The sequence below is a fragment of the Camellia sinensis genome, chromosome 15 (genome assembly GCF_055761805.1).
Source record: "Camellia sinensis isolate YWXY chromosome 15, ASM5576180v1, whole genome shotgun sequence".
Lineage (NCBI taxonomy): Eukaryota > Viridiplantae > Streptophyta > Magnoliopsida > Ericales > Theaceae > Camellia > Camellia sinensis.
This window is the reverse complement of record NC_138975.1, coordinates 46763712-46835800: the sequence shown is the minus strand read 5'-3', so window position 1 is coordinate 46835800 and position 72089 is coordinate 46763712. Positions and strand designations below refer to the sequence as shown.

Here is a 72089-nt window from a genome sequence, read left to right as displayed (position 1 = left end):
GCAACTGAAATCCTACCTAGTATGTAAGTAACATCTTTTGGACTCAACACCAATAACAATCTACAAGTTGGAAGACCTCACTCTTCTTTAGGTTTCCAAAAGAACAGCACAAGACACAACATGTAACATAAAACTTAGTGGAAAACGAAGAATTCCAAATTTCTCGTTGAATTTGAAGAACAATACATAGATGAAGAGATGTTGCAGAACAAGAGGTATTAACTAGACAAATACTTACGGTAAACAATGACATCAACAGTGACCAGTGAAGGGTCCTTGTGAAGTACCTGTGTCCGATGTGAAAGATTCAAAATCAATAAATGTGTGTAGCATGCATTCAGTAACAAGAGCAAAATAATTCGTTTTGTTAAAAATAATATAGTTGTATTAAAATTGAGTATGGGATTGCTAGGATATGCTTCTGCTTTTCGTGACATTGAAAACTTAAATTGTAGTTTAGGATGGAAAGCACAATTAATCTAGAAGCTCAATATTCTAAATGAATTTCTACACATGTTTGCTTGTATGAAGTACCTGTGTCCGATGTGAAAGATTCAAAATCAATAAATGTGTGTAACATGCATTCAGTAACAAGAAAAAAATAATTCGTTTTGTTAAAAATAATATAGTTGTAATAAAATTGAGTATGGGATCGCTAGGATATGCTTCTGCTTTTCGTGACATTGAAAACTTAAATTGTAGTTTAGGATGGAAAGCACAATTAATCTAGAAGCTCAATATTCTGAATGAATTTCTACACATGTTTGCTTGTATCAAAAAAAAAAAAAAAAACACATGTTTGCTTGTATCCAAAAAAAAAAAAAGAAAAAGAAAAGAAGAAAAAAGCAAACATGAATGACAAATATCAATGATTTGGAAATCAAGAGGTATTTACTATTTTTTTACCTGTCAATGATAAAAAGAGTTGCTTTGCTTATGGGACAGAGTGAGGCAAAATTATTTCCTTCCAACCCCACCTATGACTTCAGTTTTTAAAATCAACATAAAAGAAACACATCCAATGGACCCTTTACTTCACATACTTAATGCCAACTGGTGCTCCCAAAGCAATAGCTCCAAGTGCATTCACTACTGCCCCTGCAGTTTTAAACAGAACTCGTGCTAAGCACCCTTTAACATAAGAAACAAGCAAACTCAACAAACACTTGTAAAACCAAGAAAAGGTTTCAAAATCTAGAATCAAAGATCTACAACACATCTCAGACTACTCATTTGATAACTCACTGCAGACGTTTTCAGTGAAAATTTGAGTTTCACACGTAAATGAAATCATTTCCTCCAAGACACAAACAATGCCCAATTAATACACATTAATGTGTTGGGTACACACCTAACTTTTGGCATAGTGCACAAAGTGGTTGTCCCGTGACTAGTAAGAAAAAAAAATAAATAAATAAATAAAAAAGGAAAAGAAAGAAAGAGTGATAAATTGTCCCCAGATTGCATAAGAGGGTTTTCTAGTTCTTTCTTCAAGAATTATTTTACATCAAACAAATAGGTGAGAAGTACATAAAATCACTTCACATGTAAATCATAATTGTAAATTTTTTAACTAAACGAGCCTCTCTAAGTCAGGCTACTTACTCTATTAGTAATTTTTTTCTATCTGATAAATATACAATAAATAAATAAATGCCACATTGATTGACTCAAACAAACCACTACTCACTTTGGTTTCCACAAAGTCAATCAAATCTGCCTCTTGTGCTCATTTTTGTGCTTTCAACAAATAGGCGATGTGAATCTATGCTTTCTACCTTTCAATCGGACTTGCACATGTATAGCTGCATCTATCTATCTATTTTATTATATAAAGTGCACACCTTAGTTGGTGTGAATGCCGTCACAGTTTTTCTCTTTTCCTATAATACCCTTCCCATTCAATAAACTATCGCATCATATCCAATAATTGTTTGAATGATTTTTCTTCTCTATCAAATTGTCCAAATTTTTTTTCTTAAATTGAAAACGTATCTCATTTGCACTCGCCACTAATTCTATTAGAAAACAGAAAAAACTGTTACACTTTTTTTTTCTCAAAACCATCTTATTCAGAAATGCCTTTTCAAATGACAAGACGTCAATTTCCAGTTCAATTGGCATATGCCTTGACCATTACACTGTATTTGGTTGGAAGATTTGGAAAGAGAGGGAAAAGATGTGTGAAACTAGGTGAAATATAGGTATATTTTATTCACATTTCACATAATTTTTCTTTTTCTCTTTCCAAATCTTTTTCAAAATCTCCCCAACCAAACACAGTGTTAATAAATCTCAAGGACGTTGTAACCCTAAAATTGGTAACTGCTAAAACTGAACATCAATAACTTTCTAATTCAATTCTCATACATCAAGCCACTCAAAAGTTTAAATATAAATGCATCGAGTTTGCACCCACAGCTAGTATAGTATATGTATATAGACATAACTGAAATTGAAAAGACTAACCAGCAGGAAGCCCCAATATGCCTCGTCCAACAGCCTTCCAGTACTGTCAGGTTACCAACAAATCTTGACAAATTATACAAAGAAAACCAAAAAATCAATAATAAAAAATTGGGTTAATTACGCTAAGACCCCTTAATTATTAAGCCTCCGTTTGGGAAGTGGGTTGGCTTTTTGACTTTTTGGCTTTTTTTGCTATTTTAGCCTGGGCTAAAAAGCTTGGTTTGGGAAGAGCGTTTTGGCTTTTTTGACTTTTTTTGTGAGAGAAGAGTGTAATGATTATGGGTTGGATGTGATGTTTTGTTTTTTGTGGCTAAAATAGCCTATTTTATCTTTTGTAGCTAAAATAGCCAAAAAAATCCGGAAAAGCCCTTCCCAAACGGACCCTAACAAATATCACTTTATCCCTCATCTATGAACCGTACATATTAACCCATTAACTATGAAAATCGTACAAATAGCATAGTAGTGAAAATGATAAATTTTTTTTAATTGAAGTGTTAAAAGGGGTAAAGTGATATTCTCTAATATTTAAGTTATGCTTGGTGTAAAGCAGAAAAATAACTTGATGTATACCGGAAATTTTTTTGGATTTTTCCGGAAAAGACTGTAAATAAGGATCACAATTGGAGCCTCAATAACCTGAAAAATTCAAATTAAAAAAAAAAAATCACAATCGAAATTGAGTATATTTGGAGTCAATAAAAGGGAGAGAATCATATGGAATTGATGTGAAAATGAAAATGAAGGTAGTACCCAGATCAGACGGAGGGTATCAGAAGGATCCGAATTGAGATCGACGGAGTAGATTTTGTGGGCCACCTGTAACGCCGATGCAAGCCCTAATCCGCATATCGGATGTACCAGAAAAGCCTTCCATGCTGATGCTACGGTGTCGTTTCCCTTGATTGGCTGTTGCTTCTTCTTCTCCTCCATTGTTGTATCATGGAGCAACTAACTGACTGTTGATTGTAAAATTGAATTACATTTTCACCTTGCAAACTCATTTAAATAAGACTTTTGGTACAAATACTTTCTCAAATATGAAATATACCCCAGCTTTTACAAGATGTGCCAATTTTCTCCTTAGAAATATTTATCCTTGCTTTTCATAATTGCACCTTTGCATATGGATTGTCCATTAAAAATGAAAACAATTTAAAAAGTAATAAATAAAAAAGAATGACTTAAGTAAGGCACGAGTCTCTGCTGATAGATCGGGATTTAAAAACGGCAAGAGGTAGATAAATTACTAATAAGTTTTAGTAATTTGACTTAATTCTCATCAAATCTTATTAAAAATAAGTTTTAATGAAATCATCGCTAAAAATATTTTTTTATGACGATTTCTTACATATGTCGCTAAAAATTAACAATTAGTGACTTTTTTTTATTACGGTTTTTAAAATTGTGGCCAAAACTTACAATTAGTGATAATTTTCTGTAACGAATTTTTTAAATTGTAATTGAAAGTTGAAAATTAGTGATTTTTTTTTTGTAATGATTTTTTTAAACTATTGCTAAAACTTATAATTAGGGACATGTTTTGCGATAATTTTTAAACTATCATTGAAAATTAACAATTAGTGACGTTTTTTTAGTAGTGTTTGATGAAAAGTACTGTTAATTATCTTAAGACCTATTAGACAATAAGTTCATCTATTAAGACCTACACGTAATTAGATTAGATCGATTTGGAATATAAATTTAGTTTGGTGACAACAAATCAACTATCAATGTTTGAAAACAATTTTAATGTTACATATATCAACCTAATAAAACCATCTTAATATTTCACTTTATAGAACTCTCAAGTAATATGAGATAAGTATTTATAAATAAATCTCTCTATATATTTTTAGATGAAAAAATGAATGTATTTTTAAAACTTTAGATTAAAATGCAATTTTCTAAAAGTTGAGGAGGGTACCTGCCCCTCTTATCTCTTGGTGGCTCCGCCACTAAATACATGTAGCATCTACTTCCAATTTCTTGTGGGCCACCGTAACACTGATGCAAGAATTATTGAATTAAATGAAATATTTTCATTTTAAATACAGCTTGAGGCAATTAAAAAGTTTTTCTATAAAATGTTTTTATTATAGCAAAGAGCATGACATTGCCTTATAGAAGGGTGCAACTATTGCCAAAAGGTAAATTTACTCATTAACAGAACTAAATTTTTCGAAGTAAAAATAAATTCACCCTCTCAAGTTTTCAAAAATGTGAATGTATTTGTTAAATCATGACAACCTCTTGTCTTTTAGGCCTCATTTTCCTTTAAAATTTGGATATAAATTTATTTTATTTAATTGATAGTATATAGTCTTTGACTGAACATAACAGCAAAAAAGGAGATACCAAATTGTTTATTACAATTTCATCATTTTAATCATGTTTGTATAAATGTTATTTGAGAATTTGACATTACACAACTTAAAGTTTAAACAAATAATTTAGAGACAAAGTCCCTTTAATTATCGAAAGTGTCACTGTTGTATTTTTTAGCGACAAAATTAGACATTAATGATGGATTATTAACTTTTTGGGAGAAAAATTTTTGTCACAAAAAATAAACCTTTTTGACAACAAAATTTGTTAACGACATTTTCAAAATTGTCACTAAAATTGTTTTTATTTTTTATTTTTTATTTTTTGAGATGACCTTTAGTGACTATACTCACAACGGCAGGAATTCATCCTTATATATTTTTTGTTGCAAAATTTTCATGTTTGGATACAAAAATTTGGTCCCAAAAACTTTTATACAAGGCAAACAATGCCTACACAGTACACAATCATGTTGAAATTTTCCCATTCTTTGTGTTGAAATTTTATTTCCTTGTTACTGCTACAATTAACAATGCTAGGCTTGAGTTCATTTCAGCTTTGATTTTGTAAATTTTCATATTACAATCAGTAGGCGCAGTGGTAAGATTTGAACCCAGGCATCATGTCTTGGAAAAGAGGTAGCTATCTTGAATATCATCCAATCCTTCACAAAATGGCCCAACAGGAAATTGGGTTTCATTTTTTATTTCCATAAGACAAGTCTTACAATAGTTAATAACACACTCTGCACTAAAAAGCCGATTACCTTTCTGATATATTATACAAGTTCACTATTCCGAATATACATATTCTATTCATTGGCACAACTGAGTGATTACTAATTCACCTGATCTATGTCCTCTAATCTATAGTTCTAGTGGCACACACTTCAATTAATATCACAAGCCAAGTAAAGATACTGAGATAGACTATCTGCCTAGTACTTCCATGAATTAAAATCATTTCAGATAGAAGCTAAGTTGGGATTTGGAGGCGATTTTCTTAGTAACAGCCCAATACTTGATAGTTGGTGGGTCGGAGCTGATGGCTTTGCAGATGGAGGTGGTGGAGTGGCTGTCTTGCCGTAGTCAGTCATTGGTAGCCTAGTTATTTGATGGCTTGGCGGAGCTTCTTTTGGCGGTGGAGGTGGAGCATTTGGGGTCCGTTCATAGCTTGTTGTCATGATTAGGACGTTGCAAGGATACCCGGGAGGACAACTAGAAGTCCTTGATATCTGTTGGGTTGGCGGTGACGATGTTGGGGATGGCGGTGGTGGACTTGAGGTCCTTCCATATTGAGTCATTCTTGCCAAAAGGTTGCAGAAATGCCCTTCGCCACAAGGAAAGGCCCTTGATATCTGTTGGGTCGGTGGTGATGATGCTGGGGATGGCGGAGGTGGTCTTGAGGTCCTTCCATATTGAGTCATTCTTGCCAAAAAGTTGCAAGAATTCTCTTCGCCACGAGGAAAAGCCTTGGATATCTCCTTAGTTGGTGGTGATGATGTTGGGGATGGCGGTGGTGGACTTGAAGTCCTTCCATAATGAGATCTTACAAAAAAATTGCACAAATGGTCTTCGCCACAAGGAAAGGCCCTTGATATCTGTTGGGTTGGTGGTGATGATGCTGGGGATGGCGGAGGTGGTCTTGAGGTCCTTCCATATTGAGTTATTCTTGCCAAAAAGTTGCAAGAATTCACTTCGCCACGAGGAAAAGCCTTGGATATCTCCTTAGTTGGTGGTGATGATGTTGGGGATGGCGGTGGTGGACTTGAAGTCCTTCCATAATGAGATCTTACAAAAAAATTGCACAAATGGTCTTCGCCACAAGGAAAGGCCCTTGATATCTGTTGGGTTGGTGGTGATGATGCTGGGGATGGCGGAGGTGGTCTTGAGGTCCTTCCATATTGAGTCATTCTTGCCAAAAAGTTGCAAGAATTCTCTTCGCCACGAGGAAAAGCCTTGGATATCTCCTTAGTTGGTGGTGATGATGTTGGGGATGGCGGTGGTGGACTTGAAGTCCTTCCATAATGAGATCTTACAAAAAAATTGCACAAATGGTCTTCGCCACAAGGAAAGGCCCTTGATATCTGTTGGGTTGGTGGTGATGATGTTGGCGATGGCGGTGGTGGACTTGAGGTCCTTCCATACTGATCCATTCTTGCCAAAAAATTGAAGGAATGATCTTCACCACGAGGAAAAGCCTTTGATATTTGTTTGGTTGGTGGTGATGAACTTGGAGATGGAGGTGGTGGATTTGACGATCTTTCATAATTAGTCTTTTTTGCAAAGTTGGAGGAATTCTCTTTGTTGCAAGGAGAGGCGCCTTTTATCTCTTGGCTTCGTGACGATGATGCTAGAGTCACTGTTGTTGGGCTGAAGGTCCTTCCACAATTGTTCTTCATCAGTTTGTCACGTGGATGTTCATGTTCTACATCATGCCAAGAATGACAATTTAGAAAATAAATTGAAACTGTTAAAATAATTGAGGTTGTTAATTTAAGATTGTAAGATGACTTCAAACTGTCAACTATACTTCAAGCATTTGTAAAAGTATTCTAATTTTGTAAGAATTCATGAAAGAAAATTCATGGTTGAATGATATGTACTCTGAGCAAAGTATTTGATCAAATAAAAAGAGAAACGCTACTAAAGCAAGCATTGAACTAGTGAAGAGTGTGTAGTTACAACTTGATCCGAAACATGTGCTTGCCAAGTAACTGATTATAAAATAGTTGACTGGCTGAAAAAGAATCATCATGGTTAAGGACAGGTGTATTACCTGATATAGTTCTTGCTTGGGTTCCTAGAAAAGCAAAGAGAAAAATGAGAAAGAAAGTTTTTAGCATGAGAATCTTCATCTTCCTCTCTGCACTTGCCACAATGAAGATAACTCACTGAAGTGTATTAATTTATAGATGCAAAAACATGCTTGTAAGTGGTAAAATATACAGTATGAGCATTGAAGCCTCATTTCTTTACTATTTTATAGACAATTGTTGTTTTAACTTTTATGGGTTGTTATATTAACAATTCCTTATGGTCTGTGAGCAACCATTTCTTATTATTTTTTATTTTTTTTGGAACAAGAAAAATGATACTTTACAGTGTCATCACTGTTTCTGTGGGCCCAGGCCTTGGGATAGTCGGTTGCAAGCCTAATTTAATCCAACCCAAAGGAAGGAACCCACCGCTGAGGCACTAGCGGAGCTCAACCATACATCACAAGCAAGCTTAGGATTTGATTGGAGTACAAAATCTAACCCAAAGGAAGGGACCCATTACCGAGGCACTAACGAAGCTCAACCATATGCCACAAACAAGCTCAGGATTCAATCGAAGTATAAATCGAGGTCTCCGCAGAGAACCACTGAAATTATCCAGCATTTCGCTCTCCTAAGAATCGAACCTGGGTCACGCCTATGGAGAAGGATGCCTTCTCCATTAGGCCACCACCCTGGTGGTGTCTATAAACAACCAGTACAATAGTGAGAAATGACTCCTTGGTCCAAGAAAATAGAGAAACAAGACCTATGTTGTTCCCGAAATACGAGTCTAGTTAATTGGTTTACTTTTCTTTTTTATGCATTTTTATTGCTAGTAATGCTACGTATCATGAAATAAATATCATGAAAAGCTTCATGAAACTAATCCAAGGGTGATTGCATATCATACAATAAAACACTACAAACACTATAAACTAATCTAAGGGTGGAGAATCTTCATGAAGACTTTTCATGATACTTCTTTCATGATATCTAGCATTATTGATAAAGTTTCATACTTGTTGGTCTTATTATTTACAATGCGTGTTGACTCCAGAAGTAAACTCAACAGCATACTCATAATTCGTTCACTGCTTTAGTTAGGTAATTCTCTAAGTCAATACGAAGCGTGTTGTTGGCTCTCGACCTAAACTCAACAGCATACTCCCAATTTTGTCAACTTGGTTAGGTGTTCCTCCTCTAAAAGTGAGTCCAACGTGCAAAAAATGTTTTAATACCATGTTGATCTGTAGTATAAGGAATACTATGGATTTGACCACAGAATCTTCATGTTAAATGCTCTCAATCATCATTTGAACTGGTCTAGTTTAGAATATCAATGAAATCTTACAATTTCAAGCTAGTCTTTAAATCGAAGTAGCGCGTTTTTGTATTACATCTATTGAACACAACTTTCAGTGATTTATACATCTATATGGGTAATCACGAGACCTTTTTTAATCCAGTTAGATTAAACATAGTCCCGAGTGTGTGTTTAGCTGAAACATCCTTCTTGGAAGGGTCCCAGATCATCAATTGTTGGATTGATCATATAGCCTCTGAGGCATGATTTAGATCCTCTTCATTATAATACATAAGGTTTGACATGTCATTAAAATTCTAAAATATTCCTTAGCTATGTTTAAAGTTGAAATAAAGATATATTGGTGTGACTCTTTCACAACCATATAATGGAGAGGATCCAGACCCTCCGAGACAAGGCTAGTCTGTCTTTTCTTTGTTAAAGAATGTTGCTGGTGAAAATTAATGATTTTGTATTGTTTGAGTTCAATGCTTGGGCATGCAAATGCGACACAAAATTTTACACTTCGGAAATTATTGTGTAGTATGATTGCAGTTAGGCCCCAATGCTCCAATTCAGTCTATGCAATAAAAAAAAAAAAAAAACGCATGGTTTATATTAACAACAAAAGACATGTTTTCTATTAGAGAATAATGAGAGAGAGGGAGAGAGAGAGAGAGAAAGAGTTGTGTCCCCAGTTAATTGAAGTTCACTGCTAACATCAAAGAAATAGAAAAGGCATGTTTTCAGAGCAATACCTTTTCCTAGTGGAGATGTCCCACTCCCCACAAATTCTGCTAAAGTGATTCTATGTTGCATGATAAAAGTATGATCCGAAAGTAACTATGCAGTAATTATAGCAAAGTAGCATCCTATGTAAAACCTCATTGAACATGTGCAGATGATCCAACATGAGCAATTTTGACTGAATTCTATGCAATAAAATTTAACATAATTAACTGAGTCCTAATGCCGCAACAGTGATCCAACTATCTTAAACTTTAGTTCATAATTACACACTCGGTTATATCTGTGGCTTGACATAAAAGAAAATAAGTGGGAAGTTCAATCCGCTTCAATTTGATACCTTATGTAAACCCATAACATAATAGTATTTCACATGAAATGCGCTGAATATCCAGATTTTGATTATTTATTTGTAAATGCACCATTCTTTACTGGATAAGTTCTGGACTGGTTTTGATTACTAATAATCTAGGAAGCACGGATACGGATACGGGATACGGATACGATACGATACGGCGATACGACAAAATTTGAAAAACTAGGATACGGGTACGGCGGGGATACGTTCGTAAAAAATATTATTTTAACAATTTTTAGTAATGCAGTATGCATAAAAATAAAACTTAAAGCAAAAGACAACTTGATAAAGAAGAAAGATTCCTACAAAACTAAGAGTCTTCAAGGTCAATAGCTTCAACTTGTTCCCCTTCATCAGTGAATATCACAAGACCTTAGCTAAAGCCAAAGCCAAAAAACCATTCTTAAATAAAAATTTCAGCAAATATACTTTTTTAAGTCATCAATGATAGCCTAGGAAGCACGGATACGAATATGGTGATATGGGGATGTGGATATGGCGATATGTCAAAATTTAAAAAAATATGATACGGGTACAGCGGGGATACATTCATAATTTTTTTTTTTTGTGGTGATTTTAATAATGTAATATGCATGAAAATAAAACTAAAAGTAAATTAATAAATAAAGAGAGGGATTCCTATTAACCTAAAAGTGCTTAAACATTCATAAAACATCCAAAACTAAAAGCAAAAGCAAAAGCAAAAGCAAATGCAAATGCAAATTAAACATCATCCTTACATGCCAACACCAAAAAAAGAATGAGAGCAGAGAAAAGAAATGTGAGAGAGTGAAAAAGCGAGAGAGAAGTGAGAGAGACAACAAAGATACATCAATTTGACAAATTCTATTACTTAAGCTCTCACTATATTCCTTTTATGAAATAATTAAACAAAATATTATAAGTAATATGTAACTTCGAGTATCCGATACTTCAAAATTAAGTATCCGATACTTCAAAATTAATAAAAAATTAATTAAGAAGTATCCGATACGTATCCGCGAGTATCCGAGGAGTATCGGTATCCGATAAGTATCCGATACGGATACGTCACCCTTTTTGAAGTATCCATGCTTCATAGCTAATAATGCCTACAAGTCATTTAAAAAATGCTTTTCCTTTTTGCACTTTCATGTTCTTCATATGGGCAGTGCTATGCAAGAACTACGTTGAAACAAAAAAGTATTTTGCTTACAATCCCTCGAGTGATACTAGAGGTGTCAAAAACTTCACATTCCTATCCTCCACCAGAACCCAAACTCATTGTAGTTTCTGCTGTTAGGAGTTCATAACACCTAACCAATGATAAATATATATATAAGCGGCTTTTAATGTTGAAATATAGTACACAGAATATTCTAGAATAGGACCCTTTTATGTTATGGCCATTGTTTAGGCCTTGATTTTATTTCATTTTCTATGTTATTTCCTATCTTGTACAGTTTCCTGATATTGTACATATCGATCTATATATTCATGGGCTGATCTCATTTGAGATTAAGCCAATTCATTCTTTTATTCTTCTTTTAATTCATGATTGAAAGGAATATAAAATTTCGAAGATCATCTCCCAAATCAACCTTGTATGCCAATCACTATCCTAATGATAACAAACCACTTTGTATTAATGGACATAATTATGCAAGTCCAGCACATCACAATTACAGACAATTAAGTATTTTTGACCCTGTCACAACTCGTTTAACATCACTTGACAAGTGGATACTCTATATTGAATAGAGTTCATCATATTCTAAGCAAATTATACTACACCAGGTCTGGCATTTTTACTAAAATTTAATTAACAGAAGTAAATATGATATTATTTCATACTGGTATTCTTACTGATAGTATAAAATCAGTTAGATCAACTCCTGTAAATTTAAAACCTATTAAATTATTAATCATCCAATTAGTCATTATTGAATTGGAATACCAAGTTGAGACTTGTTAGCCTTTTAGACAGAAACTTGATCCCAATTATAACTCTATTGTAGTCTTCATCAAACCATGACTTTGGATCTTCTTTCTCATTTTTTCTGTTATCTATTTTCTTTAGTGCAGCTGAAGACAGGCGTGGCAATTCAGACGTATCAGTTTTTATTTTTCTAGTCATCATATCCAAAAAGATTTGAGGCAAAGAAAAGTTAATGATGGAACAGTAACACCAGTAAATATTAAAAAAATTCATAAATGTTTGTTGCCTTGAAGTCATCTTTCACAATGCAGTGCTCTTTAAACATGTATCACTAAACAAATTAACCAAATCTTAATAAAAAAAATGCTGAAATTGAAATTGGAGCTCCCATATTGCAATTATTTAAATGTTTGTTTGTTAATGTAGTTGGAAAGCAACCCAACAACTGGTTTGCTTTACTCCACTGCCTGTATACCATTAGTAAATGCTCAGATACAAAGCAGGGTAGGCATCAAGAGTGAAGCAATCTATAACTGTATCAAGCATCAATCAGATCAGATAAAAGAGATACGGGAGTGTTAGTAAAATTTCTATTAGGCCACAATCAACAATGTCTTAGCACAAATGTGTGAGGTGACAGATTCAAGGACTTCTTTGGAAGTTTGAAAAGATGAAATTGCAAACAAACCGGAGAACTCAACCCTAAAAGCTAGCTATTGAGATGAGGCTTATATGCTTAACATTACTTTAGTCCTCAAGCTACGTCAGACTTTGCTTCAGTCTCCTCTCTAACCCTTTGATCATCGGCTGAATATAACCTCTTGCGACCGCCACTACCTTTGCCAGCTTTCTTGAGATTTTGCCATTTGTCTTCATCAAAATAACTTCCCACAATTTCTCTTTATTTCAGCATGTGTTCCTTTTCGTTTGCGGCATGCTTTGAATTCTCTGCCTGACTGGATTGACACGTGTTCCCATCTAAAGCCTCCAACTGTCACACACGTTCTAAGTCATTTTTCCACATGCATTGTCTGTCGAGGCAATCTGCAAGAGAAATTGGTACCAACAAGGAGGAAAGTAAATTAATAAAAAAATATATATATGAATTAAATCAGGAAAGGATACAACAAATATCACGCCTTATAGTGGAGATGATGAAATCCATATTAGAAAAGGACCTTAGGATTTCCCACAAAATGAAATGATTACACTGCTTTTTCATGGGGTTTGGACAGCCATAAAAATAGTTTACTCGTCCTCTGTACCAACAAAAAAATTAAAAAAAAAAAAAATTCAAACTTTTAGATGAGAATCTGCCCTTGAAGTAGTCCATCTCCTTTTTATTTCAAGATATGTAAGTAATTAAGTAATGAATTGGACATAATGAAACAGTTGTTGAGGTTTATATGGTGAAATCTGTATTTTTAATGTCACTAAAAATCAGTCAATGAAATCATTTCCATAGTTTTACAGGTTCCAAGAGATATACTTCGTGATCACACTCAACCATACCCTAGTATGTGCACATATATCTTCTTTTATAAGAATAATAATACAAACATTGGTAAAGTTTTTGTTGAGTTTACAAGCTAAAGAGCTGCCTCTTGATATTCTTGTGAGAAGCCGAATATACAAATCAAGTAAATATTTAAATAATAATAATATTATAATCTCAAATATTTTGGTGGTGAATCTTAAAGTGCAAATTAAATATTTGGAGGGTCTTTCAATTAATTTTAAAACCTAAAATAAATTTATGGTGAAGGTTTTTAATTTAGAGGCAAGATTTATTATCTAAAAATAAATAAATAAATAAAATAAAATAAATAGAGAGTAGGGTGTGACTTGAACTCTAGACCACAAACTTAAAAAAAGCTTTATCATTTGAGTTGCATATAACTTATATATGTATTTTATATATTTATCTATTTATTTGACCTATGTGTGCCCACCACTAGTATAAATAAAATAAACACAAACCCTAATTCTTATGATATTGTTTTCCCACAACTTTTCTGAGCAGCCATGAGAGGTGAAGGGAGGGAGAGAGACGTCTAGGTCATTAGGTGAAAATTGTTGAGTTTTGTGGGGGCCATTGGCAAGGTAAATCCCTTATTATTTTTATTCCTTCACTATCTTTTTCTTCTTCTTCTTGTGAGTTGCTGTGTAGTTGATGGATCAAATCGGTGAAGTAGGTACATGTGTTGGGTATGACTATGAAATATTTGGCTGATTGGGATAGTGTTTTATGTATAAAGAATGATGTAATTCTTAGTTCAAAAATTCTGCACAGAATCACAAACTTTAAAAATCAAGAAATCATATCAAATGGATGAATTTTAATCTGAAATTTTTACAGTAGATTAATTACATATTGAATCACATATCTAAATTTTTTCATAATTTTTGGGAGTCAAAATCCATATAAACTGATGCGTTCAAATCTGTCCAGAAAACTGGTTTTTAACAGTAAATTCGGGAGTGTTGTTCTCTTTGGGTATAAATCCAAAAATTATCACATCAGCGTCATTAGAACCGGTTACGAGTCTAGTTTCTTGAATTTTTGACCTTGCATTGATTGCTCGTGTATACTAAGAGAACCGTCAATTTTTTAAAGTCCTGTAGAAAACAACCTGTTTAGATATAATTAATTGTAGATAATTATTTTGATAAGCAAATCAAGTGAAACCAATTGGGTTTGATACTTAGGATATATTAGTTGATATCTGGAGATTTTTGAAATTTTTCGAATAGCGTGGAGTGGATTTTTTAATTTTCAAAGTTAGCGAATATGTTGGGAAAATTTGTTCGAAACTCTGTTTTATCTTAAAGTTATTTTTAGTTAAGTTTCGATCGGAACCCATGTCTTGGGTGATTTTAGACCTTGAAAAACATGAACTTAGGTAATATTTAAGAGTAATGGTGAGTTGGTTTGAGCCGTGGTAGTGCGTTTTAGTTTGGGGGTGCTTAGTTTATTATTCCTTTTAGTATGTTTGAATTAGTAATAACGTGTAGTTTTTATACTTGGTTCAGGGCACTAGTTGGACTTTTATACTCTATTCGATGATTATATTATTTCGGTTTCAGGTGAGTAGTTTCATGCTACATATTTTTATAAATGTTCCTCTACCCTGAACTGTTGGAAAATTAAATTGTTGTTTCATGACTAAACTGTTTTGATAAATTATTATATTATTAATGGAATCAAATAATTTCTAAAACAACGTGTAAACTTAGCATACTGTAAACTATTTGTTTTGGTCTCATTTTTATAATGATGAACTACCATGTTTTGCGAAACTGATGTGTATTGATTATTGGGACCATATGTGTATTTAGTCCAGGGAAATTATCCCACTGTGTGTGGTGACTTTGGCCACTAGGAAACAGATTTGGGTTGGGCCGTGATGACTCTAGTGCTCAACGATTGTAAGGAAAAGATCTTAAAAAAAAACTAGGTGACCTTCAATCGGATCGTCTTTGAGAAAAGGCCCAGGTGCCACCCTGAGGATGACTCTTAGTTCGGTATTGGATTCAACGGGGCTTATAGCCTTGAGAACTGTATAGCATATTATTTGTTTTTTTTTGGCACCTAGAAAATTATTGGTGTTCATGTTATAATCTGTTTGAAGTGAAAAATGTCGTTTATCATGTTCTTGCGAGACATGAGTATTTTAAGTGTTGAACTGTGGAACCTTCTTTTTGAAACAGATTGTATTTACCAAACTGTAGGTCAATCTAGTTTCTGTGATATATATCTTATTTTGGAATTGAACCATGTTTTCAAAACTGTATTACTATCCATGTTGCTACTCACTGAGCTATCAGCTAACTTAGTTGTTTACCATTTCCAGGTGTTAGAAGGACTTAGAGTGGACTCATGGCGTACGGGGACTCCATTGCATGGACCTCTAGGACATTCATTTATTTTGTTTTAGATTGTCATGTCCAGTTTGTGCATATTTCTTTTTATTTTTATTGAAGCTCGTTTAGGATTATTTTGATATATGGGCTGTTTATATCCCATAAGTTTGGATGGTTTTGATTACGGTTAATTTTTCCGTTTATAGTTGTGGCATGTCACTGGATTGAGTTTTGGTTATTTATTACTGGACTATTGTATAGTTATTCAATGTGTTTATGGATTCATGTTTAGGCTTACGTGTGCCTTGGGCTAAGGCTCTGTGGGCCACGGCCGGTTATACCCGAATTTGGGGTGTGACAATTCTTTTGCTCGACATCATTATTAGCAGATAATCTGATGGTGAAAGCCACTTGAACCTCTTATCAATATGAGCTTACTAGTTGAGCTTCCATGAAAAGCATGTTCACAGTACAATAGATATTATTCTAATTGAATAAGAATTTTTTATTTTTTATTATTTCTCGCTTGTGCACGAGAAGTACAAGTTATGTTTTCAGCACTAACCTTTGATTGCATCTGTTCCAATACAGGGAAGATCGAAAGCACAAAGCAACATTGTGTTTCAAGTATATATTGAGAGTTAACTGTTTCATGGTGTAGGGTAGAACTCAACCCAATAACTTATTATTTCAAGTATTGGAGTCAACGGTTTCACGGTGTTGGGAGGAATAACCCCAAAAGCTAGCCGTAGAGTTGAAGGTGCCCTTACGCTTATATATTGCATGCACATTACTTTCATACCCAAACGATGTGGAATTTCGCTTCACATTAACTTGCAGTTTTTTAGCATATATATACATATGAAAAAAGGAAAAATTGTAGTGAATGAAAGTCGTGCAAGTTAGAGCATAAACCACAAAGAATTATGAGTACCTAAAACTTCAGAAAAATAGAAGAAAGCTCTTGATGAAACAAGTATTCTGTGTTGCAGCATTGGATTTGTCTTTTAAAAGTGTTTCATCAAATTGTATTAGCTGTTCTTAGCAACTAAGATTACTCAGTGACCAAAAAAAGAGAGAGAGAAGGGTATCAACCAGTTGAGCAATCATGATGAGAAATGTATTAAGCACATGACGAAGGCAAACTCTAAATAACTGTTCCACCTTTACTGAATAAAAATTCGCCATGAAATCTTGCCTTTTGCTGGGTAAGAACACTTGCCATGAGTACCATCATTAAAAGCAGGTTGACAAAATTGCAATTTTTCAGGAAAAAGAAAAAGAAAAAAAGAAGGCAAGCATTGTTGGGTAGTGTGGATCCTAATACATACTTGACACTAACCACTTGCTTGAAGGTGGGGTTTGGGGGCATGCCTTCAACCCGAATTATAAAGTAAGAGTGTCTTGATATTTATACACTTGTGATCTGTAGCCCTTAATACTATGTATCAGTAATAATACATCCCCCAATTTTGGACCCCCAATGACATGACAAGCACTCATTAGAAAATTTTTATATTTTATTAGGGTTTCCAAGTAATGTGGCTTATGACACATCACTTGGGGTTGATTTGGGAGTCCAAAATTGGAGCTCCAAAACATTTTCCTACTACGTATATGGAGTTGGGGGATAGCTATATTTGTATATATTGATTGTAATTCGTTTAAATCATAGTGAAACCGTGACTCTGGATGTAGTCTTTGTTTTAGGATGAACTACATAAATCTTGTGTTCTTGTGAGTGCATGTGATTTACAATTCCTGTTTATTATTTTTCTCCATTTTTCTTTTGTGACTCATCAATACTTAAGTGTTTCACAATTCCTAAAAGTGTGTCACAATTCCTAACAAGCATGTCATAGGCTGCAGCTGTTTATTATTTACTTCTGTTGTACTAATTGCTTCATAACAGAGGTTTTAATTGCCATTTTTACCATAAGAAGTTTGGATGGTGACCTTTGACCAAATCCAATTCTTGGCATAGAATTGCAGACATTTGTAGGTGTTTGACTCCCCTCACCTGCGTGTATGTCTTCTCACGGGTAATTTACAAATGCACTCCTTGAGATTTTCTTAAAATACAGATTATCCCTTGTGCTTTGAAAAATTACAAATATCCCATTGCCATAATTTTTTATTTAACAAAATTAATTGAAAAAATAAAATTCATAATTGTTCTCCTATACAATAATAAAATTATTTAAATTATTAATTAAAATATATTCCTAACATCATTAAAAACTGTTAATTGACTTGATAATTTATTAATAGAAGGGGCGATTTGTCATGAAATTAGAAATCTCAAAGGATGGAATATAATTTTCAAAACTACAGAGAACAATTCGTATTTTAATCAAACGTTAGAGAGTGTATTTGTAATTTACCCTCTTCTCACCCACTTTGGGAGTTGTATTGGAATGTAGTATAAAACAGTAAACCACTATATAGACATATAAGAGAAACAAAAGCTACAGTGAACGTTGGTTAACAAAACCTGATTGTGTAAACAATTGAAACAATATGCAGGACATATCACCCAACCATTCCCCCCCCCCCCCCCCCCCCCCGGCGGCGTAACTTTGATGATTTAGAGTTCCATGGCCCCCCGCGTAACTTTGATGATTTAGAGTTCCATGGCTGGGGGGTTTCACCTTTCAGCGAAGCCTTTTAAATGTCCAAATTTGAACCATTTCAAATTGATGTTTCAAGAATTTCAACAATTTGTTGAATCTTATATACATAAGGTCAGAATCAAATAATCTTATAAGCGCGGTTTGTTGCAGCTGTTAAATTAAATGTTGAAGTTATAATTATTGTCTTCCCAATTTGTCGATAATGAATTATTATTATTATTTTTAGCTTAATTATTATTTTTTCCAAGGAAAAGCTACATCGAACCGTTTGGTACACATCCAAGTAATGTTAGCAATGTAACGATATAATGTGATGATGTTCAAACTTGTACACTATGTTTGGGAACTTAGGAGAGAAATGAAAAGAAATGATTACTTAAGTTATAAAAGAACAGAAAAGACAAGAAAAAAAATAATTGTGATTTCTCTTCTTTTTGTTTGGATAATGAATAAATAAAAAAAAAGAAATGACTGTAATTTCTCTCATTCTTGTTTGGTTAAGTTTCATTAAGAGAAAAGAAAAGAAATTATTTTATGTTATATTACCAAAATAACCTTTTTATATTTTCAATCATTTTATTTCTTTTATTTTTATATAGACAAAATTGGTATTATGGGAATAGTGGTTTCTTTTCTCTCCCAATCTCTTCACTTTTGGGAAGATTGAAAAAGAGGCTTATAAGAGAAATGAATTTCTCTCAATTTCTCTTAATTTCTTTCCATTTCTCTCTACTTAGGTTATCCAAGGAAGTAAGAGAAATACATCTCTTTCAATTTCTTTTCTTTTCTCTTCTCTCCAAACCACTCAATCCAAACATAGCGGTAGTGTCTTAACTTGAGCCAAGCAACCTGCAAGAGAAGATGTGAGTATTTGGTAGGCACCCGAGTGGTGCCATCCAAAGATCCTGTAATACCTAAGTTAGTAGGGCCAACTTCAAGAGAGAGAATAGAAGGAGAATCGTCCTAGGGTTATGTCCATTGCTGACCTTGTGTTTTTCCTTCTATGGCCTTTTTAGGGTCTTGTTATGGTCCTTTAGTGGTTACGGGCCTATCGCATTCACCAGGCCGTAAGCCATATGGGTTGATCTCCAAAATTTGGGCTTTAACCAATTGTGAATTCATGAGTAATCCTCCATTTAAAAGTGATGTTTTAATCGAGTGAAATGAATCAAAGTTGTAAATTGAGTATGAAGTCTGTCTTCCTCCTGGATTAGCCCGTATAGATCAAGCCCATCTCAATTGTGTGCATATGACAATGAATCCCATCTTCTATTTATTATACCAATGTACACCTTTCAGTGCTCTTGGAGTAAATTTAGATGGCACTACAAATTAGTAGTTATTGATCTAAACTATAGGTTCAATCATTATTGAAGCTTTAATAAACGAAATGTACAATTATTCCATATCAAAGTGTCATGTCAAATAGTAAACAAATTTATTTAAAAAAAATAATAATTTGATCATCCCGACATTACTCTATATATAAACACCCAGTTGCTTCTAGAATAACTCTGGGAGCAATGGCTATGCACGAGGCTTTGCTGACTGCCAGAACCTGAAATTATAGTTGAATTGTTAATGAAGGTGATGGTCTCCTGGTGATTCAAGCAATCAGACATTGTCAATGTTCCTTTTGGAACATTGAAGTGTTAGGTTTAAAAGTGTACTATGTCAAAAGAGGCCTTGCCATCAATTACATTGCAACAAATACATCTAAACCATTTATTTGTGTGGTACAAATCAATGATTTGAATGTGTTTGTGGCATAGCCACATCACTACTGTCGGTGGTAATGAACAATTGCCCAACTCCCAAGATAGTTTTTAGAGTTTAGGCTGGAAAAAGATGTACAACATTGATAGGAATAACATTATGGACAAATTCTTCTTTTATGTGAGGCGAGACGTACACAAAGGTGGAACACATTTAGAACATGGGGAGAGAGAGATTGATTCGCGTTGCTTATGTGCTTGTTCATTAGGGTTGAGTGCGTGGAGACCACTCAAACGCAATTTTGATGCCATGTTAAAATTTGTAACTCAAAGGTCCTGTTTGGTAGAACTGTGGGAAAGTGATTATAGAATTTAACTTAATAGATTATAACTTATAGCTATGAACATAAGCTGATAATTACACCAAACACTCCAAAATCATTTATTTTAAGCTATAAGTGGATTTAAGTTGAAAAAAAGCTGTACCAAACAGCCCCAAAACCCGTTGACAATGAGTGAAGGGATTTCTAAAATATATTAATCAAATTTGGATGACTTAGAGAAATGACATGAGATAATTCTAAGACTGAAAGTAAGCTTGACAGTGATGAGTGCAAATTTGTTCACACATAAGTGTATGAACATTACACTTGATGCTTATTGGTTGATTTGAAGTTAGAGGTGAGACCATCTCATTGTCCAACCAATAGAAAAATTTGTATTCTTCACCTAGTGTGAATTTTTTTTTTTCTCTAAAGTGAGTGATCTAACTTCATCTAAGGGCATTTCTAATGTTTACTCTTTTTTTCTATCAAATTTGAGTAAAAATTTAAGTAAAATCTTGATATGATATCGAGAGTTCCAACGGAGAATTCTAAATTTTCATCAAATCACCAGTCGATCAGGAGGATGACTGGAAGGATATCCGGCCGGTCAACCGGCTAGTATAAATTGTCCAGTGTAAATTGCAAAGAAGTGGATGTCCGATGGACAACTGGCCGGTCGTTCGGTGCTTTTGCACTAACGGTTATGTATAGTAACTTGATGAAAGGCTCCAAGCATCCTCAATTTAATGAAAAGTTTAAGACATTCTCAATTTGATAATGAATTGATGAAACAGTTGGAGCACCATTTTCATCAATTTTTCATCAAATAAATTGGAGACGCTCTAACAAATACCTATTAGATAGTGATTTAGTGGTTCTCATGAGAACCACTAAAAATCTTCCACATCGGTCGTTATTAAAATGTGGTTTGGAATTTGAGTTTTTAATTTTTTTATGAAATGAAAAAAAGTTAATGTGTTTGTAAATATATATATATATATATATATTTAAGTTGCATGGGAATTTTGAATAACTGTGTATAACTTGTTTTTTTAAAAATAAATTTTTATTTTTATTTATTTTTCATTTTTTGTTAATTTTTTTAATAAAGGCAAAACAAACTAATTTAGTCAATAAAATAAAATATCACATTCAAATCATTAGTATTTTATTTTTTTCTCTTACAATCATTAAATTTTTCACAATTATCAAATCAACTACAAAAAAAAGTTAAAATTTATCTTAAACATAACTTTTTTAATCAAATTTAAATAATTAAAAAATCAGACTAAATGAATTCATCTCGAACAAGGTGTCAAACAACATCTAAGCCAGATGTTGGTCAATAAAAGGAAGAGGTGACTTTGGCCCTTTTGAGAAGTGTTACAAAAGACAAGTGTTTGTTTGACTTGGTAAATAGGATCACATTTTTGACTGCAAAGGAAGCAAAACCCCTCTCCTCCTCCTAGGCTGTTAGGTGGAGACCAAGATATGACAAGTCCTACTATATTACAGTGAACGGGCCGCCTTAGCTTAACCTTCATTTTATGCAATTGTTTCCTTAGCTCATCATGGGATTTCAAAACATTCGATTTAGTTTCTTAAATTATCGAATAATGTTATATTATTAATTAGTGTATTAACTAATGTATCAATTGATAATGTGACATAATTTAAAAAGTTTTTGATATTTGTAATGTGATTAATGAGTGGGGTTAATAATAATATTATAATTAATGTTGATATACTAATGTGTACATTAATTAGTACATGTGGCACCACCGTAAATCATCAGTCAATAATACTTCTTTCATGAGTTTATTACTATAAAGCTGCTCATTGTGTTGCTGAGTAATCTCTTTTTCATGGACAATGAAGGTATTTCGATGTGTTACATGAATTTTTTTTTATTTTTTAAAAAAATATTTGTATATATTGAATATGTTGGATAAGGGTGTGAGATATATATTCGATATTCGTACTCAATTTAGACACTTGGGTCCTTTAATTTGTTACAATATATGAGAGGAAGAAACTCACATTTGTTAATATAGCAATATTTTTATCTGAAAATTAGATATAGAAATTTTATTTTTTCTTCTGAACCTTATTTAATATCAAATATATTTCTATATAATTTATAATATTTTATCCAAAAATATTATGTAATATATATGTGTATACATTTTTAAATCCGTATCTCAAGATTATAAGATTTAAATTTATAAAAATTTGACGCTTAAATACATGCTCACACCTAATATTCGTACAGGAGGCCATGTAAACATAGCTATTTGGAGCAAAAACCTCACCTCTTGCTGTCATTATGATCCTAGGGTCATTGAATGTAAACTAGTTGGTCAAAAGTTTATTAGTATTAAATTTTTTTTTTTTGAAAACGGTTGCTCAATAATCATTCTGAATAAAATTTTAGACAGAAAAAAAGAAAAGACAAGAAAAATAGGAAAAAAAAAATCTTAATAATGATGGACCAAAATGATGTTGGTCTTTGTGGTTCTTGCATTACAAAATGATAGGGGTTCTTGTGGTTCCTTCATTTCAGATAAAATATTATCATTATATTTTATAATTACAAAAATGTTATCGTCACTTCTATTTATATAATTTTTATGTAAAAAATTTATGTTGACAGTTAATTATATTTTTAGTTCTAAAAGTATGAGTTTAGTGTCATTTTAGTCATTAATGTTTAAATTATATAAATTTAATTCTCAATATATTAAAAATTGTTTCAATTTAATATCCGTTCAGTACCCATTTTTCACCACAGATTACTTGCACCCTTTATGTTTTTATAATTTTTTTTTTCTATGCCGCACCATCAAGTAATTACCCCTTAAAAATGTGCAGTTTAGCCAAATGAAGACAAAATGCTGTATTTTCATTGTGAGGGACCAACCAAAATGTCAAATATTGTTTGTTGGGAGCTAAAACGATATGCTTTTTTTTGGCAGAGACAGCCACAAGCTACTAAATTTCCTATGGCAAAAATCCCCTACATAGGAGATTAGGAACATAGATGTTAATGGAAGGATCTAGAACTTCCTAGCTCATTCCAACACTTGAGAGAACATGGAGAATTCTAGAACATCCTTCAGTATTCAAAACAGTTAGACTTGTAAATATCTTGTATAGATATTTCTATAGCATTCTAGAATATTCTTGTAACTTGTAAGAAATGCTTTCAAAGGAAGCCTCTCAATGTATTTTCTAGTAGCTTCTAGAGTATTCTATGAGAGGCCAAGAGTGCCTATAAATAGGGGATGAGCTCATTTGCTCCAAAACCATCTAAGAGTTGTAAAGCTTTCTCATAGTGAATACAAGACATTCTCTCAAACTCTCGTATGTTCTTCTTACTTGTCTTTCTTCTAAGTTTGTGAGTTAGGCTGACTTAGCATCATCAAGTGAAGCTTGAGATTGTCTAAGTTCCACACGGATAGCTTGGAAATAATCAAGGCCATGACATGTGGTATCAGATCAGGTTTGAGACAAGAGAAGAAAATGTAACAATGTCATCCGGTGTATAGGAGACTGTGACTCAGCAAGCAAGTGGAAGGGAACCCACGAAGGGAAGGAAGGATAAGTCACGAGATGCTATTACCGCCATGGAAACACCGCTTGCCAAGGTAGAGCTTGCTGTGGGCGACTCGGGAGAGTGTCTTGATGTGTTGGAGCAAAGCCTTGAACATGAGGTGGAGGGCCTCAAGGGGGAGATCAAGGAACTCCATGATGGCATGCTTTCCACCATCAATTATGTGGCACATGATACTCAAGTGGCCAATGATTCTTTCCAACACAAGGTGTTGGAGATGCTCGCACAATTTGAAGCCTGCTTGGAGGAAGTACACCAAGATGTGGCAATGTGCAAAAAGGCCATGGCTGGGACAGCTATGACCTTGCCGGGGACATCTAAGGTGGAGGTGCCAAAGAAAAAGCCTTTTGATGGAAAGAGGGATGCCAAAGAAAAGGACAACTACTTATGGCACATGGAAAGATACTTCGAGGTGATGGCAATAACCGAGAAAGATGCCAAGGTACGCACCGCAGTCCTTTACCTTGCTGATTCAATAACGCTATGGTGGCATTGTAGGCATGCTGACATTGAAAAGTGTATGTGCACCATAAACACTTGGAATGACTTTAAGAAAGAACTTAAGAAACAATTCTATCCTGAGGACACGGCCTATCAAGCTAGAAAGAGCTTGAAGAAACTTAAGCACACATCGTCTATTCGGGATTATGTAAAAGAATTCTCTACTCTTATGCTTAAGGTCCCAAATATGACTGATGAAGAATTATTTTTCAACTTCTTGGACAACTTACAACCATGGGCGGAGCAAGAACTGCATCGCTGCGGAGTGCAAGATCTTGCCTCGGCTATGGTTGCAGCGGATTCCCTCATCGAGTATAAAAGGGTAGACAATAAGGCCAATACATCCAACGATAGTCATAATAAAGGTGGGGGAGACAAGGACAAGGGGTTCTGTCACGACTCAAACCCGTCCCTATAGGTTTAGCGTCGTAATCGGTCAGTAATCCTTGGATTACTAAAGGCCTCTTAACATAATAATGAATAATTAGGGACTGCGGAAGCAAATACATAAAATATACAAAGTTCATCGAGCTGTGAAGACATACATGAGACTGATAATCTTAAACTTTTATAAATATACGAGTGACGTCAAAAGATACAGTATTTACACGTCACTTCATGTACAAAAAAAAAAAAAAAAAAAAAACTTGTTCATGGAGCAAAAGGAACAAAGTCCTATACAGTCATAAATACACACAGCCACTAGACTTGATTTAATTTGGAACCTCCTCGGGAGGCACAAAGGTTGGTTGACAAAAACTGAAACGTCAGATCCTCAACTTTGAGCCTGGTCACATACCTGATCACCTGCATACATAATATAAATAGTGAGCAGGAGCCCAGTGAATAAAAATAGAGTAAAGGGTTGAATGAATGATGTCTCGTAACTAATTCATAAATCAGAGTTCATATCAAAATAGATTCACATCGAATTCTTGTTCTGAGCATATACAAAAACCAGAGTTCATGCTTAATTTTATATGGCTTATCTGTTAGCGCTAATAGATCCTTTACAAAGCTTCTTAGATCATACTTGTCAGCTCCATAGAGGAACCTCCGGCTGGGTACGGATAACTTGTCAGTTCCATAAAGGAACCTCCGGACTGGAAACGGATAACTTGTTAGTTTCCTAAGAAACCTCCAGCCAGGTACAGATAACTTGTCAGTTCCATAAGGAACCTCCGATCCGGGTACAGATAGCATACTTGAATCATAGCATAAATACCACAAACATTTGTCAGAGTTGGACATTCATTCATAGTATAAAACACGACATTTCATAAAACAGATCTTATTCCATATATAGAAAATAATTTAACTTAAACATAGCTTTACTAAGTTATTACTCACAGATAACAAATGGCTCCAAGTAAACGGACAGAGTAGACAATTCAAATATCTTGTGGCGTGTGACCTACGTAGATACAGAATAAATACGTACTAAATTACACACCCGGAATCATTAAGTTTGTTCTTTCTTGTCTTCGTGTGTTCCTACTCCTCTATCCTCATTATGGTGTCTTAATCTTGGCCTAGGAATGCCTAGGATGGAATGAGAATGCAAAAATGCATTTGAAAACGTTTAACAAAAATTGCTGAAAGCAGGATCCTCGCTCGAGCGTAACTTCCTACGCTCGAGCGGATATGCAAAATGTGAGTGGTCGCACGAGCACAAGATTTATTGCTCGACCGGTCTGTAAACTTTTGCAAAAGTGCCGGTTGCTTACTTTTTTCGCTCCAGGCTTGCTCTTGCTCGAGAGCAACTTTTGTCGCTCAAGCGGTCTGCAAAAAATAAGAACTTCTGGGAGCATGCATTTCACGCTCGAGCGAAATTCCGGTCGCTCAATCGGAAGTGCACGTACTCAAAGTGGTCGCTCGAGCATGGATTCCTTCACTCAAGCGTAGGAGTAGAATTTTGAAATTTCCAGATTTGCTCCCAAGCTCAAAACTCAATTTCAAAATCACAAATCTTATTCTTTTGGGCCAAAACTCAAGGAACCATGTCTAAACTTGAAAAATATTAAGAAATAAGGATCATTTCACAAATTCAAGGACTCTAAGGTTGACAATTGAGCAAACTCAAACTTGAATTATGAAAACATAATATAGATATGACATGTATGTAAATTTCTTGAACTAAGGCTTTTCAAACATGATTAATTAAAGTCAGATGGTAAGAAATGTGATGAATCCTCAACACCAAGTCAAGATAGACACATGCATGTGGTAATTCTTTGAATTCAAACTCAAGATGTTATGATATATGCATGCATGTAATGAATGACTTAACTTTCTTCAATTTTAGCTCAATTTCCATATGAATTCACCTAATTCACTTGTTTCCATGCATTAATCAACTACTTTACAAGGCTAAAGACTAGAATTCTTACCTAGAGTGTAAGATTCATAAGTGTAAAAGCTTCAATCTCCAAATTCACTCATATTCTTCAACAATTCCTAGCAAATCTCTCTTTTCAAGCTCTTGATCTCAATTCTTTCCCCCCTCTCTCTCTTTCTCTCCTCCGTTTGAGTTCAAAGATATGAGTGAATGAGAGTGTAAAGTATAAAAGAGGTGATGGGGGTGGCCTTATATACGCTCACCTAGTGGTGGTTCATTAAAGCTAATTAAATGGGCATTAAATTAATCTAATTTAATTGTTCAGAAATCGAATTTCAATTAAACCTACCATAAAATTCTAAAAATTCTAATCAACACATAAATTAAGTCAATTTCTGAATCGGATGCCAATAAGGCCTTCAATTAGTAAACTGAATGAAAACATGAACAGATCTTTCTACGTTAAACAGATATAAACACACATAAGGCAATATATGATGCAAAATTTTACTTTAATTACTTATTAGGCATAATTAAGCATGGATTAACATTAATCATGAGTCGAGGTTGTTACAGGTTTCATCGTAAAGAAGGGCACAACAAACTCCCTACTGGCAAAGAGAGAAAAAACAAAGCTAAATATCAATCTAAAGATAAAGAAAGTTCAAGCCCAAGACCAACTGCTTCTTATGTGATGGACCGCATCGGGCAAGAAAGTGTCCTAGAAGACAAGCCCTCAATGCCATGATAGAAGAGTGGAAAAAAGAGGAAACTCCCCACATGGGATCTCTACAACTACTTAATGCCATCAAATCAAAGCATGTCATATCTACCCAAAGTGACAAAGGCTTAATGTATGTAGAGGTAAGCCTCAACGGGAAGCCTACTCGTGCAATGGTGGACATGGGAGCTACCCACAACTTTGTCTCTATAAAAGAAGCAAGAAGATTGGAATTAAAGACTAGCAAAGAGTCTAGATGGCTCAAGGCTGTCAACTTAGAGGCAAAACCCTTGCATGGAGTAGCACGTGGGATAGACATCAACCTTGGTCCTTGGAAAGGCAAGATCGACCTTACAGTGGCACCTATGGATGACTTCTAAGTTGTCATAGGCATGGACTTCTTGGGCAAAGTCAAGGCAATACTAATACCCTTCCTATGCTCCATGGCAATCTTAGAGGAGAACACATCTTGTGTGGTACAATCGGTGCTAGGAAAAGGGTTCAAGACCTCGCTTCTCTCAGCTATGCAAGTAAAGAAAGGCTTCAAGAAGGGATGAGTGACCTACCTTGCAGCCATGACAAATGAAAAGAATGATGTACCTTTGGGGTCAATACCTAAGGAGATAAAAATGGTACTCGAGGAATACAAAGAAGTGATGCCGCCTAAATTGCCGAAGAAACTACCACCTAGAAGGGAGGTGGATCACAAGATCGAGTTAGAGCTAGGAACAACGCTGCCCGCCAAAGCACCTTATAGGATGGCACCACCCGAGTTGGAAGAACTAATGAGGCAGCTAAAGGACTTGCTGGATGCTGGCTACATTCAACTGTCCAAAGCCCCTTATAGTGCTCCGGTGCTATTCCAAAAGAAAAAGAATGGTTTTCTTCACCTATGCATTTACTATTGGACGCTTAACAAGGTAACCATAAAAAACAAGTATCCTATTCCTTTAATTGCTAACTTGTTTGATCAACTTGGAAGAGCTCGATACTTCACTAAACTTGACTTAAGATCTAGCTACTACCAAGTAAGGATAGCAGTTGAGGATGAGCCTAAAACTACTTGTATTACTCGGTATGGCTCATATGAGTTCTTAGTGATGCCATTTGGCCTCACCAATGCCCTAGCCACATTTTGCACTCTCATGAACAAGATCTTTCATCCTTATTTGGACCGATTCATAGTGGTCTACTTGGACGACATTGTGGTCTATAGCAACACTTTGGAAGACCATGCAGATCATCTACGAACGGTGTTTAAAATGCTAAAAGATATTGAGCTCTACGTGACGAAGGAGCAGTGCTCATTTGCAACGAATGAGGTATCATTCTTGGGGCACAAGATCAAGAAAGGGATGCTTATGATGGATGAAGACAAGGTGAGGCCAATACAAGAATATGAGGCTCCCACTAAAGTGACGGAGCTAAGGTCTTTCCTTGGCTTTGTTAACTACTACTAGCATTTCATAAAAGGCTACTCGACGAAGGCAGCACCATCGATCTTATAAAAAAGGACAAGGCATGGGAGTGGTCAAAGAAGTGCCAAGATGCCTTCGAGGACTTAAAGAAGGCAGTAATGGAGGAACCAGTCTTGGGACTACCCGATCAGACCAAGCCATATGAAGTATATACGGATGCCTCAGACTTTGCTATTGGGGGAGTACTTATGCAAGATGAGCAACCTATTACTTATGAAAGTCGCAAGCTTAAACGAAGGTACACAGTCCAAGAGAAAGAGATGTCGGCAATAATTCATTGCTTGTGCACGTGGCGACACTGCTTGTTGGGATCCAAATTTGTGGTCAAGACAAAAAATGTTGCCACCAGTTACTTTCAGTCCCAAAAGAAGTTTAGCCCTAAACAAGCTAGATGGCAAGACTTCTTGGCGGAATTTGATTATGTCCTGGAGTACAAGCTAGGAAAGGCAAACCTCGTGGCTGATGCACCAAGCCGCAAGGCGAAATTGGCAGCTTTGGGTAGCAAACCCTAAGGGGAGTTGGTTGAACTCCTCAAAGAAGGGCTACAACATGACTTACTCGCCAAAGGCATCATTGCATTAGCCAACAATGGGAAAACTAAACGTTTCTAGGTGAAAGATGGCCTATTCTACACGAAGGGGAAATGACTCTATGTTCCAAAGTGGGGTAACCTACGGAGGAATCTAATGAAGGAATGTCATGATACCAAATGGGTAGGCCACCCAGGACAAAGATGTACCAAGGTATTATTAGAATTGGCATACTATTGACCAAGAATACGGGATGATGTAGAGACATACGTGAAGACTTATCTTGTGTGTCAACAAGACAAGGTAGAGCAGCAAGCACCTGGAGGTTTGCTAGAACCATTGCCTATAGCTGAGAAGCCTTGGGAGAGTGTCACCATGGACTTTATCTCAGTCTTTCCTAAGTCGAAAGGGTACAACTCTATTATGATAGTGGTTGACCGATTTTCTAAGTATGCCACATTCATAGCAGGCCCAATAGATTGCACAGCAGATGAGGCGGCTCGTTTATTCACAAAACATGTGGTGAAGTATTGGGGCGTGCCTAAGTCCATCATTAGTGACCGGGACCCTCGCTTTACAGGACGATTTTGGACTGAGCTATTCAAGATGTTTGGGTCAAACTTACACTTTTCTACAAGCTTTCATCCATAAAATGATGGCCAAACGGAACGAGTGAATGCTTTACTGGAGCTCTACTTAAGGCACTTTGTCAGTGCCAATCAGCGAGATTGGGCTAAGCTGCTGGATGTAGCCCAATTCTCTTACAACTTGTAATGAAGTGAGTCAATAAATCATAGCTCATTTGAGCTAGCAATTGGGCAGTAGCCACTGACACCCCACATGTCTGGCTATATAGGAAAGAGTCCTGTAGAATTCAAGTTTGCTAAAGGATGGCAAGAACAAGCCGATGTGGCATGGGCTTACTTAGACAAGGCATTTAAGAAAATGAAGAAATGGGTTGACAGAAAGAGGCGGGCGGTGGAATTCCAAGTAGAGGATTTGGTACTTGTCAAGTTGTTGCCTCAACAGTTCAAGTCCCTAAGAAAGGTGCATAAAGGATTGGTGCAAAAATATGAAGGACCTTTTCCCATCACAAAGAAGGTTGGGAAAGTTTCTTATCAAGTGTAACTGCCTCCAAAGCTTAAGATTCATCCAGTCTTCTATGTAAGTAATTTGAAGACTTATTATACTGATTTAGAAGACCCAAGCCGAGGGAAGTCATTGTGAGCACCAACGGCAGTAACAATCCCTTATGACAAAGAGGTAGAATACATTGTGGCCGACCGAGTCATCCGAAGGTATGGAGTTCCTCCCAGCACAGAATACTTGGTAAAATAGAAAAGACTACCAGAAAGCGAGGCTAGTTGGGAACCAACAGAAGCTTTCTGGCAGTTCTAGGAGCAAATACAGAAGTTTCGCAGAGAGGATGCGACGAGGTTGTCACCAGCACAAGTGGGGGAGAATGTTACAAGCTGCTAAATTTCCTATGGCAAAAATCCCCTACATAGGAGCTTAGGAGCATAGAGGTTAATGGAAGGATATAGAACTTCCTAGCTCATTCCAACGCTTGAGAGAACATGGAGAATTCTAGAACATCCTTGAGTATTCAAGACACTTAGACTTGTAAATATCTTGTATAGATATTTCTATAGCATTCTAGAATATTCTTGTAACTTGTAAGAAAGGCTTCTAGAGGAAGTCTCTCCATGTGTTTCCTAGTGGCTTCTAGAGTATTCTATGAGAGACCAAGAGTGCCTATAAATAGGGGAAGAACTCATTTGCTCCAAAACCATTCAATAGTCGTAAAGCTTTCTCACAGTGAATACAAGGCATTCTCTCACACTCTTTTGTGTTCTTCTTACTTGTCTTTCTTCTAAGTTTGTGAGTTAGGCTGACTTAGCATCATCAAGTGAAGCTTGAGATTGTCTAAGTTCCATACGGATAGCTTGGAAACAATCAAGGCCGTAACAAGACGCTAACATGTGTTTTTTTACTTAAGCAAAAAATTCTACATAAGTTTCTTCATTTTGGAAGTAGAAAGATAAGATGTATTCTTTTGTCTTTGTATGTATATGTATGTTCATCCATATACTATTGTTATACTTCTGAAGATTTAGATAAGAGGGCTGCTATTAGCGCCCATTAATTATTTTGGACCTTTCTTTTCTTTGGACCCGTACTTATAAATTCCAAAACCCTTAAAATTTCTTTTATCTCCCAAATAATAGCAAAATTATCCTTATAAAAATATTCCAACCATTCGATTGAATGCACACCCCCACACCCCGAAAAGCCTCTCCCAAAAACCCTAACAAAACCTACGAAGATAATTACTACTTCAACTCAAAATATTTGTTTATAACCTGAGAAAATAAATGCTCGATTACATGTTCCCGAACAAATAAACAATGTTCAGGCTTGTGTTCCCAAATTTCCATCATATGTTTGGGGAGTTCAGTTCCGAAAAAATGACGAATAATTTTTATTATTTTTATCATTTTTTTTCAAGAAACTTACTCTTATAAAGTTAATCTCCTTTGAGCTAAGAACACCATCAAAATTATGAACCTCCTTTGAGCTTTTATTGTTGTACTACTCTCATCTCATGGAATTATGGTTGTTGGAAAAATTTCCATTCATTGTCATTGCCGGAGAAATATAGCTAATCAAATGGTTGCCACCATTTATCACTGGAATATTGTTGTCAAAGGGTTTTTAAGGTTTTGAGAGTGGGTAAGTTTTGAAGATGAGATTTGGGAAAGATGAATGGGTGATGATGGATGTGGGTGTTCTAAAAAATCCTAACTCATGATATAGTGGGTGTGTGGGCTTAATTATGAGATGGGGTTTCACAAAATTATTGATGTCGTTTTTAATAATTTTATTTGAGGTTATTATTGTAATAAAAATGGAGGGTCCAAAATAATTGATGAGGTGTTAATAGTAACAGTCTTTGGGGTGCTTTGGGAAGATGGTTAAAAGTTAATTTTTTAGCTTTTTTTAACTTTTTTTTTTTAAAAATGTGTAAAAAATATAAGAGATAATATGACCCAAAATGAGTTAAAAACTGGAAGTGAGTTTTAACTCATTTCCCAAAAGAGGCCAAAGGAGAAGATCTTTTTTTCTTTTTCTAAATTGGTGATATCAAAATGAACAAGTTAAAAAGAAGGAAAAAAGCCTCGTGAAAGTAAGAATTAGGATTTCACCCCTGTTAAAATAAGGAAAGTGGCTAGGTGATGTTTGGACAGACTGGATAAGGGAGATTGTAATCTACTGGATTGTTAGTTTTGGGACAGATTGTCCCTGGATTATTTGATTGGAAATGATGTGTATCCTATGTTTATTTAATCATGAGATTGGATGTATGGATTGGACTATTCTATTGAATCTTATATTTGTTTAATCATGAAATTAGATATATGGATTGAACTATTCTATTGAATCCTATATGTATTCTATTTTATTTAATTTTTTTACCAAAAATTTTAAAAAATTAAACAAATAGAATATCAATAAAAATTATATAAATTTATTTTAATTTTTAGTTGAGATTTTTAAATTTTATTTTACTTTACTAAGTATAATTAATACCACAAGCTCTCTGTTTCAGCAAAATAGGGCACAAAAGCACTCATCAGTGGTCCCCCCGGTCAACTGGCTGGTCGACTGCCAAAAATGTATTCCCATGGTATGAGTTATCTTGGGTTTTGTGTCCTACACACTCCCAAGACAGAACAATCCAACATATTTGGGACTAATAGTCCGGTGCAAAATTTCTGAACCAAACAATGGACTATTCTATCCATCAGACATGGAATCTTATCCCATGGCTCAATCCCTCCAAACAAACATGCTCTAAAGCTCTCATTGTGTTGCTGAGTAATCTATTTTTCATGGACAATGAAGACATTTGGTTGTATTACATGGATTTTTTTATTTCTTCCAAAATATTTGTGTCTATTAAATATGATATGGGTAAGGGTGTGAGATATATATCCGACACTCATACTCAATTTAGACACTTGAATTCTTTAATTTGTTACAATATATGAGAAGAAGAAACTCACATTTGCTAATAAAGCAATATTTTTAGCTTCTCACATTAATTAGACATAGAAATTTTATTTTTTTCTCTTGAACCTATTCAATGTCAAGAATATTTTTATATAATTTTACAACATTTCATCCAAAAAATATTATATAATATGCAATATATATATATATATATATGTACACGTTTTTGAATATGCATCTCAAGATCATAAGATTTAAATTTATAAGAATTTGACACTTAGATATATACCCACACATACCTGTACCTGAGACCATGTAAACATAGCTATTTGGAGCAAAAACCTCACCTCTTGCTGTCATTACTGATCCTAGGGTGATTGAATGTAAACTAGTTGGTCAAAACTTTATTATTATTATATTTTTTTGAAAACTGTTGTTCAATAATCATTTTGAATAAAATTTTAGAAGGAAAAAAAAGAAAAGACAAGAAAAATAGAAAACAAAATCTTAATAATGATGGATCAAAATGATGTTCGTCTTTGTGGTTCTTGCATTACAAAATGATATGATTCTTGTGGTTCTTTCATTACAAATAAAACATTATTATTGTATTTTATAATTATAAAAAAGTTATCGTCACGCCTATTTATATAATTTTTATGTAAAAAATTTATGTTGACGGTTAATTATACTTTTAATTCCAAAAATATGAATTCCGCGTCACTTTAGTCATTAATGTTTAAATTATATAAATTTAATTCCCAATATATAAAAAAATGTTTCAATTTTGTACCCGTTTAGTTATTAAACACTGTTAAAATCATATGTAAATATGTAATTTCAGAGACCAAACATATTTTAGGGGCTAAAAGTGTACTTTTTTCAAATAAATTTTTTTAGTAATGACACAACACATATTTAGGTGACTACAAGTATAATTTTTTAAGTGAGTTTTTGAATTTATCGCTAATTTTATGGCATCTACTAACGATGTTAGATTGGGAGACCAGATTGGAACACTTTTATTTTTGTGTAATGAAAATTAAATTGATACAATTTAAACATTATGAACCATAATGACACAAATAACATGCTTTAGGGACTAAAAATATAATTAACCTTCCTGTTTATAAATCATTTTTCTTTCCCAAAAAGTCTAGACTCTTGTTGCCTCTGCTGGCATTTTTATTTTTGGAAATGATATAATTGGTATCACCAGACCTTGATGTTATTATTATTACTATTATTAAATAGGATGATCATTGTTGATTGTACAATTTTAATTAAATTCCGGATTTTATTAACAAGTACTTAAGAATATTTGTTGACATTTATGAACTAGTTGTATGTTCTGCTTTATTAATCAATATGCTAAAAATACTCATTGACCTTTTAATATTTCACCATTTTTATAATGTGATTGGGATCTTAATTTTTGGAAAAGAACTTGTCTTGAGCTCCCTGTTGTTATTACTATTATAGTTAGTATGATAGTTGGTCTTAAAATTAGTTAATAGTTAGGCATAAAATAGAAATGATTTGAGCCATCACATTGCCTCTGATTGAAGATGTTAATTCCTAGTTTATTTTATTTTAATTAACGGAAACTAATGCCAATGGTAAGTAGATACTGAAATAAATAAAGGTAAATATATATTTTAGCAAGAAGAGATGATAATATCATTTTTTTATTCATACGACTAATCAATTACTGATGAAAAAAAGTTTAACTGTTACGTGAATTAAAATTTTTAAGAGGTTAGTGTAATTATGTTAACACTGTGAGATTAATTATATATATATTTCAAATCTTAAGAGAGATTAGTGTAATTTACCATTTCTTTTATTATATGCACCAGAAAAGCTCATGTTAAATAATTATGAACAATAGTGCAATAACTCAATTTTTATAATAAATTTACTTTTAAAAACATGTCATTAGAAATTTGGTTATCCTAATATAAAAACAAACAATTAGGTATCATGTAAAATTCTTGACAATAATATTTTTGCAATAATCTTGCAAGAACAATTGTTTTGGGTTAAATTATCTACTATTTGGACACTGCTGACTTAAACTATCATTGGAAGATTATTGCAAAAGCAATTATTAAAAAAAAAAAAAAAAAAAAAAAATTAGTCCCAGAAACTCAAGTAGAATTTCACCATGAAAGTGATAGAGGCATAAATTCAAAATTGTGTGCTATGTAAGGTTGTTAAAATCAAGATTTTAAGTGGATCGGTGGGGAACTTGTGGAGTAAATCGTAGAATTAAATAAAAAATTGTAAGATTTTACTTTTAATGTAAAATAAAATGAGAAATGATTAATAATGATAATGTATATTAAATAATTTTGAAATTATTAAAAAAGTGATAAATTTAACATAATGCATCTTTTATGAGAAAAAGTTTATAGTCAAATTTATTATATAAATATATAAATATAAATACATATATAAGAAATAAATAATAATAATTTTTTTTTGTAAGATCGGGGTCGTAGTACAATTCTATACAATTTTATAACTGGATCGAAATTACTTTAAGATCTTAAAAGAATATGAATTTTTTATCCAATTAGAATTGCAGAATTATAAGATCCTACGATCTGGATCAAGATTTTGAGAACCATGGTGTTGTGGAGTATCTAGCACATTTTTTTATTTTCTGGGCAAGTTTGTCAACCTACTAAAATAATCAAAAAAAAAAAAAAAAAATCACTACCAAAAAATCAATTCTTCTCTTTATTTTTTTGTATTTTTTTTTATAAAAAATTAAAAAATCAACTAAAATAATTAGCTCCAAAACAATCAGAATAAAAGATTTCAACATATTAAAAATTAGGGGAATTACTTATAATAGCTGGACAATGAAAAAAAATATACACAAATATGAAAGGGTGTAAGTGAGATTTGTGCCCCTGTAGCTTTTCACTTGCACTCCACTATAGATTTACTTGCACTCATCATATTTTTATAATTTTTTTCTATACCCCACTACCAAGTAATTTCCCCTTAAAAATTTTATATGAGGGTGCATCAATTTTTTCACTAAATTTGAGTAAAAGCTCCCTTTGATATCAATTGCTCTAATGGAAGGCTTTGTAACTTCATCAAATCACTAGTCAATTGGGTAGACGACTGACCAATGTAATTTTTTGACAAATTTTTAACTTGAGATGGTCATCCTGAGGACATCTGGAGGGACATCCGATGGTGACAATTCAACGGCATTGTGATAAGATAAAAATCACATTGGTCTTTAATTTGATGAAAGAAAAGTGAAATTTTTTGATGAACTGTTATTGAATAAAAAAATAATTTTTTATTAAATTTAAATTTGATGATTGATTTGATGAACTATTAAAGATGGTATGAGGCTTTAAAGTTTGCGAAATTGCGAATGTGACCCCTTTAAGATTTTAAAATCTCCCGTACGTTATAGACACATGACCGTTATTCCGTTAAGTCAAAACCCCCATGTGAAAAAAACGCGGCTACGAGCAAAAAACCAAAAAAAAAAAAAAAAAAAAAACACAAAAATTAGAAACTGCAGAGAAACAGAAGAGAACCCTCAAGCCCAAGCTCTCTCTCCCTTCAAACCCTAAATCATCCCCTGGTTTTTCTTCACCCAAAACCGTGTTCATTTTGATGAGCTTTTACCTTTTCTCAAAACCCTAATTCCCATTTACCATTTCAACTTTCCTATATACCCAAATTCTCTCTCTTTCTCTTTCACTCTATGCCTATTTGTGTGTGTATAACAAAGCAAACCCTAAATTCAAGAAGCATTTGAAGGGTCTAGAATTTTTGGTTTGAGGAGAAAAGAGAGAAGTAGAGGTTGGTTTTGTGAATGAAAGATGAAGAGAAAGGGAGAAGATGAGGTTGAGCATGAGAAGGTTAAGCAGAGGAGTATGTGCAAGTATGGTGGAGATGGAGTGGCATGGTTTAGAGGTGCAATGATTGGAAAAGGAAGTTTTGGGTCTGTTTATTTGGGGATTTCGAAGAAACCCAGATCGCGATATGGTTGTTTTCCGGCAATTATGGCTGTGAAATCGGCTGAAGTCTCTGTTTCGGGTTCAATTCAAAAGGAGAGGGAGGTTTTGAATAACATTGGACGGTGCAAAAATGTAATTCGATGCTTTGGTGAAGAGGTTACGAATGGCGAGAATGGCGAAATGGTTTATAATTTGTTGTTGGAGTATGGTTCTGGTGGAACCCTAGCTGATTTGATCAAGAAATCGGGTGGCTGTGGATTGCCAGAATCCGATGTAAGGTACTACGCGAGGTCTATTCTTCGTGGTCTCAATCACATTCACCAGTGTGGTTATGTTCACTGTGATTTGAAGCCTGAAAATATACTCCTTGTGCCTAATCCAACTGGTACTGGTACCAAATTTAAGGTGAAAATTGGTGATTTTGGATTGACGAAGAGAGCGAAACAGAATAAGAAGAGAAGGTTGGATCCTTACTGGAGAGGAACTCCAATGTATCTTTCTCCCGAAGTAGTTGTTGATAATATTCAAGAGCCTCCCTCTGATATTTGGGCTTTTGGGTGTATTGTGCTTGAGATGCTAACGGGAAAGCCTCCGTGGGTTGGGAAGGAAGATCTTGAAGCTGAGGTTCTTCTTCGTCAGATTGGCGAAGGCCATGAATTGCCTAAAGTTCCAAGTGAGGTATCAAAAGAGGGGAGGGAGTTTTTGAAGGGTTGTTTTGCGAGGAAGTCTATGTATAGATTGACAGCTGAAATGCTCTTGAATCACTCATTTGTAGAAGGGTTAGTTGAGGATGATGGAGAAATTGAAGAGGGTGAAGAGATTTTAGTTCCAGATGAGGTTGGTTTGTCGTTTATGTTATACGAGACTGATGAGGAGTGCAGTTATTCCTCATCTTCAGATGATTGTACCTTCGTATCAGAAGAGTTCTTTCTTTCTTCTTGGTCAGACGAGGCAGATGAGATTGACACTCAAGAGTTTTCTGGTTTTGCCGAAGAAGGAACGTTGGAAGATCAAGAAAGCACAGACACTACAAGCTCTATCATTGCTCCTGCACTCGATGATGTGATTAACAAGTCAAAACAGGTTTCAACAAATACAACGCAGCAGTGCCCCATTACTTTTACCATTCCAGCCGGTGTTTAGTATTCATCATGTATGTGTTTTAGAAGAGATCATTTACATGAATTTTTTCATTGTAGATATTACATATTGATAGCAATTAATGAGATATTTCATTTCGACGTGTCATGTTTGTTGAATTTCTATTAAATTTAATTACTTTGCTACATTATTAATGCAAAGAAATTGGTTTGTTGCCCCATTTTTGAAATACAGGGAGTTATACAATTTAAGTGTTAACTGAAGTGGATGTTGTGATCTCTAGTTACATTGATGATTGCTGGTTTATACTCTCTCCGTCCCATTTTATGTGTCCTGGTTGACTTTGCTAAAAAAAAAAAAAAAATCCCGTAAATTTTGAATGGTTAAATTGCAAGGATGTCAATTGTAATTGAAATTAATTATAGTTTGAAATAAGGAAGTAATGGTTAAAATTTTTTAACTTCTCAAACTAGGACACATAAAATGAATTTTCAAAAATGGGAAGTTGGAAACATAAAATGAGATGGATAGAGTATTATAAAATTTTAATTATCACTTTTCGGGACAAAACATCTATTTTTCTTGCATCCTAATTTGCATTATTCTGAACAGAGAATAATGTTTTGGTGTTTCCCACTTTTGAAGTCTTGTCAATTTTCAATTTTCCTCAAAGTACAATTGTCTCAATTAAATTATTTGGATTATTGCTTCTGTAAGGGGCTTTTTCGGGTTTGTAATCAACTAAAATTTTTAACTTGAGCTCCTACTTTGTTGCAAATAGAGAGAAGTTGGGAATTAGTTTACCGATTGGCTTGTGCCTTAACTCTAGTACTAATTAAGTGTACCCATTTGCATTTTTAAGTAGAATTTAATATGGAAGGACTAAAGGACTTCAGTTCACCAATATTGATGTACCATTTTTTTAATGATGCTAACTTGTTAAGTGTTTATCTCACTGGGCAATTTTGAAAATGGTCATTTCAGTGATGCTACATGCATGTGTTATTTGTTTTGTCCTAGTTAAATAGTTAACCAAATTGACGGTGTTAAATTTGAGAAAGAGGGCATGAATGATCTAATCTGGTACAATTGCAGACCTTATAAATGTCGAGATCTGCATTACAAGTCCTGAAACTTGGTCCTTATGGACTTGTGACGTAAAGAAATTTGTTTCGTCTGGTTCAGTCATCTACAGCCAAGAATTACTAGATTTTGAGCTCTGATGGATTGAAGTTATCAGGACTTAAAACATCCTGCTATGATTTTTGTCTAGCAATGTTAGAGCACTTCATCACATCAAATGCTTCATCTTTTATGTTCCCTTCTCATCTTCTTTGTGGCATTTCATAGGAATTATGAGATCCCCTTTCATGTATACTGCACTTTCAAAGAAAAAATACAGCAAACTGTTATCTACTACATTATCATGTTCTTTTTCATCCTATTGCTAACCCATATGCTAACCCTCTAAGGCTCTAGTAGATTGCTGAGAAGACACAGTAAGAGGAAACTTGTTCTGAATCTTAATGAAAATGGTAATGAAAGGCTCATAGAAAAGTTCCATGCTGCGCTTCGCCTTCCTTCCCAACAAATAGTCCAAAGAACCTCAAGATCAAAAGAAAAGTGAAAGAAATCTGTCAACAAATGAACAGAGGACACAACAACCTATTGTTTCTTATTCATTGTTAGGAGGTAGGCACAGGAACTATTCTGCAGACCTTATGCAGAAACCTTCTCTCTCTCTCTCTCTCTCTCTCTCTTGTTTTGTTTTGTTTTGTTTTTGAAGGGGTTTAGGAAAATCATTTCTACGTTCTCAAGAAATGGGATCAGTGAGGTTTCATAAATGAAATTTGCAACGTGGTATGTCATATGGGATTTAGTTAATTGGAAATATTTTGTTTGTTGAATTGAATTCCTTTTGGCCTGTGTGTGGAGTCATGCCCCAAGGAAGTAGTCTATTACTGAGATAAATCTGCACTTGTCTGACCTTATGCTACATTCAGTGGCAAAGAAATGGTGAAGACACCATGGATCCTTCTTTCTCTCTTTCTTTTCTACTTGCTACTAGACCACGCGCATCCTCATAGAAACCATTCCTACCCCAAGTGTCTCCTATAACCCCCCCCCCCCCCCTTTAAGTGCAACCGAACTGATCATGGATTTAATGTTACATAATTTCATAAGTTAGTAATTTGTAGCCTCATGGATAGTTTTGTTTGAAAAAGATTCAACTTGCAGGTAGAGTTTCCAACTGAATTGATTATTGTTCATGTGTGATACTATTATAGTAGAGGTCATTTAAGGAAATACCTTAATGGTGAATCACTTTCTATGTTGGCCTATTGTAGGTAAGAGCATGCCTTCATACTTTGTTTAATTTCCCTCCATTTCAGTTCTTTATTACTCATTATAGTCTACTTCTGTTTTTTCCCCATTATGATTTGCATTGTGATTCACTGGTTGTGGCGTATGCGGGACTGACCTCTTACGCATTCTTCGTTTCTTGCAAATCATCTCTGAATTATGAATAACCTGTGGTTTTCTCTGAAGACAGTTGTAAACTACATTTTCTGGTAATACGGGTCATTGCTGATCTGGCTAGAAAGTTTCCTTATTCCCCTCTCTCTCTCTATCTCTCTCTCTCTCTCTCTCTATTCCAATGGAGGAGCAATGGCAGTCAAATCTAATGAATATTATGTAGCTTTACAGCATCACTTCTTCTGGCAGCTTTTAATTTGAAAACTTGAGATTGAGAGGTATGCTTCTAATTCAGTTTCCTGTTTACCAAAGTAATTTTTCTTAGGCTGTGTTTGGATCATGGATTTGTGTAGAGATTTGGAAAGGGAAACAGAAAAAAAAGGGTGAAATGTGAATGAAATATAGTTATATTTTACCTACATTTCACACACCTTTTCCGTTTTCCTTTCCAAATCCCCACCAAAATTTATGATTCGAACACAGCCTTGGGGTATTATATTCCTTTCAGTTTCAACTATAGACCCTAGAATTTGTCTATGGAATAACAACCACTTGGCAATGGGCAAGTTAGCATGGCCATTGTTACAAGGTGCCATAAGAAACCAGAGGTGGAATGGCCTCCAAGTTAGGAGTTCTACATTTTATATGTAAGGAGGCTCCTTTGCACAAGGAGATTCTGTGTACTTGATTTTTCAGTTTTTTCTTTTATTGAATTAGAACTTACTTATACTCTTTTTTTGTGTGCAATACTCTCTATATTCTAAATATTTTATAAATATGAATTTGGTGTACAGATTACTTTTTGGGTTTGAAGTGAAGGATCAGTAGATGCTTGAATTCAGGGATGAAAATTCCATTGATGTGACATGTCTTTAGTGTTAAACTTACCAGGTGAGTTCAAGATGGCTATATCATTGATCCTGCATAAGTAGATGATAATCTTGTTAGGATAGTTTCACAACCATTAATTTCTATTTGTCATCACAAGTAGCTGTACTAAAATTAGTAATAAATATGATTGGAGTACCTAATTTATGCCATCCTTGTTGGATTTTATAGCTTGTACTTTGACTGTAGAGCAAGTTTTCCTATCTAGTTCTTCATAGCTCTAGAACACCATGGACTCCATGAAATCTAATACTATATTGTTTGAGGTGGTTTAGCAAGGTGACAGAAAACAAGGTAGCATCATGCAGCAACACTAATTTCTGAATTGGTGCCAGAGACAAAACAATACATGCAAAGCTAAATAAGTAAATAATGATTGAAATTTTGAATTAATGCGAAAGATGAAGATAGGCATCATTTCATTGTAAACAATTTCCAAGCATGTTGACTATTTCTACATTTTAAGGCTCCATTAGTGGTGCAATGATAAAATTATGCTTTCATGGTGCACTTTGTGCTTTTTGAAAATAAAAAATAAAAAAATTGTTGTTGGCTGCATTTTTTACTCCCACATTTCAGACTACATTTTGATGCTGAGATATATTAGAAATTAAATGCTGCAGATAACCATAAGAAGACAACATGCTACATTTTGGCAGTGAGAGGCTATGTTTTGATAGATAGATTAAAATGTGCAGTTTAACCAAATGAAGACAAAATGCTGTATTTTCATTCAGGGACCAACCAAAATGTCAAATTTTGTTTGTTGGGAGATAAAATGATATGATTTTTTTTTGGCAGGAGACACTAACGTGCTTTTTTTTACGTGAGCAAAAAATTTTACATAAGTTTCTTCATTTTGGAAGTAGAAAGATAAGATGTATTGTTTTGTCTTTGTATGTATATGTATGTTCATCCATATACTAATGTTATACTTCAGAAGATTTAGATAATAATGCCACCAGTTAATCTATTTTTTGGAGTCCAAAAAATACAAAAAAAACCCCGCTCCACTGCCTATATGGAGAAGGCCTTTTTTTTTCTTTTCTAATTTGGTGAGATACCAAAATGAACAAGTTAAAATGAAGGAAAGAACCCTCGTGAAAGTAAGAATTAGGATTTCACCCCTGTTGAAATGAGGACAGTGGCCTAGCGGAGGAGGATGGGTCCCAACAGCAATCCAAAGGTGATGTTTGGCAATTGATATTTATTCATTTTTTTTTTTTTTGCTTCTTTAAAATCTAAAAAAGTTGATGTGTAGTAATTGCTTTTTTTTTTTTTTTTGCTAGTGGGAAAGTTGAGTGAATCCCTAGATTTTTTTAGCCAAAAACAAACAGGTTTTTGTAACTTTGATTTTTCTGCACTATTTATTCAATGAATAATGGAGTCCTAATAGCAACGATGCTACCTGTATTAATACTACAGATGGGGTGAATGTGAAAATTTTTGTATTGTCTGGTTCTTCTAATTTTAATTTTACACCATACCTACTCAATATGTCAATGGGTTATATTTATGCAAATGAATTAACTCAATAAACAAAACCATTTTCTTCTCTCACTATACATTTCTTTCTAACTCAGCAGGGCCAACACTATTGAACACATTTTATGGCAGTACACACAGGCGAAGAAGAACTAGCTCATTATCATCCTAATAATGCACTGACAATGTCAAATAAACGCTCCCAGGCTCTGCAATTTCCTCCAATTCCTCAGCCTCCAATGGCATGTTGCTCCAATGATCCGAAAAGAAAGAACTGAGTCCAGCGTCATCTACTGCATCATATGACAAGGACGAGCAAACCCTAACTGCCTCTCCATCCACCTTTGGTTTTTTGATCACCCTATAGTTCCAATAATCTGGGAAGGCGTATGAACTAAGTTCATCATCAGCCGCGTAGTCTGACAACGATGGTGAGCAATCCTTCTCCTCAGAATCCTCCACTGATAATTCTTCTTCATCCTCTCTGCTATATATCCTTGCCCAATCCGGCCACAAAAGGGAGATCCAAGAGCATATGAGCAGTCAATCTATCCATAGCTTTCCCAGCCAAACAACCCTTCAAAAAGTCCATTGCCTCCTCTGATACCTCAGTCTTACCGGGTAGTTTGAGCACTCCATGCCCTTTACCAATCTCAAAGAGAATGTCCTCAACTTCTGAATCTTGTTTCCCATCCCACACAGACTTCCCAGTTAACATCTCAAACACAATCAACCCAAGGGCCCAAACATCAGAGGGAGGCTCTTGTTGTAGCCCTTTATCAACCATTGTCTCCGGCGACGAATACTGGAGACTTCCTCTCAGTTTATATGGCATTGTCAATATCTTCCTCGCTTGCTTTGATTTCTTTGCCAACCCCAAATCACCAATCTTTGCGATATATTCAGTGCCAGAACTAGTAATGATCGGAACAATGATGATATTCTCAGGCTTTAGAGCACGGTGAACATAACCAGCGCTATGAACACAATCAAGACCTTCAAGAATATACCTTGTGTAGCGCCTAACATCAGATTCAGGCAATCCGTTGCCACCAGTTTCCTTGATCACATCAGCTAGGGTTCCGCCAGAACCATACTCCAACAGAAGGTTATATACCATCTGATTGCGATCACTGGTGAAACCTCTTCCCCAAAGCAACGATAGATGTAGGGACAAGCATGGAAGTTCCTAAGAACAAGTGATTCCCTCTGAAGCAAAGCCGAATCAGAAACCTCAGCGGACTTGACCGCCATTAGTACAGGCAAGTGGGTGAGTCTCCACTTGGGTTTCTTCAAAGTCGCCAAATAAACAGGTCCGCTGCTTGATTTTCCGATGATGGACCCTCTGAACCACCTGTTTCCATCGCCATAGACACTTTTCTTGATCTCGAGCTCCTCATGCTTCCTCTTCATAAATACCATCTTCACAAAGACAGTTTGTTGTTTGTGTTCTTCACAGAATATTTTTGTGAATGTTTTGTTAAAGTATTTTATGTATCTATAGGACTAGGTCTTAGGGTTTTAAGGAAATATATAATCACAGAGAGAGAGAGAGAGAGAGAGAGATTAGGATTTGATAGATAATGTTGGATTTTTACAATTTCGACTAGGATTTGAAGTCTGGGTAGAGTGAGGGACAGACAGAGGCCAACTGTGTCATGTGCCTTGCAGTTTAAGTAAGTAAACAAATCTTACAAAATAAAATGGATTTTTATTGGGTTGGTGGGTTTGGATCTTGGGTTGACTTGGAACCATTTTTCAATTTGGATTCATTATCCAGCTACCTGCATTCGGATTATTGCTCATATTGGGCTGCAATATGTTTCATAAACCAATAATTCCCATAGTATTAAGCTGTGGAGAAGACATAAATACCAATTTGAAAGTTCTGTTCTAACATAAATTTATATAAAAAAGTATAATATAATTAATGTGACGTAGTTGTTTTTATAGAGGTAAATTATACTTATGATTCTCGTAATTTGTTTGTTGTATTAATTTGATCCTCAAAATTTTAATTGTATCCAATTTTACTCTTTAATTTTTTTTGTGATGCCTCAATTTGGTCAAGTTATATCCATAACCCTTGTAATTTTCATCTTGCGTTAATTAGTCCTTATAGTCTTCATTGCATCTATTTTACCTTTTTAACAATTTTTATTTTTTATTTTTGTTAATAAGGAGGAGAGTACTTTATAATATGAGAAACATTATATCAAATCGAACAACTAAAATTCAACAATAGCTAGAAAGTCCAATAGTCACCAAGCCCAACAATCACCACTAGCTCAAATTAGGAAAGAAATAAAAACTATATACACAACCTCCATATTAGGGAAAAAAATAAACATCACAAAGATTATTATAAACTCCTCTTTATAGGAGTTGAACTCATGATCTCATATCACAAAGCGGTGCCCAACCACTATACTAAGGGCATGTTTGATTAGTTGGATTATAGCATAAGATTGATATTGTTAGTCCATAGACTCACAATTCTATATTTAATAGCAAATTTTATTAATTGATTACATATACGAGATATATTCAATTTGACGATATTGGAAAATATTTAATATTGAGAGGAGCTGGAGATCATAATTTCAAGTATAAAAGAAAAAAAAAAATGAATACATAATAAATTATTATCTCACTAATTTAATTAGATAACTAATCCTATACTAATTCATAAAATTATTAATCATTTCACTATTAATTCTGTTAATCAAACAAGGCCTAAAGGTCCTAATTGCCCTTTTAATTTTTCACAATGCTTCAATTCAATCCAATTAATAATATCTGTTTAGAAATTGGATTAAAATCAAGATTAAAATAGTCAATTTATTATGCTCAAAGTAATTAAGGGATTAGTGTAAGTGATTTATCCCTTTTGAATGAATTATTTTGCATTTGATTTTGGTGTAATCTCTTGATAGATATTATCCGTTGCACTTAATTCATGCATTGTGTAAAATTAAAGGATAAAAGTTGATGCAATTAGAACTTCAAGAATCAAATTGATTTGAGACAAGAAGCAAACTGTACGACTAGGGGTTCAATTTGCCTTTTATTACAAATGAAAATCATCCACATTTTTTTTAGGGGAAAGATCCATATCAAACACAAATTTTTTCCGTATATATCGCTACTCTCTAAATTATTTTATTTTATTTTAAATTTAATCTTCAATATCAAATTTTGAATTTGTCTTTCTTAAATTTTAAGGAAGAAGTCCTAATAATTGGGTTAATTGCTTAAAAGTCCCATTGGTAATGTTTATGCTCCACTAAGTCCTCTTTCATTTTTGTTAATCCATAAAATCTTATTTTCAAAATATTTATGTATATATAACTGATTTATCCTTATTAAAAAGAAGAAGGAATTGCGTCAATTCATTGAGTGTTAATAGAAAGTTATTAGGTGTTATAAGTGCATCACATGATAATGTTATTCACCAATCACCAAGTATTATACCTCATGTCTCAAATACAAAATTGTAGGCCCCACCTTATCCATCTATCATAAATATTTTGAAAATCACCTAGCCGTGCCTCAAAAGTACTAGATATTTTCTTTTATCCAAATAGTATTGCCGATGTGCCATTTTACTTTAGTTTTTTTGTTTCAAAACTTACAAATTTCATAATTTTTATTATACACATTTATTTTTAATAAAGTTTTATTTTTGGAGTCTAAACAATGGGATTTATCAAACAAGACCGATATTGAATATAAAATTTTATAAAAATAAAATATTATTATTTTTAGTTATACAAAACTAACAATTTCTCAGTTTGCGAAATTATCTAATAAAACTGAGAATTTTTTTAATTTTTTCAAGTATTAATTGAGAATATTATCCAGTGTAATTGGTTTCAGTTTTTTGAAAACTGAATTTTTTTTATTGTTTTTGTTTTTAATGAATATTTTTAAAATTGTAAGCATTTTTTTTTTTACTTTTTTAGATGTACTTTACTTAAATATATCTAAAAAGTAAAATATTTGTGAAAAAATATTTTTAAAAAATTAATAAATACACAAAAATACGAAAAATATGTTGAATTTTTGTATTTTTTTTTTGCATTTTTGGTATTTAGTGAATTTCTTAAAGATTTTCTTTTTCACGAAAATTGTACTTTTTAAGTGTATTTATATTAGTTGTGTCTAAAAATTAAAAAAATTGCTTCAAATATTAAAAAAAAATTAGTAAAAACAAAAAAATACGGAAAATAAGAAAGTAAATTTTTTTGAAAAGTGTTTTTAAAAAACTGAAAACAAACATGGTAATTAGTTTTTGAGAAAGTTCTTAATTTTTTTTTTCCAGTTTTAAAACTAACTAAATTGGGAATATTCTCAATTTTAAACCTGGAAAAAATTAGACCAAAAAAATATTGTTAGTTAAGTAAGTTAAGAAAACTTACTATTAAAATGGTTTAAATTGTAAATTCATAATAAAAAAAAATTTATTTTTATATAATTTTATATTTAATATTAGTCTTGTTTGATAGATTTCGTTGTGTTGATTCTAGAAATATAAATTTTATCAAAAATAAATGTATATTATAAAAATTATGATGATTTAAAATTTTGAAAATCAAAATAAATACCACATCATCATATTTTTTTTTATAAACAATTACAAATGATGAACAGCTATCGTTTGAAGGATTATTTTGTTTATTAAAAATTAATAGGAGTTGAAGGAGGAAAAAATGTTATCTAGGACTTAATGAGACTTGTGTATAAATGCCCCCATTAATTTAATTATCCCTATCTAAAAATAATAAGAAAAAGGGCGAATTATACTAATAGTTATTGTAGTTTGGGACTTGTGTCACTTTGATCTATGATCTTTTAATTATGATACATTTGACTCTGAATTTTGAATATCATTCAAAATAAGGACAATTGAAAATGTCATTTCTTTTGCTATTTTAAGGGCAAAATCGTCAATTTGATAAAATATAAATTAGTTTGACAAAAATAAATATCAAAAAAGATATTTTTAAATTTTTAAAAATTATTTGTACCACCAAAGATAAAATTATATAAAAATAATATATATTTAAAAAAAAATTAATTTTTTTTACCAAATTAATTTTTAGTACGTGTTTGGATGATAATCACGTAATGAGTGGTTATTTTTTTTTTCATATAATGGATGGTCAATGCTGCTCTTCATTTTTCACTAGCAAAAGTATGAAAATTGTATACTCTTTATTTTACCTAACTAATATTTTTTTTAATTTTTATTTATGTGTTCCAAAGCTACTCTTTTATTTTGCATACTTATCCACACAAACTAATTTAAAGAACCTTCTCAATACTCTCCAAATGTAGCTAGCTACAAAAATTTTGTTCAAATAGCTATCGTACTAGCTAGCCCATTGGAGTGAGTAAAATAACATAAAACTAGTTATAATAGCTAAGAGCATCTCTAAGGGGATAGTTAAACAAGGCTTGTTAGGCATTTTAGCCAATGTAAGTCTAATTTTGAACTCCAATGGACTAGCTATTGGGCTAGCTACTTTACCATCCTATTTTTTTGGTGGCTACAATTGAAGAGCCCTAGAGTCTCTCCAAGCAGTTATGTATGTATATATTTTAGATTTTTATATATTTACGTCTTGGATTTGAGATTATATATATATGTATATATATATATATGTGTGTGTGTGTGTGTGTATGTAGCAATTTTATATGTTCTTTCAATTTTGTTTGATGAATTACGGAATAACTTATTTTATATTTTGTATTTTTTTTTCTCCTCATTCCATAGGTTTTGTATGTTTGTATGGGAAAATTTATTATTATTGCAAATTTATATTAGTAAAATATCTAGTATTTTTTTTATTTTAAAAATTAATTAAGTTAGTTTAAATGATTAGCTAAAATAAAGAGCGTGGTTGGATAACACAATAGCTAAATTAATTAGGTAAAATAAAGAGTGTACTTTTTTTGTACTTTAACTAGTGAAAAGTAGAGAGCATCCTCTTTTAAAGCAACTCTAACCACACTCTCTACTTTTTACTAATTAAAGTATAAAAAAAAGTACACTCTTTATTTTACTTAATTACTTTAGTTATTGTGTTCTCCAACCGCACTATTTATTTTAGCTAATCATTCAAACTAACTTAATTAATTTTTAAAACAAAAAATACTAATTGCTGATATTTTACTAATGTAAATTTGCAATAATAATACATTTGTCCATACAAACATAAAAAACTTGTAGAATAATGGAAAAAAAATACAAAATACAAAATACAAAATAAGTTATTCTGTAATTCATCAAACATAATTGAAAGAACATATAAAATTGCTACATACACATATACATATATAAAATATATAAAATCCCAAATTCAAGACATAAATATACAAAAATTCAAGACATGTACATACATATTTGTTTGGAGAGCCTATGAGGCTCTTTAATTGTAGCTAGCAAAAAGGTCGGATGGTAAAGTAGCAAGCCCAATAACCAGCCCATTGGAGCCCAAAATTAGAGTTACATTGGTTAAAATGCCTAACAAACCTTTTTTTAGCTATTCCCTTGGAGATAGAGTGAGTAAAATAACATAAAATTAGTTATTGGACTTTAATATGTAATCGATATGTGTAATCGATTTTTTGATTTAATGATATCAAAATTGTTGTCATGTTTGAATTGAGTTTTTGATATTATTTTTAGATTTTTTTTTTGAAAAAATAAAAACTAATTTAACGAAAAGAAATACAAAAAAAAAAAATTAAAAAAAATATTTCTACTCTTCCAAAAGATAAAATTATATAAAAATGACTAGTGTTTTTAAATTTTTTTCACAAATTTAATTTTTAGTTTTTTAGAAAAAAAATTTGAAAATAGATTTTGAAAATCAAATCAAACAGAACTTTATAACCAAGAAAGTACCAACATTATTTATTAAAAAAAATGCCATTACATTTCAAACAACATACAAGTTAACTAATACAAAATAAGTTGCGTGACGACTTTGCGTTTGAAATGAAGAATTTTTCGTTTACAAATGAAATATATTTGATTGTCTTTATTTAGAACGTGATTCAAAATTCATAATCAAATATATTATAATTGAAAGATTAAGAATCAAATTGATACAAGTCCTGAACTACATGACTGATAGTGTAATTTGCCCCTAAAAAACCAATTAATTAAGCAGCACCTTAATTAACTAGTGCAAGATTGCTGCGTTTCTCCGTCTCTCTCACACATTAAAACACTTTCACATATCACGCAGCTTTAAAGCCAAAAATCCTTGATATCCTAATTAAAGATGTTGGCTGTAGATATCTGAGGTAAACAACCAAGTGTCTAACAAGATTTTGATGAAGTTATAAATAGCCTCAGCTTAGCTTGGCTCACTTCACTCGCAATAATGTTAAAATGATTTATTTTAGTAATGTTGTGTCAATATGTTAAAAAAATTCAAATTTTCTTTTAAAATGTCAAATCAAAATGTTCCATGTAAATCCCTTAAAGAAAGATGTAGACATGAAGATTATCTATAACTAAACTTTGTGCTATATTTGATACAATGTTTACCTATATACAGAAAATAGATAGCAAGCCATATGTTTTACTATTGGAGTGAAAATTTGAGAATTTTAAAGCAAAATACAACAATAACAAACCATATAGTTCACCATTGTAGAAGCTCTTACTTCTCATCAATTATATTTTGTAGATCTGAAGATAACGTAAACTAGTTACAAAACAAGGAAAGTGTATTGGGAGAGGTTGAACAATCTTAAGTGTAAATTAATAAATAAGAAGATAGAAAATTTCTAGAATAAACAAATTAATCCAGAAAAAAAATAATTATAGAAAATAAATAAATATGAAGAACTCATAGTAGTAAAGACTTTTAGAGAATCGAAGTGATCGCGTCTAGTGTTTAACACTATCTCCCTAAGACAGAATTCGCCCTCGCACTGGTGCCTTCGAGTATTTATGATGTCTGTCTCCTAGGATACAGCGATCAAACTCTCACTGAAGTAGCACAACCACGGTGAGCCTGGCGAACCGAACTGTGTTTATATCTCTTTCTAACAGAATATAGAAACAAAAGAGAAGAAAAGAAGAACAAAAGCAAGAACGAAAATTGAAGTGCCTAGAATGGCAGAAGGAGGGACTATTTATAGAGAGTGTGATGACTGTTCGGTGAGGTTGCATCCCTTCAGAAAAAACTGTAACAGTAAGGAAGAAGGTGAAAAGAGGCATTTGTTTGGGAATGACCATATTGCAACGTTTCAGAAAAACGCTGAGGTCATTTCAAAAATATTTTGAATTTAAATTTCAGAATAAAAAATTTCCCGCAAGATTTTTGGACTGAAAATTCAATTAAATTTGGCCCAAAAACATAAGACTTAGGTTGGACCAACTCAACGCACCACGCACCTGAACCCGAGCATGGCACGGCATGTCCGGGCATGCGCACAGGATTTTTAACATAAACCCACTTGTCCATAGTCTTGAGTCGAAGCCCATCCATAACTCCTCTTTTCTCAAAACTTGGGTGCCCCTTAGGGCCCAAACCCAAATGCCAACTTTGTCTATAAAAACCATTTAAACTTTTTCTCTTCTATCAATGTGGGATACTCATTTATTGCATCAAGACATTTCATATTCATGGAGTTCTTTTTGGTGTCAATTATTCACCGATTAATGCCTTTGACAAACCAACTTCAAGGTATTATTCACCGCATGGCATATTGTACATCATTACTTGGGCCCACCAAAAAAGGTATGTAGGTCTCATTATTATTTTGACTTAAACTATGCCAAAACTATAGGTCAAAACCCTATTTTTCCAACAATCCCCCACCCGAATGAAATTGATAAGATTCAAATAAAGCGCTAATTTGCAGAGAGAGTATAATGAGGAACTACACTACATAGGATAGGTAGCTTACGACCTTGAACCTTCCCTTGTGAATGCCTATCAAATTTACTAAACGATCAGTGGACTAAAAGCCTTGAACTGTCAGCCATTTGGTAAAGCTCTAGACAACAGAGTATACACAGAGTAGCTCTGACACAGTTTGAAGTTTTCACTGTTGTATTCAATTTCGCCCTGAACAACCCATACTTTCATTGAGTGCTTTAGAGAATTGTGCCTAATTAATTCTCACAGAAGTGGCCCCACTTCACACTTACATTGGTGATTCCTATAACGAGTATCCTTTGTACTCCTCTTAGATTTTTGTATCTCAAAAGATAGGTAATCATTAAAACAATAGCTTACCCTGGTTCCTGCTGCATACAACACATGTTGCAGTTTATCACTATCTCATTCTAGAAATGAGTTGGAGTTAAACTCCCTAGTGATTTTTGTGAGCCAAGCATAATTTAGTTTTCCCTTTTGAACCTAGTTCTTAGGATCTTCAGTTAGCATAGGTTGGGTTACCATTACGATGACTCTTATGTAATAGGCTTTAGTCCCTTTCCATTTGATGAATTATACGCTTGCTCTTTGGCTAGCCCTTTTGTGAATGGATTTGCTAGATTATCCTTAGACTTCACATATTCTACGAAAATTGTTCCACTTGAAATCAAGAGTTTAATGGTATTATGTCTACGACGGATGTGTCGAGACTTACCATTATACAATGATTTTGTGCCTTGCCCATTGCTGACATACTATCACAATGTATACAAATTGCAAGCCCAGGTTTAGGCCATATTGGAATATCCTCCAAGAATTGTCGAAGCCATTTTGCTTCTTCTCCAGCTTTATCTAGAGCGATAATTCTGATTCCATTGTTGACCTAGCGATGCACGTTTGTTTGGATGATTTCCAAGACACCGCTGCACCTTGTAGGACAAAAACATAACCACTAATGGATTTTGAATCCCTAGTATCTGATATCCAATTCGCATCATAATACCCTTCAAGTACTGCAGGATACCTAGTATAGTGCAATCCATAACTTTGTGAATACCTTAGATATCTAAGTAACCTTGTCATGGCTTTCCAATGGTCTGGTCCTGAGTTGCTTGTGTATCTACTTAATTTATTTACTGCGTATGCTAAATCACAACGAGTACAGTTCATTAGATAGATCAAGCTTCCAATTATCTGGGCATATCTCAATTGTGATATCCCTTCTCCTTTATTCTTTGATAAATGTAGACCTATGTCTATAGGCATTCTAGCAATATTATCATCTTCCTTGCCAAATTTATCAAGAACTTTCTCAACGTAATGAGATTGAGACAACACAAAACCGTTAGTTGTTCTAGTTATTTTCATGCCTAATATAACATCTACGAGTTCCATGTCTTTCATGTCAAACCTTTTGCTTAACATGGTTTTAGTTGCCTTTATCATCTCATTATTACAACCAATGACCAAGATATCATCTACAGAAAGACAAACAATGACGTAGCCTTTGTTAGTGTCTTTAATGTAGACGCATTTATCACATTCACTGATCCTAAACCGATTTAACATCATTATAGTGTCAAATTTTTCATGCCATTGTTTAGGTGCTTGTTTCAAACCATACAATGACTTGATTAATTTAAACACCTTTCTTTCTTGGCCTAGAACTATAAATCCTTCGGGCTATTCCATGTAGATTTCTTCTTCTAATTCACCATTTAGGAATGCCATTTTGATATCCATTTGGTGAATTTCAAGATTATGCATGGCTGTAATAGCAATCATCATTCGAATGGATGTTATTCTGGTAACTTGTGAGTAGGTATCAAAATAATCCAATCATTCCTTTTGTCTATACCCTTTGGCAACAAATCTAGCCTTGTATTTGTCGATTGTTCCATCTGCTTTCATTTTCCTTTCAAAAATCCATTTGTATCCTAAAGGTTTACAACCTGGTGGAAGATCCACCAAAATCCAAGTATGATTTTGCAGTATGGAATCAATCTCACTATTGACTCTTCTTTTCACAAAGTTGCCTTTGGTGAAGACATCACTTCTTTAAAGCTATGGTTCATTTTCCAATAAAAAAGTCCGAAAATTTGGACCAATTGTTTTCTCTATTCTAGCACGTTTACTACGTCTAGGTTTGTCTTTTTCTTTATCATTTTGATCCAGACTACTACTTGTAGTAGATTCAATTGGTCTTTTAAGAGTAGTCAACTCTTTTTCCTTGTAAGGAAAAACCTCCTCAAGGAACGATACATTCCTTGATTCAATAATGGTATTAACATGTATATCGAAATTATCCAATTTATGAAGTAAAAATTGATAAGCATTACTATTAAGTGCATATCCAATAAATACACAATCAATCATCTTTGGTCCTATCTTTTCCTTTTTAGGGATAGGAATCGCTACTTTAGCAAGACACCCCCACACTTTTAAATAATTATAGGTAGGCACTCTACCTTTCCATTGTTCGTGTGATGTCTTTCCAATTTTCTTATGGGGTATCCTATTTAAAATATGATTTGCAGACAATATTGCCTCCCTTCACAAATTCTGGGGTAACCCAGAACTAATCAACATGGCATTCATCATCTCTTTAAGAGTTCTATTTTTCCATTCAGCCACACCATTTGACTGAGGTGAATAAGGTGCAGTAAGTTGGTGTATAATACCATGTTGAGAACAAAGTCAACTAATGATGCTATATATTCACCACTTTTATCACTTCTAAGCACCTTAATTTTTTTGCTCAGTTAATTTTCAACCTCACTTTTATAATGAATGAACATTTACAATGCTTCATTTTTATTGCTTATCAAGTATACATAACAGTATCTTGTACAATTATCAATAAAAGTGATAAAATATTTTTTTATTTGCTCCAGTTTGCAAAGATTTAAAATCACAGATATTGCTATGAATTAAATTTAGAGGTTCAGTGTTTCTTTCTATTGAATGGAAATAACTCCTTGCTAACTTCACTTCGATGCAAATCTCACACTTATGATTAGGATCAATATTAATTTAGGAAAACATTCTAAATTAATCATTCTACGAAGAGAAGCAAAATTTACATGTCCTAATCTACCATGCCAAATATTTGAAAAATCAACAATATAAGCAGAAGATGTGATATTATTATTAATAGCAATTTTAGGTACAATAGTCATTACATTCATTTTAAACATACCATCGTTCAGATATCCTTTCCCCACATAAACCCCACTTTTAGTTAGTACAAACTTATTAGGCTAAAAAACCAACCCAAACCCATTTTTACTCAGTAAAAACCCTGACACAAGATTCTTTTGAATTTCTGGCACATCTAGTACATTGTTGAGGATAAGCTCTTTATTTGAAGTCATTTTTAGAATCACTTTTCGTTGTTCTTCAACTTTGGAAGTCGAGGAGTTTTCCATAAAAAGCTGTTCTCCATTATCAACTGTTTGATAAGATGTGAACATTTTCTTGCCTAAGCAAATGTGGCGTATGGCTCCTGTGTCTATCCATCATTCTTTGGGATTCCTAACCAGATTTCCTTCAGATATTATTGCGGAAAGATTGATGTCATCAACACCATAGGCAGTAAATGTCTACTTCAGTTATGTTCGCTTGATTTCCAGTCTTCTTGCCTTGCTTCTTTCCTTGCTTATTTCCTTTATATGACTTCCTTTTGTTCTTTGGTGGACCACAACAATCAACAGCGCAATGACTAGTTTTGCCACAGTTTTAGCATATTCCTTTGAACTTTTCGATTTTGCCACCACTCTTAGGATTGTCATTAGAAAATTTCTTATTGTTTGAACTTTGTCCTTGTTCCACTATATTAGCCTTGGATTCCATCTAGTGATTGCTGCTTTTTTTTTCAGAGCATCAATTGACTTTCTCATTTCTCAGCCGCACAATCAAATCATCAAGATTCTTCTTCTTAAAATCCTTCCAAGCGGGTGGCAATTTTTCAATGATTGCAGCCACTTGAAAAGATTGTTCGAGGATGATCCATTCCGCAAGAATATCATGGAGAATAACATGGAGTTTCTGGACCTGATTAATCACGAGCTTGGAATCCATCATCTTGAAGTCTAGAAATCTGTTGATCTACAATGTATTTCTTCATTTCGGCATCTTCTGATTTGTATTTTTTATCCAAGGTTTCCCAAAGTTCTTTTGTGGTCCTTTTTGGACCACAATAAACATTATATAGTGCATTATTCAAACCATTGCGAATGTAATTTCTGCACAGAAAATCCCCTCGATTCAAAGTTTCTGTAGCAATAAGAACTTGGCGGTCTATTTCATGTTCCTTCACTTTTGTAGGTTCTTCATAAAGGAATCGAGCCAAGCTCAAAGTAGTTAGATAAAATAGAATTTTCTGTTACCAACGTTTGAAGTCACTACCATTAAACTTCTCGGGCTTCTCTCCATGATTAACCAGGACAGTTGTAAGGACAGTCAGAAGCACAGCAAGAGGAGAAGTCGGAGGAACTTTGTCATTACTCGAAGCATTCTCTTTAGTATTCATTTTTCTGATTACACAAACCAGAAGTAGGATGAATACAAACCCAAAAATATTGAACACTTAATTCTATCTTAAGATAGTTATAATCTTAAGTGTAAGAACTCATAGTAGTAAATACTTTCAGAGAATCGAAGCGATTGAGTCCAGTGTTTAACATTATCTTTCTAAGACAGAATTTTCCCACACATTAGTGCCTTTGAGTATTTATAGCGTCCATCTCCCATGATACAACAATCAAACTCTCATCGAAGTAGCACAACCATGGTGAGCTTGGCGACCCAAACTGTGTTCATGTCTCTCTTTGACAAAATATAGAGACGGAAGAGAAGAAAAGAAGAATGAAAGCAAGAACGAAAATTGAAGTTCCTAGAATGGTAGAAGGAATGACTATTTATAGAGTGTATGATGACTGCTCGGTGAGGTTGCATCCCTTCAGAAAAACTGTAACAGTAAGGAAGAAGGTGAAAAGAGGCATTAGGTCGGGAAGGACCATATTGCAATGTTTTAGAAAAATGCTGGGGTTATTTCAGAAATATTTTGAATTCAAATGTCAAAATAAAAAATTTCCCGCAAGATTTTTGGACTAAAAATTCAATTAAATTTGGCCCAAAAAGATAATAAGACCCAGGTTGGACCAACTCCATGCACCATGCACTTGAATCCGAGCACGACACAGCATGGCCGACCGTGCGCAAGAGATTTTTGGCATAAACCCACTTGTCCATAGTCTTGAATCTAAGTCCATCCATAAGTCCTTCTCTTGGTATATATAAACCATTTAAACTTCTTCTCTTCTAGCAACGTAGGATATTCATTTATTGCACCAAGACTTTCCATATTCATGGAGCTCTTTTGGGGGTCAATTTCTTATTCACCACATGGCATATTATACATCATCACTTGGACCCACCAAAAAAGGTATGTAGGTCCCATTTTTATTTTGACTTAAACTAATCCAAAACTATGGGTCAAAACCCAATTTTTCCAACGGGAGATTTTATTAGCAATCTTCTAAGAAAATCTAGTTGGGAGATAGTTGAGCCATGGGAATGTGAAAAAAATTATTAAAAAAAAAAGAAAAAAAAAGAAGAAGAAGCAGAAACTAAGAGGATGCCTTATGGTAATAAGATCAGTTTTTTAGATAATAGGGTAAATAGTGGGAAGATCATACTTATCCAAGACTAGCACCAACATTGAAACTGTAGGCCAAAGGGTGATCCTTATTAAATGTATTCTACCTAACTTTACAATTAAAGATTAAAAAAGGAAAAAAAAAAGGTTTAGTTTTTACACATATAAACTTGCATTTTCGTTGATGTATGGTTTAATTAGTTTATTTATTTAATTTTGATAGGGGAAAAAAAAAAGAAAGAAAGGAATTTAATGATATAAGGGTAAATGAGTACAAAAAAGTAAATCATTAATACAAGAATTGAGGCCCAAGTGAACAGAAACCATTCTTGATAGACATTCCAAAACAAAACTTCAATCAAAACAGAGCTAAACCTCAACAACCAAAAAAAAAGAAGAAAAGAAGATAACAAAAATATAATAATAATAACAGTTAGCCAGCTGATAGAAGAACCACCAAAAACATAATAAAATAAAGGCAACAGGAATAAAAAAATAAAAAAAAAAACACAATTGTGACAGAATTGAAAACACCAACAGTAAAAAAAAAAATGAGTCACATTTCCTAGAGCAGCTTAATATTTGAATTCAGTTACTTCTAAAAACATGAAAACCTTTCATGGATTGCATTCATATTGATCATGCAAACAATTTAGGCAATAAATTTAAAACTGATGATCAAATCCATAATGATGTCGTCCTCAAAATAAGCCTCCAAGCAGGTCTTCAAGAGAGGAAAAAAAAATCCGCACAACGTCTAGCAGTGCCTAGTAAATTACTTCCTAATCACAACAGCACTTCAATCACCATTAAAAACCCAGCAACACCAATTTAGGTTGTTAAGAAAACCGTTCACAGAAGAATCCTTAAATTCTCATAGAGCCTTTACCCAAGTCAACTAAATTAGAACAATTCTGTTCTACCTTATGTAGACACCCCATTTTTGATCGACCTTAAGACTCAGACGTCATCGTTTGTGCATGCGATGATTGTGCATGTTTGTGCTCGTTTTGTGTGCCCGAAGTTCTCGACGGAATGCCTTGTCTCTGGGCCTCCAAACCTCTTTGTTTTGTGCTTGTTTTTGGACCAAACCTTGGTGCCTCTTGCCTGGGGGGGAGGGGAGGGGGGAGGAAGGCCTTGTCGGCTAGTTTTGGCACTTGTCGGCACTTTTCCTCCTTGTCGGCCACTTGAAATGGTCGGTCGGCTAGGGGAGGTGGCTGGTCGGCCACCTGAAGTGGTCGATGACCATTTTTCTCATTTTTTAGATATTTTCTTTGCCAGCTGTGCCAGCTGTTGATCACTGAATGCATCATCCATACATGTGTATGGAGGGATTGAAGCAAGCTTTAGCTTTCATTTTTATATAAGGGGAGGTCCCTCCCCCCGTTTTTGGGTTACAAAATTTTGTGAGCAAAATTTCTGCCTCTCTCTCTAGAATTCTCTCTCTCTCTCTCTCTCTCTCTCTCTCTCTCTCTCTCTCTTTCTCTCTCTCTCTCTCTCTCTCTATATTGTGCTTGAAAGTGAGAATTTTCTACATTGTTGCAAAGAGACCCTAGACCAAACACCTTCACCTTGGAGCTGAGGTTCTTTGAGGCCTTGTTTGAGCTTCTAAGAGTGGTTTGAGCTCAGAAATTGTGCTGTTTATTGCTGTGTTTCAAGGGAATTAAGCTTACCTCTTTAAACCTTTGTTTTAGTTGCTTGTTTGGCCACCTTTGCATGCTAGTTTTAACTTATAAAAAACTCTTCTTTTATGGTTAAAATAGTGGTTTGAAGTTTGTTTTGGAGTTAGGGGTGGTCCATTCTCTTTTGTAACTTGTTTGCTAAGTGTTGTGCCATGTTTCAAAGCTTTCAAAACAACATTTTTTTGGCCTTTTAACCATTGAATTCCAAGGGAATTTTAGTGGCAAAAACTTGGTTTTGAGGTCCAAAATAGGAGGGGGTGGCCTTCCCTCCTTGTGTCTTGTTTACAAGTGTTGATAGCCTAACATGTGAGCATGTTTTTCTACCCTTTTGTAGTTTAATTCAGGCATGTTTTAGCTACTGATTTAGCATGCTTTAGCTCTGTTTTGAGCCTTCTTGGTCATATGAGCCTTGTTTTGTATAGCTATAGTGTAAAGGACTTCACTAGCTTTGTGTTTCAAGGTCTCTAACATGCTTTGCATGGGTTGTTTGCATGCTATAGCATTGTTGTGCATGTGTTTTCAGTGCATAAATCTCTGTCACACTCTCACATGTTCCACTCTTTCATTGCTTTTGAGAGTTGTGCTTTGTGTCTTGTTTATGAGCCAACACATGAGCATGATTTTCTTGCTTTTCATGCTTCAATCTCAGCATGTTTTAACCACTGTTTTGGCATGTTTAAGCTCTGTCCAGAGTTGGTTTGATCATTTGAGTTTGATGTTGCATGCTTCTAGTGTAGTGTTCTTCACTAGCTTTAATGCTTTTGGCTTTAAACATGTTGTGCATGTGTTGCTTGCATGGTTTAGTGTCTTTAGCATGCTATTTCAGCACTAAAAAGTCTGCAACCTCCTTCATTTCTTCATTTTTCCATTTGTTTTGAGGGTTGGTTAACCTTATGATTGTGTTTAAGCTTAAGATAGAGTTTGTGCTCAATGGCTTTAACTCTCTTTTAAGGGTTCCTCCTAGCCAAAGGCATGATCTCTCTCATGTCTTAAACGATCATTCGGTTGGCCCCTCTCTCATTAGAAGACAATCACTTTGGACAAATTGACTAAAGAATGGCTTGGTAATGCTAAAATGAGTAAATAAAATGAACTAAGTAAAACACAAACAAGATAAGCATTTGTATTGCATTGCACGTGTTTGGATCAGACGTTAATCCAAACACAAGAAATGTGAGACGTTTCATACTCAAAGTGATGAAACATGTCACATTTCTTGGTCGCCGTCACCTTTGATCATGCATGATAGGGTGATAGCCATTTGAGTCTTATGTGCGCATTCATTAAGCTTGTACAAGCTTGGTTCTTTGGCCATCATGCATGAAAATACTTGATTGGTGGCTTGAGAGCCAAGTGCCACGCTCCTTTGAGCTTAATTGGTGACTTGAGAGCCAAGTGCCACGCTCCTTTGAGCTTGAAGAATGATAAGGAGGTGATAGTACACACATTTCTTTGCAAATACATTGCTTTGCCTCTGTTGCTCTCTGTTGTAGCAAAACCAAGAGTCTGGAAAAAGCAGTGGCCGACTGGCCACATGAAGTAGCCGACCGGCCATTTAGACTGGTCGACCGACCAGTTTAGGTGGCCGACAGCCACCTTCTATGGCTGACCGGCCACCAGTCCATTTTTATGCAAAAATGTTCCTGTTTTGAAGCAGAAGCAGTCTGTAAGATTGGTTCGATGTTCTGAGATCATAACAAATGCAAACAGAGGCAGCCGTTGGCAAGGCGATGGATTTTCGGGAGGAAGCAACCGAGCATGCATGTCTTACTTGCCCGCGAGGCCACTTTATCGCTTTATTAGCTTGTTGTAGCTAATTAATACATGTGTTGTAATTAATTAGTTTAAATCTGTGTCGTAATATTTTAGCTAGCTTAGGATAGTTAGTTGATTTATTTCAATTGTGTTGTAATAATTAATTAGCTAAGATAGTTAATTAGTTATTTTGTAATAATTAGCTTAGCTTAGTATAACTTAGCTTATTTATTCGGACCCTCCTTCGCGAGGGCGCAATGTTGTAATAAGGGTGCATGCATGTGTGCATGTCTTCCAACCCCACTTCTTTCTCCATTTTATTTATCCACTTTCGATGGTTAGATTAGGACATGTTTCGATTGGCATACCTTACGCTTGCATGTTTGCATCATTCATTTGTCTTGCATGCATCGGGCTCGGCACATCATTCAAACTGCATTGTATTTCAATATACTTATTTGAATACGTGTTTCAAAGCATGTTATTAAATTGTATCATATGCCATGAATAGGTAGCCGAGCCTATTTAGTCGCATTATTGCATGTGTTGCATTAGGTATTTGAGCATAGTTAGGATCTTGCATATTTCTAACTAGCTTTTGTTTTGGATTGGAGTACTCAGTAAGTTTTACGCTTTAGCATCTTGCATGAGTGTGAGTGTTGCCATGAGACTATTTACTTAAATGATAAATTGCATGAATGCTTGTGGATAAAGGCTTCATTGCTTGAATTGGAACAATTAATCAAATGTGAATTTTAAGCCCACTTTGCGAAGTGGCAAATCATCATGTTTTAAGCTCATCATGTTTGATGGGAAATTCGCACTTTAGCCTACTTGAGGGTGGTATTTTCAAACCATTTTTCGAAAGCAAACATGAGTTGAGTTGTTCTAACTTAAGCAATTTAGTCTATACTTGTATGCGTGCGCATCACATAGTAAGGTTAGCTAATAACCAGAATAAGAACACATGTGTTTATGAAATAACATATCATGCTTAGTAGAGGCCGATCTTTGCTCGGGCGAGCGGGGGTGCTCATTTCAGGACCTTCCCCTCTCGTACCCAAGTTCCCGAGCCGAGGCAACTTTGGTGATGACGGACACGTGGCCTTTGGCAGGAGTCAAGGTTTCCTAAATTTTCCAAAAACAAAATATTTAGGTGGCGACTCTATAATTTGGCAAAGCAATCCAGTTTTAGCATTATTTGATTTAAAATCTGATTTTCCAAAAATGATTTTCCGGATTGGACTCTTTGGTGGTTATCAGTCTTACATTGTACTTTGTGAGATTAGATTCAGAACCGTGACAGGAGTCCGAACTATAGAACCAATTCGAGCCACTCCGAAAGGAGGGGCGTGAAGAAAGTCGAGTCTACAGTTTCTGGCGACTTTGCTGGGGATTTAAAGAACTTGACTCAAATTCATGATATGATGTTTTATTTATACTTATGTATTTCTTTGCATTGTATTTGCATTGGTGCGCCTAAGTCACAGTGTTTGCCATCTGCTATTCCTGAACGGTTTGCCGGAGGCTTGCTTGGAAAATTGTGCCATAAGGCTGACCGGTTGCGGGCTCTGCCATGATGGAAACACAAACCTTGGATCTGGATCATCGCCGTACCGTTTGATCCTCCTTTCACTTCTCGGTGTTAGGAGCGAGAGGTATATTAGGTGGTCTTGCTGAGGCACCCTTTTTGACCATTTGACCTAGTTGCATATCGGAAGCCTTAGAGACTGTTCCAAACTAGGACAGGTTGCTCACCCGAATGCAGGATTGTTTGAAACCGCATGCATACATAGTGAATCCCTAGTTCTTGACGAAATTAGGACAGGGAAACCCTACCCCACCATAGGGGTGTTTTGGCTTTCATTTGCTTATTATGTGCTGTTAGAGTGTGTCTCTACAGGAATGCATGTATCAATTGCAAGTCAGGGAATCAACTTGAGAATATCAGTTTTGAGGCAGAAATTTGGGGGCAGAAATTAGTGTTTGAATACAAATTGTCCAGCTTATGATTTCAACTGTGTGTTGTCTTTATCTAAGCCAAGGTGCTGTCCGTTTGCTGATTGTTGTTTCCTTTTTGCTTTATTTTTCTTTTTATAAGGTAGTATTTCACAATTGCTTCCGATGAGGCAGTTTCCTCCCGAGCACTCTGGACCAGAGGTAGAAGACTTTATCGATCTGAGGATCTTATTGGAGAACAACCAGTATTTACTTCACTATCCCCGGTTACAAGGCGGGGGACAGTCAGACATAGATCACCGGTTCAATAGTCACCAATTCAGCGGTCATTATCTGCTTCACTTGTGTGCAATAGGGCTCAGTTTTCTGCTTCCACCTCAGAAAGAGATTATTCACTTGTTCAGACAGATCAACACCTCTTAGACAGTATGGAGGAAATGATGCGTCAATTTCAGCAGACTATCGAGGCCATGCAGCGGGATGCTGCTCGCCAAGCGAAAGTTACCGCTCGCCAAACAGAGGTTATAGCCCAGCAGGCTGAACTAATTGCTAAGCTTCAACAGTAGCAGCAACCACAACAACGCGGAGTTTCTGCTTCACACCCATCCCCACCTAGGGTTCCGATACCCGGGGATACAGCTACTATCCAGAAGAATACAGACATTCCAGTAGGGCCAGTCCCACCATAGACTTCTAAAGCACCGGCCTACCCAACTGACACACCGTTTGAGTTTGAGGTCGATCCTACTGCTTTGAAAGTAAGCAAGCTTGAGAAGTTGTTCAAATGAGCTTAGGGAGTCAACTCGATCCCAGATATAGAGGACAGCTACACAGATTCGGCGGTGACATTGTCGGACAGATTTAAAATGCCTCACATAGACCGCTTCGACGGCTCAGGCGATCCTATGGTTCACTTGAGGCTATTTTCAGATATTTTGCGCCCGATGGGCTTGACTAGATTGCAGAAGCTATCTCTTTTTGGCCGGACCCTGTCGGCTATTGCAGCCATCTGGTATGCTAAACTAGAAGATTCTATGAAAAGGAGTTGGGAATACATGGCTGAGGCCTTTGTTGCCCAAAATTCTTACAACACTCAAATCGAGGTCACAACTCGTGATCTTGAGGCTACTCGACAAGAGCCGACGGAAGGCTTTTTTGATTTCGTTACTAGGTGGAGGGCCAATGATAACTACTAGGCCAGTTGAGAAAGACCAGATAAGAATGGTCGTGCGTAATCTGCAGCCGAAGCTGATGTAGAAGATGATTGTCTTACCCCTACCTACCTTTGCTGATCTTCATAAGATAGGGGTATAGATAGAAGATACTATGAAACAGGATCTGATTGACCATGAAAAGGAGCAGCTTAAGAGGGCGTTTACACGCAATTCGAATGCAGCTACGAGTAGCAATGCAGCTGCGAGAACCTCTGACGTTGGTATGGTCACCACCACACCAAAAATAGCCACACCCTTTACTAGCACATCTGGAGCCACCATACAACCTGCAAAGTACCCACCCCGGGGCCAGAGGGTTTTCACTCCACTCTATATGTCTCTGTCCAAAGCCTTGGGGGTCCTGATTAGAAAAGGGCATCTGAAGCCCCTGGAACCACGCCCATTGCAAAATCCCCTCCCTCCTACACATAACTCGGCCAAGTATTGTGCCTTCCACCAGCAGCATGGTTACGATACCGACCTCTGCTTTAGACTCCGTCATAAGATTCAGGATCTCATTGACAATAAAGTGATAGCGCCTCCTAAGAAGCCAAACGTCACTACAAACCCTCTCCCACCACATAACCAACCCCCTCTTCCACCTAGGCAAGTAAACCTGATCCAAACAACGGCCATCTCATACGACCCTAGCATATACATCACTCCCTCTCACCTGCCTAAGCCGGCGATGTTCATCCTAGAAAGCATAGACTTGTGCATGATGAACACATCCCTATCCCAACCCGAACCCGTGGTGGTGGCTAAGGTAGAAGAAGGCATGCTCGAGGGCTCCGAGAGCTTAACTGAAGAAGCATACAACCCTTGCTGTTACATTTTGCCAACTAGCTAGGCTAAGCCGATGGTGGAGTTGCTGATGAGGATGGAAGTAAATGTAGTTTGGGAGGACGGGCCGAACTAGGGGCTGGATGATTTGGCTGAGCTGGAAGAGGATATTAGTAACCTGCAGTTCTTTGATGAACAAGACTTGGGGGATGTACAAGTTGGTTAGTTTGATGCGAACAGATCAATGGATAATACAAGGTGGCTTAGTGACGAGCCGGATATTGATGATGGGTCTCTACTAAAGCAGGAACAGTCAGAAACAGGAACATCTGCAATGGCTGGAACGGTCAATAATGAGGGGAAGTTGCCAGAGAGCACCGGTACTGAGAATTTTGCTCGGGAATTGCGCAGTTTGTGTACAGCTGACACAGAACAGGAGGCTGCGCTGAAGCGGTTCGAATAAGAGAGAATTAAGACTGATCAGAGGGCTAGAAAGGCCAAGGGTCTTATAGGGACAGAATGTGTTGTAAACACGGGAACAATTACGGCGGAACCAGACAGTTGTTTATCGGTTGCCGAAGGGATGTGGTGGGAAGACGATGATTTGCGTCTTGCGCATAGTGATGAGGACTGGGGTCAGAATCAACCAGACGATACTTTGTATACCGAAGAAGTAGACCACATGACTCGGAGTGGGCAGTACTTTAAGCCCCCACACCTAGACCATTCAGAGGCATCAGGGAAAGACAAGGAAGTAGACAAATAGAAAGATAATCTGCTAGAGGAGGAAACTGTACTGAAGCAGTTGAAGAAAATTCAAGCAGACATCTCCATTTGGGGATTGCTCATGGCCTCACGGGTGCATAGACAAGCCGTCTTATTAGCAATGGACAAGGCTAAACTTTCTATTGACACAATCCCGGAGCAGTTAGTAGGACTGGTGTTCTCGAGTGGCATTTCATCGACCTTGACATTCACAAATAAAGAATTACCGCCTGAGGGCTTTGAACATAACAAGCCGTTATACATCTCTGTAGAGTCTAAGGAGAAGTGGATACCAGTTGTCTTGGTTGATACGGGATCTGCAATTAATGTGTGTCCGTCACGTACGGCCTACGCTATCGGTTTGAAGCCGGCAGATTTCGCACCAACAGCCCAGGTGATTCGGGCTTATGACAATACGAGTCGGGAAGTGATGGGGATAGTACGGATCATAACTCAGGTTGGTCCGACGTAACAGGACATCGAGTTTCATGTCTTGGATGTTCCAACCACCTTTAATTTACTTCTTGGGCGGCCGTGGCTGCACCAAGTGAAAGTTGTCTCTTTTACTTTACATCAGATGCTGAAGTACCCCCATGGGAAGGGGGTAGCAATTGTTTTTGGGAAGTCTTCCATTCATCCGTCGCCGGAGGTTTCTACACTGGTCTTGGAAATTGAACACGGCGAGGAGGATGTCTTTTTGTCGAGATTCACCTTAGCTGAGGCTCGGGTAGTGTAGGATATGCTGGCTGTTGATGAGGGACTGTATGTCGGTGTGCAATCTGTCTACCTCATGAATAAGCTTCAACATATGCCCGGAATGGGATTGGAAAAGAGTGGCCGGAAGGGTGTCGTTGCGTTGGCTGAAGTGCCGTACAACCCTTATACCTTTGGTTTAGGTTACACGCCTACCAAAGAAGATTGGGCAAGGAAGGGAAAGGAAATGGCCGGAAGAGCCAAGGCCAAGCAAGTCAGGAAGCACTACGAGTTAGTGCACAGACCTATCCAAAGAACCCTGAATGGCCGCTTTGTCCGGGAGGGAGAAGATTTCCTGTTTTATGGCTTTCCGAAGCCATGGCTGAATTTAGAGAAGCGGCGTTTGCCCGGCTTCAAGATCTTTTTCGACCTACAGTTGCAAGAGGGTGAAGTTGCAGAAGAGCAGACTGACCCATCAGCTGTGGTTGAACAGTGCAAAGAAGAGGAGTCCGATGGCACAGAACTTGAGATAGAAGCAGCGCTGGCTTGTCTCCTTTCAGATCCTCAGATCACACCAGAGTGCTTGGGGGATGACTTCTCTGTTTCCATGATTAGAGATCAAACGGCTGTGGGCCCTTCTTCCGACATTCTGGACGCATCTATCATACACTTCCTCGTTTGGCAGTATGAGGAAGGCTTTTTGTCAAGCAGTTCTGAGTCAGGTAGCGAACCAGAATCTGATTCCACAAAGTCCGTGGAGTCGGAATCAAATTCTAGTTCTTCTGAGTCAGAGTTCGGCATTCTTGGGGTTGATAACCCGAATGCCGTTGTTTTGCCCAGGTCGTCTTTTTCATTTTCTTTTGAATCGGTTGTAACCGAAGAATCAGACGAACTGAAAGTTGTTAATGAGAATGATACCGTGGTTTCTGAGTACTTTTCTGTGCCACTCGTTTATTGCATTAATCAGGACTTTTAAAACTTTGATGAAAACGACAAGGAAGAAATTCCTCCAGTTTTGAAACATTTGATTGATTGAGAGCAGGGGAGGTTTGTAAAACCTTTGGTTGATGAAATCACCTCAATTAATGTTGGTACTGAGAAGGATCCGCGTCTGGTCCAGATCGGGTCTACGTTGTCTTCGGAGAAACGCGAGCGTTTAGTAACTTTATTAAGAGATTTCAAAGATGTTTTCGCGTGGTCCTATTAAGACATGTCTGGAATCGATCTTGAGATTGTACAGTACCGGATCTCTTTTGACCCTCAGGCTCGACCCGTCAAGCAGAAGCTTCGGAGAATCCGCCCAGATTGGGCTCTGAAAATTAAGGAAGAGGTCACCAAGCAGATTGATGCAGGGTTCCTATTAATATCTGAGCATCCTACTTGGTTGGCCAACATCGTTTTGGTGCCAAAGAAAGATGACAGAATTCAAGTATGTGTGGACTTCAAAGATCTAAACAAAACCAGTCCGAAAGACGACTTTCCTCTGCCGCATATCGACGAATTGGTGGATTTCACCGCTGGGCATGCGCTGCTCTCATTTATGGATGGGTTTTCCGGGTACAACTAGATTTTGATGGCACCCGAGGACAGGGAGAAGACTGCCTTCACCACCTCGTGGGGAACCTACAATTATAGGGTGATGCCATTCGGTTTGAAGAATGCTGGGGCTACTTATCAACGGGCTGCAACCACTATCTTGCATAATATGATCCACAAAGAGGTTGAGGTGTATGTGGACGACATGATTGTCAAGTCCAAGGAAAGGGAAGGTCACTACACCGCCTTGAAGAAATTTTTCCAACTGATCAGAGAGTATCGGTTGCGACTGAATCCTCAGAAGTGTACTTTTGGTGTCACAACAGGGAAAATGCTGGGGTTTTTGATTACACAAAGGGGCATCGAAGTCGATCCTTCCAAGATTAAGGCCATCTTAGAAATGCCACCACTAAGGACTGAAAAGGAGGTGCGAGGCTTTCTAGGTAAAGTGCAATTCATAAGACGGTTTATTGCAAAATTATCCTTGACTTGCGAACCACTATTTGGTCTCCTGAAGAAAGGAAAGAAGTTCTAATGAGATGATCGATGCCAAGTTGCTTTCGAGCAGATCAAGCAGTATCTACAGAACCCACCTGTGTTGTCACCGCCAGAGCCGGGGAAGCCGTTGGTTTTGTATCTGTCAGTAACCGACACGACAATGGGCTGTATGCTTGCGTAGGAATCTAAGGATAAAATGGAGAAGACTATCTATTACTTGAGCAAGAAGATGTTAGAATATGAGACCCGTTACACTCTGCTTGAGAATGCTTGTTTGGCCTTGGTATGGGCTATCAGGAAATTGAGGCACTACCTGTTAGCTCACTCCGTAATACTGGTTTCGAGATTAGATCCCATCAAATATCTCTTCGAGAAAACAGTGCTTACGGGTAGGCTAGCCCATTGGTTGCTTCTTTTCTCCGAATTTGATCTGAAGTACATGACTCGCAAGTCTGTGAAAGGGAGAACGGTAGCGGAGTTCCTAGCCGATCACCCAGTGGAGAGAGATGAAGCAGTAGAGTATATGTTCCCAGATGAGGCCATTCTGCAACTTGAAGAAGAGACTTAGACTATGTACTTTAGACGCTCCGTCTAACCAGTACGGGTATGGGATAGGGGTATTGCTGATAGCGCCCGACAATTCCCACATACCTTTAGCTTTCAAACTCTAGTTCAAAGTATCAAACAATAAGGCAGAGTACGAGACATGTATCGTTGGCTTGGAAGCCGCCCTGGAACTAGGGGCAAAATGGTTGGATGTCATTGGGGACTTGAACCTTGTTGTATTTCAAGTAAAAGGAGACTGGAAAGTTAAGGAGGAAAGGATGAATATCTATCACCAAACGCTGGATGTTTTGATTCCCAGGTTTGAGAAGCTAACCTTCACCCATCTGTTAAGAGAGAGCAACAGGTTCGTTGACGCTTTATCAACTCTATTTTTCATGATAGACATGCTTTTGGGAGTCCAGATGCGTCCAATCATCATAGAACAGAGGCATGTGCCGGCCTACAAGCTGATTGCCGCAATAGATGAAGTACAAGATCAAAACTCCTGGTATCATGACATCTGGAACTTCTGGAAAAGGAGGCTTATCTACCAAGGGCAAATGCTAAAGATAAAAGGGCGATAAGGTGAATGGCTGCTCAGTTTATCATCTGCGGAGGTAAATTGTACAAACGGGGCCATCTGGGAATGCATAAACTATGTGTTGATGTTGAAGAGTCAAAGCACCTAATGGAGGCCATCCACAGAGAAGAGTGCAGAGCGCATATGAGCGGAGTGATGCTAGCTCGAAAAATTCTCAAGCAGGGTTACTACTGGTCAACCATGGAGGAGAATTGTATTGGTTTTGTTCGGCGATGCCACAAATGCCAGATCCATGCAAACCGCATGAACATCCCGCCATCGAAGCTGTACAACATGACTTCGCCGTGGCCATTTTCAGTCTGGGGGATTAATGTTATTGGGGTAGTTACTCCGAAGGGGTCGAACGGGCATGAGTACATCTTGGTGGCGATAGACTACTTTACAAAGTGGTTGAGGCCCAATCCTATGCAGTGCTGAAGGCGTCTTACATAGCCAAGTTCATCAGGAACAATATTATCTATCGCTATGGGGTCCCGAATGAGATCATTTCGGACAATGGTTCCCACTTCAAGAAGGAAGTGATCGACTTGTTGGAGAAATATAACGTGGCTTTTCATAAGTCATCCACATATCGGCCGGAAACCAACGGAGTTGTTGAGGCCGCCAACAAGAACATCAAGCACATTCTACAGAAGATGGTGGAAACCTACAGGGACTGGCCAGATAAGCTGCCATTTGCTCTCTGGGGCTACAGAACATCCATTCGGACTTCTACTGGGTAACTCAGTATTCTCTAGTTTATGGGATGGAGGCTGTTCTGCCAATTGAAGTTGAGGTTCTGTTGCTGCAGGTAATGGCTGAGTGCCAGATAGCGGATGCAGATTGGCAGCAGAGCAGGTTTGATGAACTTATGCTGTTCGACGAAAGGAGGCTGAAAGCACTGTACCACGTCTAAGGCTATCAACGCAGAATTGCCAGGGCTTGCAACAAGAAGGTTAAGTCCATAAATTTGAAAGAATGGGATTTGGTGCTCAAAGACAACCGAGCTCCCATCCACGACCCTAGGGGCAAGTTCAGACCTAATTGGACTGGTCCTTACATCATCAAATCTATTTGGTCGGGTGTAACTGTCGTTCTTATGGACCTAGATGGCCTTGAATTCTTCCAACCAGTCAACATGGACAAGTTGAAGAAATACTACCCTTGAGAGGCTCGCTAGGCCGAAAACTCGAAAGAGCGGCCTTGACAAAAGTTAGAGCGCAAAAGGAGAGTGTTAAAACTTGAGTGAACTCGAACCGAACTACGTAAGGCTTGATTCCCATCTTCGGGATACGTAGGCAACTTCATTATGAAGTCCAGCCATAAACACTTCCAAATCAACTATGTCTATGTGATTATGTTGGTCATCTTTGTCTATTCCACATCCAAGAGTTCGGTTGTGATCTCCAATACAGTGCAGTGCTATTTAGACAAGGGGCAACTTTCCAGTTATTGGATTTGGGGTTGTACATCTCAAGGATAGATTCCGGGTGTGTCCAGTTGTGATCCTTATCGAAAATGATTTTGAAAATTTTTAATAAAAGTTGATTTTGTTCAAATTAATCTTTTTACAACTTAGACCATTTTTGGACCAAATGGAAAATTTTCAGTACCCACAACCTTCAATTTCATTGATTTCAATACAGAGTTCTCCAACTCTTGATACAAATTGAAGTTGTTTTTTATTACATTCAAAAGAAAACTTGAAAGTACATATTAAAGCAATAAACTTGGGGCATGGTTGAGTCAGGTGTTCCTACGTCCCTCCTAGAGCTTGTGGAAGCTTTAGATGCTAAAGTAGGCCCAGTTTGTGCCTCATCTTCAAGCCAAGCTATGCATTCGCTAGAAAGGGCACAACTGAAATTGGGAGTAGGGGCCAGAAGTTCTCTTGTCCTCCATGCAGTGGAATATCGAGCTAGTTGTGCACTTCGGATTGGAAAATGAAG

General features: G+C 35.5%; 4 protein-coding genes across 5 annotated transcripts in view; 1 reads left to right on the top strand and 3 right to left on the bottom strand.

Moving 5' to 3' along the window:
- LOC114255949 (PIGF/3-ketodihydrosphingosine reductase fusion protein-like) overlaps positions 1-3445 on the bottom strand; it is a 7536-nt gene extending 4091 nt beyond the window's left edge. For both annotated transcript variants that reach the window (XM_028195486.2, XM_082907899.1), the window contains exons 1-5: positions 3223-3445; positions 3043-3108; positions 2470-2512; positions 1044-1098; positions 239-287 (exon numbers count right to left, since the gene is read on the bottom strand). In XM_028195486.2, coding sequence (XP_028051287.2) covers positions 239-287; positions 1044-1098; positions 2470-2512; positions 3043-3108; positions 3223-3402 — 393 coding nt within the window. In that variant the 5' untranslated portion in view covers positions 3403-3445. The remainder of the gene's footprint in view (positions 1-238; positions 288-1043; positions 1099-2469; positions 2513-3042; positions 3109-3222) is intronic.
- Positions 3446-5462: 2017 nt separating this feature from the next.
- LOC114255963 (uncharacterized) lies at positions 5463-7782 on the bottom strand. Its single transcript, XM_028195496.2, has 2 exons — positions 7576-7782; positions 5463-7224 (listed from the first exon to the last, which is right to left on the bottom strand). Exons 1-2 carry the CDS (start codon positions 7652-7654, stop codon positions 5762-5764), a joined length of 1542 nt encoding a protein of 513 aa, XP_028051297.2. The 5' UTR covers positions 7655-7782; the 3' UTR covers positions 5463-5761.
- A 29340-nt stretch (positions 7783-37122) lies between these two features.
- LOC114255951 (mitogen-activated protein kinase kinase kinase 20) lies at positions 37123-38863 on the top strand. Its single transcript, XM_028195487.2, has one exon. It carries the CDS (start codon positions 37478-37480, stop codon positions 38756-38758), a length of 1281 nt encoding a protein of 426 aa, XP_028051288.2. The 5' UTR covers positions 37123-37477; the 3' UTR covers positions 38759-38863.
- Positions 38864-40028: 1165 nt separating this feature from the next.
- LOC114255956 (mitogen-activated protein kinase kinase kinase 20-like) lies at positions 40029-44989 on the bottom strand. The gene is made up of 6 exons (XM_082908228.1): positions 44801-44989; positions 44069-44756; positions 43752-43986; positions 42083-42114; positions 40181-40321; positions 40029-40093 (listed from the first exon to the last, which is right to left on the bottom strand). The coding sequence occupies exons 1-6, from the start codon at positions 44987-44989 to the stop codon at positions 40029-40031; spliced, it is 1350 nt and encodes a 449-aa protein (XP_082764354.1).
- Between the last annotated feature and the right edge of the window lie 27100 nt (positions 44990-72089).

Coding starts and splice junctions, on each gene's coding strand:
- LOC114255956 (XM_082908228.1), bottom strand. CDS start 44,989: ATGGTATTTATGAAGAGGAAGCATGAGGAGCTCGAGATCAAGAAAAGT. Junction 44,757..44,800: donor TGGCGGTCAAGTCCGCTGAG/GTTTCTGATTCG, acceptor ACTTGTTCTTAG/GAACTTCCATGCTTGTCCCT. Junction 40,322..42,082: donor AGCCATCTTGAACTCACCTG/GTAAGTTTAACA, acceptor TTTGATCTTGAG/GTTCTTTGGACTATTTGTTG.
- LOC114255963 (XM_028195496.2), bottom strand. CDS start 7,654: ATGAAGATTCTCATGCTAAAAACTTTCTTTCTCATTTTTCTCTTTGCT. Junction 7,225..7,575: donor CCAAGCAAGAACTATATCAG/GTAATACACCTG, acceptor GGCATGATGTAG/AACATGAACATCCACGTGAC.
- LOC114255951 (XM_028195487.2), top strand. CDS start 37,478: ATGAAGAGAAAGGGAGAAGATGAGGTTGAGCATGAGAAGGTTAAGCAG.